Genomic DNA, 72,089 nt, shown 5'->3' with positions numbered 1-72,089 from the left:
GCTTTCATTGGACAGGCTCTGCAAGAGGCAACCATAGGTTAACTATGAAGCTCCAGATGACAGATGACCTCCAGGCTACAGGAAATAACTGGTTTCCTCTCCAAGATACTCATTCTGTTTAATTTAGTCCAAACTAATTACACAGTGGACTTCTATCAGTAGCTGATAACGCAGATCTAAGGTGTTTATGTTTATATATTTCTCTAAGGTCTAACAAAGCCCCCTTTCCTCCAAACAAAAAGGGATTATGGTTCATTTTACTTGTCAGATTAACCGGAGGTCATTTATCTGTTCTACTTAGCTGATAGAATGAAGAACACATTTCTTTGGATGAAAACAATAGCTGGATGGAGAGTGAAGAAAGAGATTATGCCGGCCGAAGGTTACATTTATTTATTTTAAACAAACACACTTTTTATCTTGTGAAAGAAATCATCTGGAGCGATAGTCTGTAAACGTAGCTTGTATAAAAACGAGAAAACTTTACAGTTTCTTTATTTCGTGATTTTTAAATATACTCCAAAAATAATACAAGAAAGAATTTATCTAAAAACAAACCAAACCAAAGATTATTCGAGTGTTTTTGGTTTTACATGGATTGTATTTAGTAAAACCCGATCAGGCTGCTCAAATGATAAAGAAACGCACCAACTAATTAAATGTAGGGAATATGAATTGAAATATTCATTTTCTTTTATAATTTTTAACCATTTGCATGAAAAAAAAAATCAGATACGCCCTCCCTCTCTCACCTGCTTGATTTGTGCCTTTCTGTGTTATTTTAGTGTTGCTTGTAGGCCGTGCCTTGACCTGTCGATTTGCTGGTTGTCTCTCGGAGACACACACACAGGCGGACTCACACTGCGTTTACCTTCAGCACCTTGGTATTTTTGTTTAAGGCTGTGCAGAGAGCCGGCTGATGAAATGGGTGATCACAGAAAGACGGAGAGGCAATTTCATGCTCTGTAACGCTTTGAACGGCGTGATAGCGATGCGTCTTGCAGTGTAAATTCACCTCCTTTCCAAAGACCTATGAATATGGATTCAGTTGTCCCCACTCACTTGAACCAATGAGCTGCGACGTCCCCTTACCCCCAGCTTCTCCGCAGACAGCCTCACCTCCATTTTATTTTATTAATTGAATATTCAGTTACACACACACACACACACACACACACACACACACACACACACACACACACACACACACACACTCACAACTGGGTCAGTTCCAATATAAAAGTGTTTATTTGAAATTGTACATAATGTATTTCAAGATGTATTTCAAATAGTGCGATGCTGTTTGCCGAGTGTCTCAGGCCGCTTTGCACCAGAGGAAATGACGCACAGAAGCGCTGTAGTAATCCTTGGGTCCGTTTAAGAGACATTAAGCTCAGAAAACACAATTACACAATTTCGACTAAGAAACCGCTGCAGGTGCACACACACACGGAAATGCAGTACAGCTCACACGTTCATTTGATTTGATTTTAAATTTCTTTGTTCGTTTGTTTATTTCTTTTTATTGATCGGCCGATTAGATAAAAGAAGTGGCACAAAAACAGAGAGTGTGGCAAAGCTGCAGATGTTGTGTTTGTGTGAAGGCGTTGTTGTTTCAGTTTTAGCGTGTATGTCTGAAAGTGAAAAGGACCACAACACGTTTTATGTGCTGCTGTACCAATAAAATATTAACAAAATATTAACGATGGGCTTTTATCGAGGCTTTCTCTCAGCAATTACAATTTTAAGTTATTATTTATAATACTGTTTTTATATTTTCCGTGTGGTTTCTCAAAGGGCATCATACAGAATCCTCTATTTAGATCAGATCCCACATGTGTTTTCACTGTAACAGATTGCATGAGACGTTCCTAACAAATTCAAAGGGATTTCTTGTGTCTTTTGAAATGACAGAACCACGTTGTTCACATTTGGTACTCAAACTGTGTGTTGAACCTTATTCAAACTGACCGCAGGATTAGTAAAGTACTCGTATGGCTGTTGGAAGTGGTCAGCAGCGCGTTCCAGAACGAAAGCAACTACCATTAGTAAAGTAAAAATGCCCCAGAACATCAGCTGGTGTGCGCCTGTTATGGCTGTGAGGAGGAATGGATGGGTGAGGGTACACTTCAGTCTAACATCAAGGGTGCTGCTGCTTATTAACGTTTCTGAAAGTGTCTATTTCTCAATAAAATCTTTGGTTTGGCGGTGGCAGGTCAGTCTGCTCGAATCTTCTGCTCTAGAGTCACTTCTGAAGAGGAGGAGACGAGGAAGAGGACACTAGCTCGGTCCCCCATCCTCCACGTTAAATTAGATATTATTATTTACAATGTACAGCGTGAGTGTAAGCAGGAAGTCGTGTTCATCAGTCGCTGTCCTCCTTGTCCTCCTGGATGGTGGTGGTGGAATGGTTGTAAAGTCCCTGCGCCATCAGCTGAAGGGCCAGCCCGTTCTTGAAGCCACTGGCCTTTTTGATCTTGGCCCTTTTGTTCTGAAACCATATTTTGATCTGGGACTCGTTGAGGTTGAGCTCCTGGGCCAGAGACTGGCGCCGCTGCTCCGTGATGTAGCGATTCACTTGGAACTCTGTCTTCAGTCTCTGCAGCTGCTCGGCCGTGAAGGCCGTGCGTGGCCGTTTGTCCTCTTTGCCGCTTTTTGACTTTTTCAGTTTCCGTGTCCTTGGGCCTGCAGTAGGGGCGAAAGAAGAGAGCGGAAACATAAATATGCAGCGTGCGCAAAACAACAGCGCGCTAACAAAGCGCGTAATCCAGCCTGCAAGCTATGGATACATGACAGATACTACTACTACTAATAATAGTTATTATTATTATTATTATTATTTCTTTATTTAATTTACAGAATAACGTTATGCGGCACGTGTCTGTGTGGTGGTGTCTTCAGAGTATCAGCGCGTTTACACACTCCTGATTACTGCCTACACGGATGACTACAGCAGCCTGAGCCCCTGTCTGACATCATTGCGAACACACGTACGTTTAGGTGTTTTCACACAATAATCTGTCATCTAAATATTCGACAATAAGATTTCCTTTTTTTTTAAATGTTTTAGAATATTCAGCCGCCCAGATCATGGTGTGCATAGAACAGCACGCGTTTACTGCTTTTTCTCTTTTTCTTTTTAAACGACAAAAACAAATAATGCCAGTTGGAACAGAAAGCTTCAGTTCACACTGAACAAAGTTAAATTCATTAACAAGATGCCGCACAAAGACTATGGTTTGAACAATCCTCTGGTGTAGTGACTGGTGTACGATTGACTTTTTAAAATATTAATAAATGTCTTTACTTGTTTGGCTTTGAAATACTGAAGTCCACGTCACAAATAATATGGCTCACACACACACACACACACACACACACACACACACACACACACACACACACACACACACACACACACACACACACACACACACACACAAATATATATTAATGAACGTGCACGTGTCTTCTAGCTATTTACATCTGCATAGTTTCTTTAGCAAAAATTTAAGCACGCGCTTAATAAATTCAAAATGTCCTCTGTAAAGACGAACAGGCTCGCGAGGCTGTAAGACTTTATTTACCTTCAGTTCCTTTGTGTTTTATTCCACCTTACTGATGGCAGCTCACACACCGGGTCACAGGAGCTATTACACGCCATCACCGGTTTTTGTGGAAAGACAATATCTCCTGGAATCAGCCAAAGTGTCAAATATGTTCCGTTGTCAGCTACACAATTCTAATCCTCCAGGATCAACGCTGAGCGACTGCTTATGGAAATCTAACAAGACTAAATACCGTTTATGACTAAAACGGGGAGAAGTTTTTACAGGCCGCACGAGCACTGGTTGTGCTTTTTGATGCGCGTGAATTTAAATTAAAATAGCTTTTAGGATTATTTATTTAATCATTTTTTTATTTGCAAGTGAAACTTTAAACAAACAGAAATTCACAGAAAACCTCCACGTCAAACACACCAAAGTGTTACAGATGTGTAGTGAACAATTTTATATTTTCATCCCAAAATATATAAATTTAAAATATATATTATTTTTGAACCGAAATAAATAAATACATGAACCAGCATTTTAAACTGTTTTCTGTCTTTATCGAGTTTTTTTTATTATTGTGGTGCTGCGTCGAGCGACATGAAATCCTGAGACGATTTAAAAATAAATCAAAGCGGCAATACAAAGATTATCATAACATATATCCAGTATTGTATTGCTAACCAATAAACGATTTGGTTTGATATTAGACTTGAGTCGAGTCAGTGCAGCTTCATTTTTTGAGAACATTTAAACGAAGGTCTGAAAATGTTCTAAAACTTTATTTCGTGCTTTACTTTATTAGAAAAAATGTTCTTCGTTTGTTGCATGGAAACTGTTGAATATTAACGTTTAAAAAAAGTCTTGATGAATAAAATGTTAAGTGAGTTTAGGGTGGAAATAATCCTCAGTTATGCACGGTCACAGTTGCATTTCTTCACGAATCTACTGCCTTACCAGATGAGGGCCTGTCCGAGTATCGGGTGCAGTAAACCCAGGCAGGCCAGAGCAGTGGCTGCGTCTCCGGTGTGGGCGCCGCGGTGCCGTTCAGCACCACCAGCGAAGACGAGGTATTTTCCCCGGTCCCAGTGCCAGTTCTCCCCTCTGCTTTTACGCCATGGCCGTTACCGGTAGAGGGAGCGGCTGCGGCTCCTCCGCCGCTAACGTTGCTTTTTTTGGGACTTGCCAAAGAAGCGGAGGAGGCAGAGGACGAACTACTGTCAGTACTGCAGTTGGAGTCCTGGCACGGCGTCCCTGGAAGACTCGGCCTGCTGATCGCCGGGTGGACGCGCTCCCGACCGGATGTCTGCGCCCTCTCCCGCAGGCCAAGGCCGTGCTCCTTCTTGCAGCCAAAGTCCGGTCTCAAAATGTTGTCAATGAAAAAGTTGGTGGTTCTGTGGGCCTGTTGGGCGACCTGTAGAGGCAATATAGGCGGGGAGGGCAGGCTGGGAGACGGGGAAACGCTCTCCCCCTCGCTGTTATCCGAGCTGTTAAGATCCCGCTGCTCCTCCATCGGTGCTTCTCTGAAGAACCTGGTTTCTGTTCTCTTAATCCACTTCCACTGCGTGAGTTTATTTTGTATCCAAATTATGACTACTAACTAAAACATAGTTATTTTCTCACCGGAATGGTGCTGGTTGTTGTCATTATTCGGAAACTGTGGGCATCCTCCCTGCGCAAAGGCGCTCCAGAGGGTCATGGTCGTTGATTTACTATAAGACTGACTGTGGTCGCTGTTGCACACTACTCCCACACACCCAGAGCTTTTCACCGCTGTGTGACACTCTTCACAAAGTCCACACACACACACACACACACACACACACACACACACACACACACACACACACACACACACACACACACACACACACACACACAACTAGAGGCGCATGAAACGTATCGGGCCAATCACCGACCGGGACACTTTGGAACAGAGTGTGACGACGTCCAATAATGTCATGAGTCTCTGAGCCAAGTGGAGAGCTGTGGCGCAGGGAGCAGGCTTCACAGAGAAACCAAACAAGAGATTATCGCTGCTCCTCGCCTTCAGTCTCGTTACGGTGTACTGTTACATCTATACAGCTGATGAACGGAAAAATACTGGCTGTTTACTGCTGGTTTTTGTATGAAATTCAACTGCGCACGTCTACTTTACTTTGAACTGTACAGACACAGGCGGGCCTCAGACCCAGTTAAACCGTGAGCCATGACTGCACACAAAAATGCTTTTAATTGGGCCGTAGCGTAAATAGATAGGATGACATTTGGGGGTTTGCTTCCCCACTTACAAGCATGTTTTATCCAAACCAAAGCGCACGCCTTCTACATCTTCATATGCGCCCGTTCGCTCTGAATGGTGGTATCTAACTGCGCACAGCTGCAGGTTAGATACCACCACCTATCAAAACACACGCACATACCTGCTGTTTCCCCTTCTTTCTGGCCATTGTTAGCGCGTGTTGTTTTCGCTGAAATAGCGCGCTCTTATCTCTTTCTGAGAGAGAGGAGCTGCCGAGGGATAATTTATAGGTTTTAATTATTTTTTATTCCGCCTGATGGGCCGGACGTTCATCACCTGGCTGCAAGAGAAAAGCCTTTCAAAGTCTCCGTCAACGTCGCCTTGCCAAACACTTCATCAAAGTGTGAGCAAAGTGGGCCGATAGAATACCAGAAATGCGCATAATAGACAGGCACGCCGCCTGCCAAGATGTTAATAGAAAAGCTGCTGTGCAGCGGAATACTGAGAGGTTGTGTGAAGGGACAACTTAATTGGTATAATTCATATTAAATGAAGCCTGATTATATGTCTTATACGAAGTAATAATAATACTAATAATAACAATAATGATATGTAATGTTTTACATTCTAAGATGCCCTAATTGGCTTTAGTCTTCCTGCAGCAATTCTCCAATAGGCTGTGGTTTTATCAACAGAAAAACACTGATAGTGTGATTACAAACCAGACCCTGTGTCTCCTTTAACTTGACTACTTATTGCCTTTTCTTCGTTCCTTTAGTAGGATAAGGCGTAAACTTCATAGCAGTCGTGTCATTAAATATACCGATAATAACTAATACAGCGCTTCACTCGGCTCTATGTCGTCGACTACAAAATGTTTATGAATCATTTTGCAATTCATAATCGTTATAATAATTTGGTTGTTATAACAAGCCTTATTATAACAAGCTATGATGAGTCGTATTTTTATATATTGATTATTGAAAATGTTTTGCATTGAACATTCACAGTTACATTACTGCTGCGATCATTTGCTTTATCTCTGGCTTTCATCTCCGTCAGTCAGTAAGCGTTATGATTTAGAGCTGCTTGTTTTCCTCACAGACCTGTGATTCCTAATAATTCCCTTATCCTCTAGTTTAAGGTTTAGTAATATGATTGTGACACTGCAGAAAGAGACAGGCTCAGAAAACGCAATAACGCAAGAACCCTCGGAGTTGAACGGACATGAAAACGAATGAATCTATATGAACACAAAAAGAACAGACGCATGTTTAGATTTTATTCGTTGACGTATCTATGACATAATCTTCTAACTGTAACAAAAATACAGTTTGGCTAAAAAGAAAGAAAAAAATCCGAACTTCTGTGTTTTCATTTTTGAGTTCTATTTTTTTTTAAATCGACTAAAAAAGAAATGCGTTTAATTTGATAAACTGGTAATAATGATATCTGTGCTGCACCTGATTAAACATATACTTGTACATGATTTTAGCTTCACAATAATCTGCTTAGAGCTGCTATTTAAACTCAAAATCAAAAGAAACATTAAAACTACAAAAAGCGAAAACCCGTTTTTATATAATCCGCTAAGGAAGTATCACGGATCACCCACCGGTGTCTCTGAACCTGTACAGCGGGACAGTGGAGCAGGCGGTCAGACCTCAGGACATTAAAAAAGTACGATGTTCGGCTGTTATTATTGTTCTTATTATTATTGTTATTAACAACCACAACACCAATATTAATAATAATAAAATCACGTGTATAGGAAACCTCAGGGAGCTGTCTTTTTAAAATTATAATTTACCTTTAATTTCATGGCAAACGATCTAAAAACATTGTAGCAGTTAGAAACAAAGGAGAATGACATTTTTATTGAAATTTGTTGGGGGAAACATTTAGCAGTAATGCCAAGAGGAATTCTTAATTTACAGCGTCACACACACACACACACACACACACACACACACACACACACACACACACACACACACACACACACACACACTTTCACTGTTTTTTTTTTTTTTAATTATTGTGATTTTAATGTTACTACTGAAATAAGTCTCTATCTTTAAAGCAGAAACATTTCAGCAGTCCACGGAAAAAAATTATGTCAGGGCGACACCTAGTGGTCGGTGATGGGTACAGCAGGTCTCTCGAACCACTGCCGTTTCTTTTTAATAGCTATTTTGTCCCGTTTCTCGGTGTTTACATCTCCTGACATCTTATACTAAATTCTAGTTCAGGGGTGTTAGCTGGTAGGAAAACTGTGGGCAGTTATAGACAGTTGGTCTACCTGCTAATAGTCTGCTGTCAGATAGGGTCGTTTCAACAATATGTGGTGTCTGTGGGCTGTGGATGCTCATGCTGTTACTGGTCCATCAGCCAGCTCCAGGTAAACGTGAAAACAAAAAAGTGTTTAAGTGAAACCCAGTGTTAAAAACAAGGAAAATATCCACTGCAGCCACTGTCTGTACTTGATGTTTTAAAATCTTTATGTCTCTTTATTGTAGTGCGTACACTGGGATGGCTGTAGCTCAGGCAGTATGCCATCTAACAACTGGAAGGTTAATGGTTTGATCTCCTCCTGTTTACATGACAAATAATCACAGGGCAAGAGGAGACTGTGTGTGTGTGTGTGTGTGTGTGTGTGTGTGTGTGTGTGTGTGTGTGTGTGTGTGTGTGTACACACTACCAGTGAAAAGTTTGGATGCACATTTTCATTTAATGGGGTTTTTATTTTATTTTTATGACTATTTACATTGTAGATTCTCACTGAATGATTACGTATGACATTACGTGGTAAAGTAAAAAGTGTAAAATAACTCAAAACACGTTTTAGATTTTTTAAAATAGCCACCATTTGCTTACCTATTTGCACATACTTAGCATTCTCTCGATGAGCTTCATGAGGTAGAAATCGCAAAGGAGTTCTCAGAGATGCTGAGCACTTGTCTGACCTTTTGCCTTCACTCTGTGGTCCATCTCATCCCAAACTGTGGAGGCCAGGCCATTTGGCGCAGCACTCCATCACTCTCCTTCTTGGTTAAATAGCCCTGACACAGCCTGGAGGTGAACCTCAGGTGACCCCAAGCACATGTGTTTGGGGTCAATGTCCTGTTGAAAAATAAATAATGGTTCAACTAAAAACCATATGGGATGACATGTTGCTGGAGGACGCTGTGGTAGCAATGCTGGTTCAGTGTGCCTTCAATTTTGGACAAATATTCAAATGTGTCTGCGTCACACAGAACAGGTGGGACCAAAGATCTCAAATGTGGACTCATCAGACCAAAGCACCGATTTCCACTGGTCTAATGTCCATCCCTTATCTGGACTCTGATCTGAGCTGCTGTTAAAATGTGACTTCTGAGGCTGGTGACTCAGATGTATTTATCCTCAGCAGCAGAGGGACTCCTGGTCTTCCTTTCCTGGGGCATCCTCATGTCAGACAGTTTCATTGTGGTCTTGATGGGTTTTGCGACTGCACTTGGGGACACATTCAAAGTTTTAGCAGTTTTCCGACTGACTGACCTTCAGTTCTTAAAGCAATGATGGGCTGTTGTTTCTCTTTACTCAGCTGATTGGTTCTCGCCATAATATGAATTCTAACAGTTGTCAAACAGGCCTGTCAGCTGTGCACCAACCTGACTGCTGCACAACACAACTGATGGTCCCAACGTCATTAAGAAGGCAACAAACCCCACCAATGAACCCTGACAGGCTCACCTGTGAGGTGAAACCATTTCAACCATTTCATCATGAAGCTCACTGAGAGAAGGCCGAGGGTTTGCAGCGCTATCAACATAGCAAAGGGCGGTTAAAGAGGTTAAAAATATTTAACCAACTCAAAAAACTACAGGCAGATGTTGTCCTTTTACAAGAGACCCACAGACCTCTTAGAGGTTCGAATGAACTTAAAACACCTGAGTTTCCCAATGTGTTCTCAGCTTGTTATAATTCTAGACAAAGGGGAGTAGCAATTTTAATACATAAAAATATTAATTTCACAGTACTCGATACAGTTATAGATCCAGAGGGCAGATTCTTAATCATTAAACTATCTATACTTGATAAAAAACTATGTATTGCAAGTGTATATGGTCCAAATGTTGATGATCCCTCATTCTTTCACGGTTTTTTCAGTGCACTCTCTGAACACTTAGATGGCACACTTGTTCTTGGAGGCGACCTCAACCTTGGACTAAATGAAGACATGGATAGGCTCAATACAGCGGGAACTCAGCGTAATTGGCAGTCCACAAATATAATCAAACAGTATATGAGCGACTTTGGTCTTTGCGATGCATGGCGCTCCCTTCACCCCACCAGTAAGGAATATACTTTTTTCTCACATGTCCATCACTCCTACTCTCGTCTGGATTATTTTTTGGTCAGCAGCTCACTGCTGAGCGACATTTCAGACACTGAGATTCACCCTATAGCTGTCAGCGATCATGCTCCTGTATCTTTAACACTAATGCACAAGAATACTACTACGCCAAGAAAAAACTGGAGATTTAATACATCACTACTTAAAGATGAAGACTTTATTAAATATTTTAAAAAAGAGTGGACTTCATATTTGGACTATAATGACACTCCCGAAACATCAGCTTCTGTTCTATGGGAAGCAGGGAAAGCTGTGATGAGAGGTAAAATAATTTCTTTCTCATCACATAAAAAGAAAAAAGAAAACAAAAATATTCAGGAATTAGAAAAAACCATCAAATCACTAGAAGCGTCCCACCAAGATCAGGAAACATTGAACAAAATACGCAAAACAAAACTAGGATTAAATGAGATAATTGATAAAAAAACAAAATTCTTAGTACAAAGACTACGCCTACAAAATTATGAACATGGTAATAAATCCGGTCAATTTCTAGCAAACCAGCTAAAAATAAATAAAGAAAAAACAACTATATGTGCTGTTCAAGATTCATCTGGGAACACAATATATGAACCGATACAAATAAACAACATTTTCAGGGATTTCTATAAAACGTTGTATTCACCACAAATAAACCCATCTAAAAAAGAAATTGATCAGTTTTTGGACAACATAACTCTTCCAAAATTATTGGACACTCAAGCAATGGCACTGGATTCACCACTGACACCAGGTGAACTCCAGGAAGCCCTGATAAGTATGCCCAATAATAAGGCTCCAGGTCCAGACGGCTTTCCTGCAGAATTCTACAAAGAATTCTGGTCGATTCTAGCACCAGTTTTCTACAGAACGTTGTTGGAAATTAAAGAAAAGGGCAGACTTCCATCAAATATGAATTCTGCAAACATTAATCTCCTGCTAAAACCAGGCAAAGACCCTATATATCCCTCAAGCTATCGTCCAATATCCCTTATAAATGTAGACCTTAAAATAATCTGCAAAGCTCTCTCAAAGAGACTGGAGAAAATAACCCCCCTCTTAATTCATCCTGACCAAACTGGTTTCATGAAAGGTAGTGTAAAATAAGGAGGGGATGTTTTTCTCATTTTCATTCATTATTTTAATATGGCATTATTAGTTCATTAGAAGTATATAACCAGCTTTGCATTAAACATAAATTGAAGTTTTTGACCTTACATTATCTTTTGCATTTACAGTGATGGCTATAATTTCAGTTTGATCTTTTTCCTTGCAGGTACCAGAATAATAACATGATTTTCCATTGCAGATGTAACCATGATCATTCCATACACATTGCAGTTTGTCGCTTATTCTAGAGTTGTGCTCAAGTTAATTAACGGTTAAAAGCTACAGCCAGCGCGAGTCTGGCTGATCTATGGAGGGCAAAGGCGTTGAGCTTGGAAGGCCGCACGCGCTTACACAGCACTTATAAGATGTTATTCTTGGTGATTTTGTGCTTAGTCATGTTTTAATATGTTTTAAGTAGAAGTAGCTGATCCAGCAATATTCATTTAATATTATATACTTGATTTAGAGCAATACACACTGATGGTCTGAGTAAATGAAAGAGTCCTTGTAGCTGCCATGTTGTGTCTTAGCAGGGTACAGACGGTTCCAGGAGACGGGGGCAGTCAGCGTCTGCCCTCGGGAAGGAGACAATGTTATTCTTTGTGTTAAATAAAATTGTCAACATTGATTGTATTGCACCTGTCACTACGCATGAAGGGGCGTTCTAATACCCTGATTTCATAAAACTATGGTGATGTGTTTTTTGAGACGAGATCTGAGACTGTCTGCATACAGTGTCCATCTCCCACGTGTGTGATCATTAAATCATCGTTTGACTCAACCCGACCGGACCAGTGTTGTTATTGTGGGTTTTTCCTCTGGTGTCCATCCCCAATATTTTGAACCTTAACAGTAGGCACTCATCAACAAATACACGTAGATTACTTAATTTGATAGACTACTCATACAGTAAAAACCTAGAAACTACAATATTCTCTTTAGACGCAGAAAAAGCATTCGACAGAGTTAACTGGAAATTTCTATTTGCAACTTTACACAAATGTGGTTTTGGATCCTCTTTCATAAACTGGTTAAAAATATTATATAATTCCCCAACAGCTTGTGTTAGAACAAATGACCAGACATCCTCCAGCTTCTGTCTCTTGAGGGGCACCAGGCAGGGATGCCCACTCTCCCCTTCACTGTTTGCAATTTTTATTGAACCACTAGCAGCAGCAATTAGACAGAATTCAGTAATTAAGGGCATAAAATGCAAGAACGTGGAACATAAAATCAGCCTTTATGCGGATGATGTGTTACTCTTTCTCCAAAATTCACAAACCAATATCTCTGGGGTGATTGAATTGATAAACTCTTTTGCAAGAATATCAGATTACTCAATTAACTGGTCAAAATCTACAGTCCTACCGATTAATTGCTCCCTCCATAATTCCTCTTCTACACCACTGCAATCGGGAAATATAAAATATTTAGGTATTAATGTTTCTCCCAAGCTTGCAGATCTAACTAAATTAAACCATATCCCACTTTTAAAGAAGGTAGAAGATGATCTGGCTAGATGGAAATGTCTACCCATATCACTCATGGGAAGGGTTGCCGCTATAAAAATGATGGTCTTACCAAAAATAAATTATTTATTCTCAATGATCCCAACTAAACCGCCACAAGATTGGTTCAGATCTCTAGATTCATGTATGTCCAAATTCCTTTGGAAAAATAAACCCCCACGTATAAGCTTAAAAACACTACAAAAGACCAAGGATAAAGGAGGACTAGAACTGCCTAACTTTCAGCACTACTTCTTAGCCAACAGGCTTCAGTTTATCTCAGGATGGCTAAAACACACCCTCTTAGATGAACCTTGGCTAGATGTAGAACAAGCACTCTGCAATAATCTAGAGATCTCAGACCTACCATTTATCAGCTCAAACATCCAACGACATGAATGCTTTAAAAGCATCAACATCAGCTCTTCTCTGACAGCATGGTGGGAGTTTCTAAAATTGACGGCGTCTTCATTAATCCCATGCAAACGTACACCTATCTGGAACAACCCTGACATATTACAAAACAATAATATGATAAACTTTTCAGATTGGAGTGATAAAGGAATCAAATATTTAGAACATATACTAGAAGGAACAGAATTTATTTCATTCGACGGACTAGTTACACAATATGGGATCAACAAGAAAAGATTTTTAGAATATCAACAAATTAAATCCATAGTAAAAAAGAAATTTAAACCGGGTCAAGTTGAACTACAAACACCACCAAGTGTGGTTCAATTTCTTACTCTTAAAACCCCCAAATTACTATCCAAAATATACAGAATGCTTTCTAAAACAGATGAATCAATATCACTTCCTATTGCAAAATGGGAAGCGGATTTATCAGTTAACTTAGACCAAAACTTCTGGTCTCAGATTTGCTTAAAAACCTTTCATTTAATTAGAAATCCCAGTCTTCAATTAATTCAATACAAAATATTACATAGAGTGCACTATACAGGTCATCGGATGTTCAAGATGGGCTTTACGTCTACCAACAACTGCTCACACTGCCAAACCAATTCACCGGACAATTATATCCACGCTCTTTGGTTCTGTCCACCAGTTCAGAAGTTTTGGCGCGAGATATGTGAAGACTTATCGAAGTGTCTGAAATGTAACATTCCAACTTCCCCCTTAGTGTGTTTGTTGGGCAGCTTAGATAATGTCACTTCAGAAAAGAATATCGCCCATATGGTTTTCACTGCCCTATGCATAGCCAAGAAAACAGTCCTCATGAACTGGAAAAATAAAAATAATCTTAATTCTAACCAATATAGAAATTATCTATTAGATTACATTAGTCTTGATACAGCCTCTGCCACCACATCAGATCAATTGCTCTGGGCTCCTTTGATCAGCTCCATCACCTAGTGGGGGTGGGGGGTCATAGTTTGGTCCCGCCTTCACTGTTGTGATTGGTGTGGGGGTAGGGACAGGCTTAGAGCATCGGGGGGTTCCCCGGAGGCATCTTCCTTGGGGGGCTCAACCCGGGGTAGCGGTCATGTTCGGTTAGGGGCTCTGTTGGCTCTCAGGTGACTGTTTCCTCGTGGCTGCGTGCAGCGGGGCTAGGGGAGGGTCTGTGCTGACGGACATGGGTTACTGACCTGGTAGCCTGTCTGCCCCTGGGTGGGCGTGAGGTTCTGGGGGGGCACCGTCTCTGGGCTGGGGCCCGGGCCGGGCCTCGGGGGCTTGGGTCCTGGTTGGTGTGTTGCCGGGGTTGTGGGTGGGTGGGTGGGTGCATGGGGGCCCAGCCCTGGAGCAGGGTGCCGCCGGTGCATCGAGCCACCTGGGGGTCTCTTCAACTGGTGGCGGAGATTGTCACATCTTGCAGGAGCTTTCCTCTCTTCGGGAGCTCTCTCTGCAGGAGGGGGAGATACAGGAGAGGTGGAGGAAGATCTCAGCCTGGGTGTTTATTGTCTTATGTAGTCTGGAAGAAGAGTGGATGGTGGGGTGGGTGCAGTTTTCTCTGTGGTGGGGTTGGGTGGACTGTGCAGCAGGGTGGACTGTGCACTGTGGACTGTGCAGGACTGTACAGGGCCCGGGAGGCGCTGCTCCACTGGGCCCGGTCTGGATGGGCCTGGGCCCCCTTTCCCTGGCGGGTCCCGGAGTATGGGGGTGCCTACTGGGGTCAGCGGGGGAGCTGGCCCCAGGGTGGGGTCACTTGCCCCTCCCTTCCTTCCCTCCCCATCTCCAGCTGCCTCCCTCTTCCCGCTCCACCACAACCACCCACACATGCAGGACCTTGGAGTAGGGGTATGTCACCAGGGTGCAGAGGAGGCTACCCCCAGAGGGCTAGCAGGAGGGACCATGCGCTTACCTGCTGCTCTCTGGCAGGTAGCTCCATGCCCTCCTGGGTTTTAAATGCACCTTAGAACACACATGCATCAACACTACAATGAGCGGGTGGAGGGAGGTTTGGAGTCTTCTCTCACCCCCGTTCTCTGCGGCCTGCTGGAGCGGGGGGGCTAGGAGGAGGAGTTGGCTGTCCGACTGCGGTCTGGAGTGTGGGGCCTCCCTGCTGCTGCGGAGTCGGGGCGGTCTGCCTCCCCCCACCGCAGGGAAAAGGGTAACACCACCTGGGTCTGGGTGCAGTTCCCCCCTCCAGGGGCAAGGGTACCTAGACCCGGTTTGTAAAGTACGCTTGGGGAGTGTGATCGTGTGTACAGCGTCTCTTTATGTCTGTCTCCAAGTTGGTTGAGTGTGGAGTAAGTGCATATGAGAGCATGAGGGTGGGAATGGATGTTTGTATCTGTGTGTGCCTGTATGTCTGTGTCTATATGTCAGGTTGGGTATCAGACGCCACCTCTCTGGGGACATCTCAGGCCCTCCAAGGTTTGGAGGCCTATCTCCCCCTACCACCACTTCCCCTGCCAGTGGCGGACTCCCTCAGACATCGGTGCGTTGGTGGTTCTTTGTGTCTGGGGATGGGCGTCCAGGTACACACCGGCTCACTCCTTGGCGGCCGCTTATCGGGGCCTGGAGCCTGGGGCTCGCTCGGGCCACTTCTGAGGTGGGGTGCCCCCGGCCTCTCGGCCTGGGGCTCGGTCACTCAGGCACGGCTGGCTGCCGGCGGAGCTCACGGGCGCGTCACTGCAACTCCCCCTGGCTTCTGCTCCGCGGCTGCTGAGTGAGCCCTCATCTGGGACTCTCCTCAGCTCTTTCTGGGACAGTGGCGCGGCTGCCCCTCTGTTGGTCTTCCTTGGTCTTGTGTTCTGGGGGCCTCTGGATGTCTGGAGTTTTGATCTCCTCCATACCTGCTTCATGCCCTGGAGGACGGGGCTGTGGCCCCCCCACACCCTCTAGCAGATCATTACATGAAGGAACCTTTTAAAAAAACAAAAAACAAGCGCGTCCATGCTCACAGGTGTACACACGGGTGATCACACCCACAAACTACACCCTTTTTGGCTCCTACCTCAAAGCACACTGTGTTCTGTTGATCTTATGTGCTGCACAATAATGTTTAATATTTAGTATTTACTGTCATATTCCCATATATCATTGTGATGTTGTTTATTCTATTACTCTTGTTCTCTTCTGCTTGTTTTCTTTCTCAGCAGGTGATCCCAGGTGATCGATATATGCATTTTTTTTCTTTTTCTTTTTTTCTCTGCCCGTTCTGTTGGTTTTTGTCTTTTGCCCTTCTCCCCCGTCCCTCTTCTCAGCTGTTTCTCTTTCCCTCTTTCTTTCTCCCCTTCTTTCCTCCAGTCAAGTCTGTCCCGTATTCAGTAAATGAAAATAAAATAAACAATAAAAGGTGAATCAAATGGACCATTACGGCAAGGCTGGGATGGTCAATTTGGTAAAGTAAATCCGTTGGGCATCTTTCTTTGCCTTTAGACAACAATTCTGATGCAAAAGAGCCAAACGGGACAGGCAAAAAAAAAAAAAAAACATAGCAAAGGGCGGCTAATCTCAGGAATCTGAAGTATAAAACATATTTAGAGTTATTTATCTTTTTTTTCTTTGCTACATAATTAAATATATCTTGCTTCATATATTTGATATCGTCAGTTTGCATTTACGATGTAGAAAGTAGTAAAAATAAAGAAAAACTATTAACCCTTGTATGGTGTTCGGGTCCGTGAGACCCGTTTTCAGTTTTTCTCAAAAGAAAAATTAAACAATTAATTATTTTTTCAACCTGAAATTCATTGGCTTTGGCTTATTTTCTCTGAAGAACATAAATCTGAACTAATTTTCAATGACCTCATACTGTACCTCCCCCCACGCATTTACATTACATACAAGGTGTTCGGGTCCACTGGACCCAGGTCTAATAAAAGTGTTGAAAGTGTAGGTCCTGTGTTCCCACACTCTGTCTTCCTCCTTTCTGGTGCTGCTGATAGTGTTTTCTTCCCCTCCTGCTCCGCACAAAGTTGCAACATTGTTGAAAATTCAACTATCAACACCGTCTGCTCTGACATTCCCGCACATTTTACCCTCTTTCTTGAGGGATCCAAATTTTATTTTCTCATACCCTGTCCCACCTGCAAATTAGGGGCATAATACTATAAATAAGACTTTGCCAGTGTGGTTCTTTATCACAACTGATCAAGATGGCAAAAGATTATCTGCTGCGAGGGCCATCCAATTGATTTTGGAAGAGAGAGGGGCTTCGGATGATGATGTTGACAAAGAGGTTTCAGAACATTTCACATTTCTGAAAATTCAGAGTCTGACAGTGACTTTGAAGAAGAGGATGAGGTTGAGCACCATTTAGTAACAAAACGAAGACGAGTACCCCATCTGCTGCCAGCTCCAGGACCAGAACAAGCCCACCAGACAGCAAGTGAAGAAATATGGATGTCAATAACTGGTGAAATTGAATGGTCTTCTTGCCCAAGAAATGAGCCACCCTGCAGAGCTGTTACTGTGATAAGCCAGGGCCAACACAGCTGGCAGTTACTCATGTGCAGGACATCAAGTCTTCATTTGAGCTTTTCATCCCAGATTCCATCCAGAAAATTATTCTGGATTGCAGTAATCTAGAAGGAAGGTGTGTTTTTGGAGAGAGGTGGAAGTAGATGGACCAAATTCATCTAAGAACCCCAAAGGCCTACTTTGGGGTTCTTATCCTTGCAGGAGTTTTCAGGTCCAAAGGGGAATCCAAAGAATCCCTGTGGGATGCAGAAACCGGCACGAACCTTTCCGTGCATCAGTGTCTCTGGAAAACTTCCACAAAATTTCCAGGATTATCCGTTTTGATAACCGAGACGACAGACCAGCTCGACGGCAGAGAGACAAGCTAGCTGCCATCAGGACAGTGTGGGATAAGTGTGTGCACCACCTCCCCCTGTTTTACATCCCTGGGCCTAATGTCACCATTGATGAGCAGCTGATCCCATTTAGTTGTGAAACATATTGCTTCACGTGTAAATGTGTTGTGTCTTTCCACTCACTCCACTTGATTATAACTTATTCATTTTTTATAACATTTTATAAAAAAAAAACAAAAAAAACGAAAAGCACATTAATTCATAAATGTGATCTAACAAAGGTAAAGGGAAAAAATTAACCATTTTTGCTGTTCATATGGTTTGTAATTGGGATGAAGTAAATATCTGTTGAGTAATTTAACATAAAATTGTTTGATAGTGTTAATTTGGAAGGCCAAAACTCTAGCGGGTCCACCAGACCCATGAACACTGGCTGAGTAACAAAAATATGAACACCACACAAGGGTTAAATGAGAAGGTGTGTCCAAACATTTTATTTTGCCCTCCATCACTGTAGCAATCAGAATTATTGTCTGAAAGCCAAGAAAAATGCCCAACAGGTTTATTTTCCCATGTAAACCATTATGCCTTTTTGTATGCTGGTCCACTTGACTGTCATAGTTTATCTTTGTTATTATTATATATATTATATATTTTAAGTTATTGCAATCACAACAGACAGGACCAGGGGACAGGAAAGAGAAAGAAGAAGAAAAGAGAAGTTGGACAGAGAGTTAACAGAAGGAGAGTTAAAGAAATAAAATAGAGGAGAAGAGGGATAGAAAGAGAAAAGACAGTGAAAATCTGCTTGATCACCTGCCGAAAAAAAACAAGCAAAAACCAAATAAGACACTAGAGAAACCACAGCAACAACCGACAAGGTCCTCTTTTCCCACCTTTTCCACCATAGATCATTTATTTAACCCTGATTGTAACAGCTCCCAAAGAAGCCCACAGACTCGCTCTGTGAGCAGTTTGCAGACCACTTCAGGGGAAAAGTCAGCGCCATCAGAGCTGATATTTTATCTTCTCGTGATATGATTAAACACATCTGAGGGCTCGATTGTACCTGAGGAGACACTGGACAGCTTTGTCCTGGTTAATGCTGAGAACCACCACATGTCTTTTAGATCCAATCCCCTCTTCACTCTTTAAAACACTTTATGGATTTTTTGAAGCTGAGCTTTTATGCATGATGAATTGCTCTCTTCAGTTGGGTGTCTTCCCTGCTGCCTTTAAAACGGCGGTGGTGAGGCCCCTTCTGAAGAAGAGCAATTTGGATTGTAATGATTTTAATAACTACAGACTCCAACTCACCATTTTTAAGTAAAATCTTAGAAAAACTTGTTTTTACTCAGATTAATGATTTTCTCAATGATAGACAGATCCTGGAGATATTCCAGTCTGGATTTAGGGTGAACCACAGCACAGAGACGGCTCTCCTAAAGGTTTTAAATGATCTTAGATGTAACTGGGACTCCCAAAAGCTCTCAGTCCTGGTGCTACTGGATCTAAGCGCAGCCTTTGATACAGTAGACCACGCTATTCTTTTAAACAGACTAAAACACATGGTGGGCCTCTCTGGTGCTGTACACAACTGGTTCACTTCCTATCTCTCTGACAGAACTTTTATGGTGAGTATGGATACATGCTCCTCTAAGATCCATAAAATGACATGTGGTGTGCCTCAAGGGCCGGTTCTAGGCCCTGTACTTTTTAATTTGTATATGCTCCCTCTCGGCGGTGTCATCAGGAGGCATGGAGTGAACTTCCACAGTTACGCTGATGACACTCAGCTGTCCGTGTCTCCTGATGACACCAGACCAATGGATGCCCTTTTTAACTGTATCTTGGATATAAGATCTTGGATGGCAGAAAACTTTTTACAGCTTAACCAGGACAAAACTGAAGTTTTAATTGTCGGTCCTGAGGCTCAGAGAGAGAAACTCTTGTCTAAATTAGAGGCATTTTCACTATGTCCTTCGCTACAAGTGAAAAACCTGGGTGTTATTTTTGACTCTGAGCTTGGTTTTATCCCACATATTAAACATGTAACCAAAATTGGATTTTATCATCTAAAAAATATAGCCAGAGTCCGCCCTATTCTCTCTCGGGCCAACACGGAGATGCTGATGCATGCTTTTATTACCAGTCGCATTGATTACTGTAATGCCCTGCTCTCTGGTCTTCCTAAGAAGAATATTTCAACTTTACAACATTTACAAAACTCGGCAGCTCGTGTGCTGACGAAGACCAGAGGGCGGGCCCACATTACACCGGTTTTAGAATCGCTGCACTGGCTCCCCGTGTGTTTCAGGATCGATTTTAAAGTTCTTTTATTGGTTTTTAAATGTCTTAATGGTCTTGGGCCTTCTTATCTCTCAGATCTGCTTTTACCATATGAACCCTCGCGGACCCTGAGGTCCTCTGGTGCTGGCCTTTTGATTGTCCCTAAAGTCAGGACACATACTCACGGAGAGGCAGCGTTTCAGTGGTATGGTCCTCGTCTGTGGAACAGCCTGCCGGAGGAGCTCAGGGCCGCAGAGAACGTACATGTTTTTAAGAACAGGCTCAAGACCACCTTTTTAATTTAGCTTTTACTTAGCGTTTATTTATTTTATGCTTATTTATTCTATCCTGTTATTCTATTTATATTATCAATTTAGGTTTTACCTAATATTTATTTATTTTATTCTTATTCATTTTTTGTCTTCTTACTCTATTTAGATTTATACTGTATCCCATTCTTATTTACTTTATCTTTTTATCCTGTATATATTCTTATTAGGTCATATCTCCAGTGTTTCCTCGGAGGGGGCTCTCTGCACCGGGGCTGTGACCGACCGTGGCTGCTGGGGCTCTGGGGGTCCTCTCAGCCTGGCTGGGGGGCTTCTTTGCCTCCCTCCTGCTGTGTGCCCAGCCTGGTGGCTGCGGTCTGTGACCGGCTCCCGGTGCAGACGGCTCCCTGTGATAGTGTTTCCTCACCTGGCTCATGTGTGCCCAGCCCAATTTTACTCTTTAAGTGTGTGTGTGTGTGGGGGGTGTATCCATGATCATTATGTTAATGAGAGTGTGGGGAGTGAGTTGGAGGGCGATGTGGGGTGGGCTGCTTTTAACCATGTGCTACATTTCTGTATGAAAAGTGCTTTATAAATAAAGATTGATTGATTGATTGATTGATTGATTGATTGATTGATTGATTGATTGATTGATTGATTGATAAGCTTAAGAAACAGTAAATAATAGATATTGAAGGTTACTGAGCAGCATACAGGACTAAGGATATGTATAGAGGCAGCAGCCAACCAAGAAAGTGTGTCTGTGAGTACCTGTTTTTACACCTGTGTGAACGCTCGTGTGTACACCTGTGTGTGTGGGCGGACTTGTATTCATAAAGTTTCTCCTTGTAAGCGTCTAATAGTAGTGGGGAGCTATAGCCCTGCCCTCCCAGGACATGAAGGAGATCCTGGCCTCAGACATCCAGAGGCCCCCCAGAGCATGAGAGCTCAAGGAGGACCACTGCTGGGGCACTCCCGCCACCCACCTAGAAAAGGGCTGAGGAGCGCCCCAGGCGGCCATGTTTTCCCGTGTCCACCCCTGGTAGAGTCATCATTGTCTGAACTATTCTCGACTCACCTGAGACTAATCCCTGGCAATCTGTGGGAGGGTATTTATGAGCTGTCTCTTCTGGGACAATTCACCAAATTACCCATGTTGGTAACAGTTTTTCTCTTTTCCATGTTCCATGACCAAGATGGAGTACTTACCTCCTCTTTGTGCTAGAGTTTCCTCATCGTGCCACTGATCTGCTCGTCCTTCTCTTGGATGCTGGTCATCACTAACTGGATTCACTCCACAGTCTGTCTCTCTGGAAAGATCTCTTCACCACACACCTGCCTGCCCTCCTGCAACTCAGGTCAGCCCGTCATCACTGCACTCTCCTGTCCACACCACCCGGACCTTCACCTTGTCCTCCAAGCTTTAACAGCTCAACCTGCCAAGTAAGCCAACCCCTTAACCTCCATTCCTTCCTGGCTGCTTTTCATGTACCCGCTAATTATTATTTATTGTATTTCTTATAAATGTATTTTTTTAATATTTCTGCTGTACAGCACTTTGGTCGGCCATGTGTTGTTTTTAAAGTGCTATATAAATACTCTATGGTATGGTAATTACCTTCTCCTCTGTTCACAGTTCACAGCACGCTAAGGTCATCACGGCACGAGTCCGTCTCCATGTTTAAAGCTGTTGCTCTCACTACACATTAGATCGCCACATCACAAATCCCTTCTTGTGTTTAAACCTTTGTTTATAGTTTTAAATAAAGCTTGTGAGAAATTCATTCAGCTGTCTCTGTGTTTGGGTCTGTAGACTGCAGTAACGTACTGGCCCTCCTAACCCTAACCCTTGAATGCTCCAATTACCACGAGAACTGCTGTTGTCTTTACCCGCCACATCTTCTCGAGTTCTTCTTTCAGCCCTTGGTATATTTCTTCCTGATGTTGCTATCACTCAGTATCGCTAGGGAATCAAAAACTGTTCCTTGTAGAAAACCAGTTCCCAGCAGTCTTGGAATTCTTAGTCTGCCTGCCTATCAATCCTGCTTATCCATTTATACACTCGCCCTACAATCAGCTGATTTCAGTTTGTTTTCAGTTTACAGGGAATAGCTATGCAGTCCAGACATCACCATTTATCTCGTCGTTTTGTGTAACAAAAACACAAGCGGAAAACTGCAGCTGGGACAGAGGCAACCGCATTATGCCACTAACATAACTTCTTTGCAAGCATCTGCCAAGACAGCATGCTAACGCTAAGCTAGCCAAGAACCCAGTGTGAAAGCTGAGTGAGCAGCCAAACCCTTAATTTCAACAGGTAACAAGCAGATGAGCAGTCAAGCTGCAGCCTCCCTTCTTACCTGTTCATGTTTCTAAAGCAGGATCACTGTGGTGATCGCTTTTTTGTGCTGGTTTTCATCTTTGCTTTGTGCGGTTAGCTTTGTATTCTACTAAGAGAAAGATCTTAGAAATGTGTGTCCTCATCAGGGTTTTGTGTTGGTGTGCCAGTTGTAGCCCCAAATTTATTTTGTTAAATAGCGATTATGAGACAGAGTGTTTCAGCTATTTTACAGAGTAACATGAAAGCAATGTAATGAGTAGTAATTAAGTAACGTACTGCAATACTTTTAAGAAAAGTGTTCTGTGTAATAAGAGTAATAATGACCTTTTTGAGTAACAACTCCAGCAATGGTCATAACAAAGATATCCCCAAAACTTCTACAGACGGACCCAACACACTGTTGTTGTGTTCACGTTTGGAAGTGTTTATTGTGGTTTCACACATGCAGTGTCTCTCTGTTCAACACCCAATTCACCAACTTTGCAGACGGGCCTCAGCACACACCCTCCTCTCGCTCCGGTCTCTGGCTTCACTTCACAGATCATCACGACCTGTGGCCTCAGCTGGCACCGCCCCCTCAAACTCACTGCACCATCTCTCCCCTGCAGCTGAGCCAGGGACCACACCTCTGCCACAAGTGCCTACTGTGGGATGATTGGCTGCTCCAGGAGAAGTCTAAGTTTCATGGGATCTTGTTCAAGAGTAAGATGAGAAGGCAGAAAGAGACTGACAGACAGATCTTTGTAAACACACAAACACACACACGCGTGCGCACACACACAAACACACACACATTAATATATTTGCAAATATTATTTTGTTCTATTTATCACAACTTTTCAATTTTTGTATTTCATGTATGAACTGTACATCGTGTAGAGTCTGAGTGGGTAAATTACTCAGGGTAATGTAAACATTGTACACAGGAACTCAAAGCCAGAGGACAAAATAAAACTTTATGTGATTGGCTGGGTATTAAGACCTTGTTGCTGTAGGGTATGTACGTTATTGCAAACCAACATTTTCATAAAGAGTAAAAGTGGTAAAAGAACTTGGACAAGAAAATTGCAACTTCCGTTATGGTTTTGTAAGACCTAACCAGCTTCCTCATTTTGGTTTAGCAGTAACACTAAATAAATGTCAGCTGCAATATTTTAGTCAACTCAGCAACAAATCAGATACTTTTACTTCCTCTCTTTTAGTCGGTTCTCATGTGAGCTCTTTGGTACAGAGCTTCTGTTGCAATCTGGGGAAGAAGTGTCATCTTTTACCTACTGCATATGTTAAAAGAGGCTCCCAAGTAGGACGTGAAGGTGATTTGGGGCTTTAGGAAGAATGGAGACGGCAATGAACAGGACAAGGAATGAGGTCACATACACTCAGAGTAACCCACTGTTTGACATGTCACTCAGCAGGAGTGATCTCTACAGCCTTCAGCCTGATGGTAAGTGCTAAGACAGTGAGTGTTACTTCTTTCATAGAAACTGTGTTGAGATTTGGAAAATAGTTATCTGTAACATTTATCATGTTAGAATGAACGTGAAGGCCTAAATCCCTGATTGTTTTACTTTTTAATTCCAAACCTTTGGTGCTGTTGTTTCTGAAAATGTGCCTAAACTTATCCATAATCCTTAACTGGCCATCAACAGTCTCTAAAGCTGGAAATGCCAATTAAGAGATATTATTTTCTTCCTGGTAGGTTGTAACTTTTGAATAATCCATATACAAGCTGCTCCTGAAAAAAACCTCACTGGAAACATTATAGTATCATTTAACAAAAAATAATTTTTCAATTTGCTATAGTAACCAAAAATTTCTCGTAAAGTAAGAAACACTGAACCATCGTGAAAACCAATTTCAGCCTCGATGCGACCAAAGAAAAGTTTGGACTGAATAAAAACATGAACAGTGGAGTTAAGTGGCACAGGCTTTATTAGACTTGATGACAAAAACAAAAAAATCAGCTTCCTTAAGTTTTTTACGCCAGCTGCCTGAGCGGGTAAAAAAACAAACAAACAAAAGCTGCTGTTGACAACAGACAAAACAATATTGAGTTTTTTGTCTTGGAAGAGAGTTTATTAAGACTCCTGAAACAAAAAGGAACGACATAATGGCTTAACTGAATATAGAGCAGTTCAAAGAATAACTTACAGGAAAGTACAAGAGCAAACAAATCATCTAAAAAACAACTGTGGGACTCTGAAAAACACAGAAGTAACCTGAATACTGGCAAGAGGAAAATGATTTGATTCAATTTGAATGAATTCTGGGGACTGCAGTGACAAATGTACGATTCTGTTGCTTCTAGTGCTAGTAAGTAAACTTTATTGTCATCTCTACTATATACAGTACAGGATATAGAGAAACGAGGCGAGGCTCCGGTTCCACTCAGTGCAAAAGACAAACAATAAATATAAGAAGAGAAATAAATATACACTTTAAGACAAAGATAAAAGGATCAATAACAGTTAAAATTTACAATTTACAGTTTGAAAACTGCAACAAAACCCATTTTACACCCACTCTAAATCAAAAATCAGTCTAATGTCATTATCTAATGTTATGATAGGACCGAGACAAAAACTGTGGTATTTTGTAAATATAATAATAAACGCAAATTGTGTAATTGTGTAATTTTATTAGCAGCGTCCTCCTGAAAACAACATTGAGAGTAACATCCTCCTCTCTGCCCCTTAATGCCCTCTGGTCGCTATGGTAACGTGGAAATATTTCTTTCAAAATAAGACACACAACTACAACACGGGAAAAGACCCAGGGAAACCGAGTTAATGATTAAAACCCCAAAAACCATAAATTTCACTCAACTCTCGCAGCCTGGTGACAAATGACTCACAGCCCAGTACCCGCTGATTTAAAGTACTGTCAGTACTACAGTGGCTGTCATTCTTAAACCTGGGACAGAGTGAAATGGCAACCTTTACCAGCAGGTGGTGGCAGTGTTTCATATTTTCTTTCAGTGACAGCAGGTTTGCTCATTAAGAGGTTTTCCTCGATTCAAATTTAAAAAACGAAATAAAGAAAATGACATGAATGAAAATTCACTCAAAACAGCTCCTCATATGCCAACTATGGAAAAGCATCTTATGGTACAATCAACAGAGCTTTTAAAATACTGATGTTTTAAACATGCATAAAAAAAGCAAGCAGCAGGAAACTCGCATCAGGACTACCAAGATGGTGGCGCGCACAGACGCAGCGGCCCGGGGCTCCTACATTTTTGCACTTTTGGTGGTATTGGGTACACTTGGGTTTTAAGGGGTATTTATTATTTTCTTCATTATTTTATTTACGGGTTGTACGGAAGCCCCAAATGCAATTTCATTGTTCTCTGACAATGACAATAAATAAATAAATACTAAATACTAAATTATCTCTTTCTTTCTCTCTTTCTCCTGCTTTTCTCAAACTCAACATTTGTACTCAGTAGTAGTAATTTGAGTACTAAATGCCTGAATACAACCTCCTGCTTTGATGACAGCCTAGAAATAGAAACTGTGTATTATCCTTGGAAGCACTGAAAGCAAAGTGATAAGTTCCTGTATTTGGTTTGTGCAATGTATATACTGGCATTATTTTGTTTATTTATTTATTGCTTGACTGATTTATTTGCAGAACAACTTGAAAACATTTGGTTAAATGTTAGTGATTCACTTGTATATATATGTATATATATGCATATATATATATATGGTTTCTTGCTTTTTGCTTGGTAAATGTAGACAAATATTTGTAATAGCTGAATAAATAGCTGAATTTGTGTGTCCGGAAGTGACAATTTGAAGAAGTAATCTTGGTCCAAGAGATTGATCACATAACCCTGTTTGTGTTTCAGATCTGAAGTCATCCAGGCCCAGGAAACTACGGTGTTTTCATGTCATAGTTATTTACCTCATCCTGCAGACAGTCCTTAATGCTTTTCTTCTTTATAAAGGTACAGCTGCATACCATCTCATCTGTAGAATGAAATAACTTATGAGCAAAGACAGAAATAAACTACATTATTTAAAAGTTCAGTGATGCTACCATATCAACAAACACCATGGCGACAAGGTTCAATTTAGTTTAATTTATACAGCAACAAATCGCAACAACAGTTGCCTCAAAGCACTCGATACTGTAGACCCTACAAACACTTCCAGCACAGTTACTCCTGACACAAAATCTCCTTTTTCTATCTGCACACTACAAAACAACAGATAGAAACACACAGATACTAATCTGCCATCACTTCAATGCACACAGAATCCAAACATTAGAATAAATTTTATTATTCAAATCATTTTTCATTCTCGATCCCTGCTCCATCTCTCTGGACAGCAGACATCTAAATACTTTGTTAATCAGTTATTTAGACTTTATAAATGACACAATGACCATGTTATAAATAAATAATTATAAATAAGCATCTTAATCAAGAATTTTTATATTTGTATTTAATGAGGAGTAATGGTTTATAAGTGATGAAGCACTTACTAATACCTTAGTAAAGCAGGTTAGTAAGTTTAGGGTGACATTATTATGATGTGTTACCCATTAACATACATGGGAAGAAAGTATAGTGAAACATATTTGTTCATTTTCTCTTGGTTCCAGTTTTCACACTGGAGGCTTCACTGGCTCGGCCCAGATCAGAGGGGCAAACGTCCAATGATGTTTCTCATGGTTATGAAAGCTTCCAAACTCTCATACAAAACAACAGTCAAGAAACCAAGAACCTGAGACACCACCTATGGACGCTGGAGAGCCAGGTACTCTTCTCGTGTACATATAATGTGACACGGGGCCAATGACACAATGGATATTGAAGATTGTAGGATTGACCCATGGCTGACTTGATCTTTCCTGTGTTGCTCTGGTAGAGCGGATCAATCACTGCCCCATGTTCTTGGGCAATATGTTGATCCCTAAATTGCCGTTGATGTACTCACTGGCATGTGAGCGTGTGAATGTGACACAAAGAGTTTGGGCATACATAAAGGTGCAATGGGAATGTGTGTTATTTGGTGAATGAGACTTACAGTGGGAAGCGTTTTAAGTGCTGAGCTTATGTAGAAAGGTACTATTTAAGAAGCAGTCCATCACTGAATATACAGCGCATCCGGAAAGTATTCCAAAATGGCCTGTATGGCAGTTTGTCCAGACAGAAGCCAAAATCATGCATGATGATGGGCAGCCGTGCCCCTCTCCACACGCCTGTCTCACACACACAGCGAGCCAACGACAAGTATCATAGTCATAACAACTCTATAACAGAGCTTATCTATGTGCTTTGCTTATAGTGAATCATCTTTATTCTTAATCAAAGATATAAATCAAAGTATAAGTCTGATTAATATGTTAGCTGAGACATGAGCTGGGTAATGAAAATTATTCAGATGTCTGGATTTTTGTGTGCATAGACATGATCCAGCTGCAGCCTCAGTAGATGAGTATCTGTGTGTGGCTGCAGAGATGTGAAAGATAAGAAATGTGCTGCCAGCCCAAAATTATGTTCTGAAAGATTCTGGAAAAGAGAAATGGTACTAAGGGTTGAACAGAGAACCATAAGTCAGATGTGATTTTAATGACAGTTTAATTATGCTTAATACTGATGAGAATATAACCAATACAATGAATGAGAAAATATAATGATGTCATGATTCAAGAAACAACATTTCTTTTGAATCACGTATGTGGAAAAGCCACATAGATAGATGGTAAGATATGGCTGGACATCAGGTAATAAGTTGTTTGTTCCTTTCTCTTCTCTGAGATGAGCGCTTCCAAAGCTTAGATTATATTATGTATTATAATACAGCTCGGTAATAAAGGGGTAACAGTAGGGTAACAAGGGGGAAACAAGAGGGTAATAATGTAGTATTTCTAAGTTTTAATATCCAAAGTAATAACCATGTAATGTCCAAGTAATATCGAGGTAGCAACAATGGTTACAGTTGAGTATTATTACCCTGAAATTTATGTAATAGGATAATAAGAAACCCAAAAATTGGGTGTAATAATGTGGAAATAGAGCTAGGTAATAAAGCAGTAATAGAAGGGTAACAAGGACAAAATAAGAGTGTAATAATGTGGTAATTTCTAAGTTATTACCACTCAATTACCAGTGGTAGTTTCTATATAAAAAGCAGGAAACAAAATGCCAAACCGCCTGTTTCCATTTAATAACACATTAATAACCCGTTAAAGCTAACTTAAAGAAGTGTGGTTATTACCTGGAAATATCTCAGGTAGTTTCCATGTAATAAGAAGGAAACAGATGCAAAACCACTTGTTTCTATCTAATAACACATTTATAACTATGTAATAACCTTTTAAAGCACACTTAAAGAATCGTAATGACGACCTGGAAACACCTGTGGCGGTTTCTGTGTAATAAGCAGGAATTTAACACTATGGTCATGATACCTGATTAAAAGAAGCACCAGGAAGTCTGTAATGAACTGGAAACACTTAAACACAAAATGTTAATAATTAAGTTTAAAACAATAACACATATGAATACATATGTGTTATTCTCTGCACAGGAGTGTAGAGGACCCTCCATCATGGCAAAATTTATACATGGATGACAACACATAATATGGTCAATATAGTTAAGGTGGGAAAGAAAGTGGAGCACATTTTTAAAACTGTGATCAGTCGTGGCAAATCATCAAACATCTGCTGACATCTTGGTGAATTGAGTTGTGTAAATCCACAAAGAGCAGTAAACCTAAAAGCAGTAGCCCAGATCAGCTTATCACAGCTTGTACATCAAGAAAATCTACTGGACCCGCAGATGTATTCTAGAAATTCTTGTGAGTTGTGATTCGTTTCTCCACACTGAGCCATTCCAGCTGTCTTTAGGGTTCCCCCATCTGTTGAATCCCACAACGTAGGCAACAGAAAACAGGAATACAGGAAAATAAAAAATATCTCTATCTACTAATATTTTAATATTGCCTTAACATTGCACAAGGCTTAGTCAGCTTTACACAAAAACATCCTCCAAAAAGCAGTTTTTTACTTTCTTGCATTTACACACTACAGGTGTACTTTCTGTGTAGCTGGCCTGTACCACTACACTTGGTGTCTTACACTTCTGTCTTTGGAACGTTTGCCCCCCATTCCTTCTTTCACAGTCTGTCTTTGCAGGTGATTGATGGATGGTGTGCTCATCAAAATAAAGCTAACATTAATCTCAGTGTTATTCCACATTACCTGGACTATATCAATATTCAGATCATACAGAGATTAGTTAAAATATAATATGTGGATGTGCAACCATAGTTTTCCCCAATCGGGAGCTGAGTACTGATTTGTATTTCTATAGATTTGGATGAATGCATTTGTAAATAAGTGTACTCCAATCGCTTTGTGTTTGTGCATGAATTGAACACAAATTCAACAACAATACATGTCAGCCTTCTAAAATCCCTGAGCACTAATCTGAGCAGGAGTACCTTATACACAAAGCTTATTCATCTATAATAATTCCTTTAAAAAAGTGTTTCCATGTTTTTACAGTTTAACATCACAGTCACATATTTTACCAGATTAAAGGCCTGTGTGGCGAGGAAGGTCAGCTGGACAAACTGAAGACCGACCTGAGCCTGCTCAATACCACCACCCATAACCTGGAAGGCAAACTAACAGTCATCAGCTTGAAGCCAGGTCTGTGCATGTGTTTATGTACACAACAACAGGGTAAAACAACAACTATCACAAAGGGCATTGTCTGATTTCAAGCTTTAGATCCACATCATTGTTGTTTAGACAACACTGAGGTTATTGTACTCTGTCCTACAAATTTTAGAAATGTGGTGTTTAACCAAGAATTTACTTTAGATTGCACTACGTAGCTAAGACTGTGAGGAATTTAATGAGGAATTTCTAACCAAGATTTATCCTTTAGCATGCACATTAAACAAATATATAGGGTTGCCTTCATTTGTTTGGTAAAATTAGAAACATCCGGACTCAGAGTGATGCCACACAGGTAGTGCTTCTATTGTGATAAATAATTATCGGGTCACTCTAAAAGCTCCTGAAAAGCCTTCAGTTGATCCTGAATGCTACAGCAAGAATATTAACTGGAACTAGAAAGAGAGACAATATTTCTCTCTTTAATTTGGACTTGAATCTAAAGTCTTCATCTTCACATGCAAAATGAATAACGAGGCCACGCCATAAGAATTTATAGTAAGTTTCTAAAAGTAGAATAGAAGGCAGAGCCTTCAGCTATCAGACCCCTGTATTATGGACCAGCTGCCAGTTTGGATGAGTGAGACAGACACTCTCTGGGCTGTGAGGTCTCTCTCTCGCCTCATCCTCCACCGAGACCCAAGGGCCCCCCACACTCCAGCAGGGGCCCGACAGAGTCAGGGGGGCCAGGTCCTGCCAAGCAGCCGCTGAATAGGGAACCAGTACACAACTGAATACTCAGCCTCTGACATCCAGAACCATCATTGCTCTGCCAGGTGGGGACACCAGCCACTGGCAGGGACTGTGGCGTGGAGAAATAGGCCCCCACACCTGGGGGAGCCTGAGATGTTCTAAAAGAGTTGGATTAGTAAGGAAAACAGGCACACACAAGCATACATGCCCATCCTCATGCACACATATAAACACTCTCACACTTGCCCAACATGGAGACACTCAGAGATGAATGCAGTACACACACACTCACACTCCCCATACACACACTATACTCCCAAGTCCAGACACCAATGCCTCCAGAGGGGCAATCCACTCACAGACCCATGAGATGGGGTAGAGACCACCACACAGCCCTGGTCCATGCAGCAGCAGAGCAGCCCACCAGCCCTGGCTGGAACGCCAGTCCCAGACCCCATGCCTCCCTCCACCAGCTCATATGTGGTGTTGATGCTGGCCTATAGAGCATTTATAGTACACTTTGCAAAGGAGGAATGAAAAAATAGGATGAATGTTTCCTAAGTTGCAAAGCTTTGACAACAGAACAAGCTTGAAACTAATCAATGTGACTGATTGTCCCGGAACAACAATACCTCAGGTGTAATCAGATGCATCATAACACATAGTGTAATAAAATACTTTCTAAAGTTTATCAAGCATAGCAATGTATTTACGTATGTGTTCTCAGGACCCCCAGGTCCTCCAGGCACCAATGGACATCCAGGTAACCGAGGAGAAAAAGGCAGCAAAGGTGAGGTCAAAGTTACAGAAGCTGTAATTGATGTATTTATATTAACAATGTGACATAAATCTGCCAATGTGAAATGTCATATTCAGTAAGTTTAAAGCAGCAGCCAAGGCCAAATGGAACGAGCTGATGACAGAATCATTCAGAAAAGCAGCGTCACATCTGTATTTATTTTTACAGTGTTTAGTCTAAAACCTGCTTTGGTAAAGAACAAGAAAAGTTTCAACTGTAAAAACTTCATTCATTAGAAGATGCTGTGGGGTCGTGTGCAGCAGAATACATTAGCTTTCAGCTGCTGCTCTGGCAATGATCCCAGCATTGATGACGCATCATCTCCTGTCAGATGGATGATGAGACCTGGTTGATGGATGAGCTGCAGCCGTTATTTCACATAGCTTCACAATGTAGTGCACTGACATTTGCTGCATGAAATCTCTATCAGGGCTGGACTTTTACTCACACTGACAAATTAACCAGCTCTAATGCATATATTTCCCAATAGATAAAACTCTGCGTGCCCTCAAGCTCTCTGCTAAAAAAAGTCTTTGATCAAACTTATATTTTATGATAATTACATTTAGTTGGTTTTTTGTGGTTATTTGTCGGCTCTAGACAAGGACACTAAGGACAGATTGTTGATTCACTAACATCTTCATTTTCCCGAGTCCTCACATAATAATTCTCAGTTAATCATCAATTTAATTCATTTTTTTCTTAATTCATTGCCGTTATCTCAGTGCATTTCATTATGTAAAGACTGTAGAATATTAGAGAAAGATAAAAGATGAAGAAACAGTTTGCATCGGTGTACAGAGAGAAGATGAAGCCTTCTCAGGCAGCTGCTGTGACCAGTTGTGGGGTTAAAGCGTCAATATGTTTCTTTTTTACTGCACTGAAAATTTTAATTAGTGAATCTTATTAAGGATGATTAAAAAGGATGTAAAGCGAGTGCTGTAAAAAGAAGTGTTTTAAGTGTAGTGCACTTATACCCAAGATTTACCTGTTATTGAAGTGCTTCAGACGTCCACAGAGATGAATGAAAAACAAGTTCCGTCACCTAAACACTTAAACCCCCACGGACTGCCATTTGGCTTTTCTCTACCTTTAAAACCCAGAGAGCAGCCAAATGGCTTTTAGCTAAGCTTTAGCTTCAGCCAAGTGGAAGCTAAATTGGCTAGTCATTCATATGTATATTAGGTTGTTACCTGGGAATTCTGGAGGGAGGGGAGTGGGGGTGTGTGATTGAGGGCGTGGGGGAGCTGCTAAAAGCTGTGCACTTCCTTTTGTGTTTCATCTTGATGCATTCTCAATCATCCAGGGAAATAAATCTCCAAAAGTCACCAACTTGGAGTGTTTCAGTTTGCCATCTTAGGGAGAAATCAACACACATGGGTGTATGTCCTTTGTTGCTGAGATTTATTGATGAAAACAGTACAAAAAACCAACCATTTGTACACATATTTACAAATAATAATAAAAAGTGAGTGAGTACAATTCAACATTTTCAGCAATCACTCACAATCCTGGCACTGCCATGGTATCTGTAGTCTGCATTTACCACATGTGTATCTGTTGCAGTGAACACATCGCACAGTGGCATGATTGTTCTTGCATTTGTGTTTGACCTGACACATGGCTCTTTTTCCAGGGCTCGGTGTGGAGGGTTGTGTCCGAAGCAACTGTTCTTTTCTTGCCTTCTTCGCAGCTACATGAGAGTGAGCCAACTCTGTTGCAAGCGCCACCAGGAAGTCCACCCGTCTTTCCTTCGTCCCGGTGCATGCTTGATACAGCCAATTTAGCTTCCACTTGGCTGAAGCTAAAGCTTAGCTAAAAGCCTACCAGCCATTTGGCTGCTCTCGGGTTTTATAGGTAGAAAGGTAGAAGCCTGGGGATGCTAGTGTAAAATAGTCACGTTCTGTGCGGTGACAAAGTATTTGACAGCTCCCTGATTTCTTACCTTTTTGTATTTCTGTTGCACTCACTTGTTTCCGATGTTTCAAATCATCACATCATTTTAGACAAAGATAACCTGAGTGAACAGGAAATGCAGGTTTTAAATTGCAATTTCATTTATTGGGAAAAAAGATATCTAAACCTACCGGGACCTATATCAAAATGTAATTGTCTCCAGCCCTGTGCTCATATATTGGTTTCTATTACTTTTACATCTTGATGAAATCTTCCTCCATGTTCATTTCTGAGATTGGTCAAATCTGGAGAAAGAAAGTTGTGATAATAACATACAAAGTACATCGTTACTGACATTTTGGCCCCATTAGCTGATGTGCTTTTGTGGATCTCAATCAGGCACCCCTGTGTCAGGAAGGTCTGGAACCTGCTCTCGGTTTAAAAGGTCGGAGTCTCTGATCCTATACTCAAGAAAAGAAAAAAAACAACCTTTGAATGAACATAAAAAAATGATCATGCAATGAATTTCCACGTGATTCAATTGCTTTATTATAGCAAGGAGACCACAGACAACCATTCACACCTATGGACCATTTAGCATCCTTACCCTAACCCTACTAACTGCATGTACCTAAAGGGCCACAAACGCAGGGACAACATGCAAACATGCACAGAAAGCCCAATTGGTGGATTCGAACTCTTGCTCTGAGGCAACAGTGCTACTCACCAACCTGTCACTCCATACTGTAGAAAAAGTAGGAAAGCTATGATTTCAAGGCTTGAATTTTTTTTACATTTTTGTCCTTGACAGGTTAAGCCACAGTAAACAGCAATAGCATGTACGTGCTGTGTGTTTACTTGCCTCTAATAACCCCAGTGACTTTCCTGTGGTTTGAAATCTCTTGTGATCAAGCGCTAACAGCTTCGCAGTCCTCCAGATGTCGATCATGCATCCTCTGAAGATTTGGTTGCCAGGTTGGCCTCTGATTAAGCCTGAAAAACTACAGAGTTCATTTTTAATGCTATTATGACATCTGAGTGATTTGATGTCAATAATAAACAGGCTTTTACCTTTACAGTTTCACAAGGTGAAAAATAGAATGTCCACAACTCAGCTAATGCTGATTTTGAGAGGAGAGAGGTTGAGGAGAGAATGGGCAGAATTCAGGCTGAAGAAAAGTATTTCTGTTCTGTGTTGATGTAATCCAGCCAAGTCCTTGGAAGTTGTCTTCCTGCAGAAATCAGTGGAAATCCAAATCCTCTTGATTTTGTAATCTAACATAGCAAAAATGAGAAAAACACAAAACCAAACTGTAAGACAACACAGAAGTACATACAAGCATGCGCATCAAATTACAGGAAAAGACCAGAATATCAGGAATCATTATTGCTCAAACTGCAGTTCTTCATGATAATTAGACTTATACTTTGATTACATCTTTCATTAAGAATAAAAATGATTTACTATTAGCAAAAGCACATACAGATAAACTATCATAGCACTTTGCATCACTGTAAACATAAAAGGCTGGATGGTATCACCTCTCTCCAATTTAATATGAGCTAAGCCGGCAAATTCAGACTCTGTCGATCCCACCTTTCTCGACATGCTGTTTCTGAGGTAGAAAGTTGCACAGACAGAGCATTCGTTTTTCAATTTCTAATACCCAACCAATAAGTTACGGTGAAGTTGAATCTCCTGAATAGAGAGACAAGACGAGAGTTCAGCTGTTTGACCAAGTGGAAGTCGCTAACTCCCACTCGATTTTGTGATCAATGTAAACTTAAAAAAATATATCAGCTCTTTTACTTCTGTGGTGACACTACAGGGTTAATATAACTGATCTAAACACTAATGTCTAGGTACAGTGTATATTTTGCTGAATAAACCATGTTACTAATATCAAGCACAAACTTACTATTTTAAATCGGTTCAACAGAAAACCATGGTGAGGTGACTTTGTTTTCCTGATGTGTAGCATCTGCATAGCTTCTACAGCACAAGTTTCTTCCGTAATACAGTCAACAAAAATAAAAATAGACGTTAAATTTATTAAGTATTTGAAAGATTATTCAGTCATTAACTTTGGCAGTTCATGGATTTTGCAAACTATCATCATATGTTGTGGAAACAACTTGATTATCTAGGAAATAGATTTTTCTACTTTTACGTTGATATAAAATGTGCCAAAATTAGAAAATCGCCTTTAAATGAAATTACTTTTTTAGGGAACAAGTTTGTATTTTTATTTTTCAAAAAACGGAATTTTATAGTTTTTTTTTTATAGAATAGCTTATAGCATATTGGTATGTAAATATAATAAATAATATAGAAAAACAACACTAAAAATAGTTCACAATAGAAAGAATTAACAAGATATTCCAACTGATCACAACTTCTACAACAACAATACAAGTCCTGTGTAGAACTGCAATGTTCTTTACATTTTCACTTTCTTTTTTATAATCAAAATTTTATGCATTTTATAAAAATATGATGTGGAGTAAAAGTCGGTAATAAAATTGGTTTGTCTTGTGGTCATCTTCTAACTGCACTGGCCGTGTGTGCTTTTTTTCTGCATGCTTGCGTCATCAGATATTATAATCCATCACATACCGGTATGTTTCTTTCCAGGAGACCATGGAGATAACGGCCTTCCAGGACCAAAGGGTGAAAGGGGAGACAAAGGAGAACAAGGAGAGCCAGGTACTGGAAAATGGTAGAGTTTAATATGCCTATACAGTCCACCCTGTGGCAGCTATAGTAAGAGCTGCTCACATTCTCTGAAATCTTATCAAAGTTGCTTCAGTGCATCCTTTACAACCAGCTTCTGTACTGGGGAGACTGGAGATATCATCTCACAGATCAAAGCACGACCCCAGTGCAACATTCAGTACTGTTGGCGACAATATTTTAGCACCTTGGGAACGAGAATGGGTGCCGGGGCAGACCAGACACCAGACACTCCCACCCAAGGAGTAGGAACGGATGCAGGAGCAGGCTGGGTCATGGCTGCCCTTACCTTGGAGTGGCATCAGCAATGATCTGGCACCCGCTGTCTCTACCTGAGAACCAGGTACTGGAGCGGAAACCAGCAGGGCCCTAACTGATTTGAGACCAGGAAACGCGATTGGCTGAGCCCCAGCCTCCCAAACCTGAGGCACTGGTATGGGTGCAGGGGTAGGCAGGAGCCCAGCTGCCCTCGAAGCAGGAGCTGGTGCCAGCTGGGTCCTAGCCAGTGTCCCCCGAGAAACTAGTACAGCTGCAGGGAATGGGGGGACCTTGGCCACCCTAGGAGCAGGTGTGGGTGCACAACCCATCTCTGCCTTAACTGACTGACTTACACCAATGATCGTTTCAGGCTGTGCTGCTTCATAAACCCTTTCTGAATGAGAAGCATGAGAATTCATCTTTGAGCACAAAAACAGTCTCAGAGAATGCAGGTCATGAATAAATGAATAGTCTGAGGGAGTCTTTCAAAAAGTAGTTTCATATACATAATCCTCATGCACAGTCTTGTATTTAGCCAGTTCAGAAGCACAAATGTATGTTTGAGCTTCTGGAAAAAAACGAGCCGTTTATTGTGGCTGATAATGAACAAGAACAAAACAGAGAAACAAAATTAAACGAAGAGCCAACCATAAAAAAACTAAATACAAAATACCTGAAACACATGGAAAGAATGAGAGGACATGGAGACACGAGGGAGGACAGAAGATTTACAGACTGAGGGAGAGACAATAAATACGCTGAGGGATGACGAGGGAAGTGGAAACAGCTGGAGTGAACAAGATGTGATGAGACAGGGGAAGCAAAACTTAGCACACTGAACACAGGACGAGAGAATGAACAGGAAACACTGAGACTTAAGACATACAGCCGGATACAGCAATGGAGATAAACAAGCAGGGTGTCATGCGGCGGCTGTGTGAAGGCAAGAGAGGACCCAAAATGCACGGCTCTAGACACACGGGGATGAACTCAAAGGCAGGTCTTTATTAACAGGAACATAAGAAGTCAACTATACTGGGAGCAACTAAAGCTGAGGCGCTGGGAAGACACGGTAAATGCACACAACCTAGAGGGATGACGCAACACGGAACAAAGGGACACTCTGACATAAATACACAGAAGGTAATGAGGGAAGTGGGAACACACGGGGAACGCAGCTGAGGACAATTACTCGTGACAGAGCGGGGAGGACACGAACCTGAAAATACTGACACCAAGATGTGGACCTTGAACACAACACAGTACACAGAGATGGGCACAGAGAGAGAGGCAGAGAAGAAGGATGAATACACGAGGGGATGAGGAGAACACAGAACACAAAGGACGGGAACACGGTACCAGAACAAACACCACAATAACAGCATGGACACAGGGGGGATCCAAATACCAAACCAAACAATCCAATGAACATAAGGAACAAAATAAAAAACCACAGGAAAACTAAGAACACTGGGTCAAAATGACCCAGGACCATGACACAGGGAGGCAAACGATGAGACACAAGGAGAGCAACAGCATGTCTACACACACACAAAGTCTAGACATTAGAATTATTTTTATTACTCAAACTGCATATCTCATTCAGCATGTTAATTAGACATATTCAATTCAATACTTTATTGTCCCACAAGGGGAAGCAATAAGAATAAATAAAACAATGATAAAAAGCCACAAGACAGTTATTTGCCATTAAGGAGACGGGTTGCAGTTGGGATAAAAGAAACCTGGAGTCTCTTGTTCTTCCTCACAGGTTCTCTAAAACGACGGCCAGAGTCAAACTCACTTCAAACAATTTATAATAAAAAGAGCCTTCCTTCCTCTTCCTTATATCTTTGACTATAGCTTCAATTTGCACACATGAACTTTGTTTAGCACTCTGTATCACTTTAAACTTAAAAGGCCAGATGTCTTTTTACCCTCTCAGACTTAATAAGAGGCGAGCAGGGAGGGCTTCATTCTCTCAGTCCAACCTTTCTCGACTGGAAGGCAGCCTTCACCTTCCACTTCTTCTCTGGCTCTTCTGTGAGCTCTCGGTATTCCTCGAGCTTCTCACATTCCTTCTTCCTGGTGTTGCTACCACTTGGTATCACTACATCGATCCCTACAGCCTTCTTCCTCTACTTGTTCTTCCCATTCAGCTGACTCCTCAGGATGTTTCTTACGCTCTGCAGGTATTTTGTGGTTGAGACTTTCCGAGCAGTTTGGTTTCCCTCTGTGACACCAAGGTACTTGAAACTGACATCCATTGTTAGTCAGTGGTACCAGCTTCAGTCATTATGCAAATGTACCGGAAAACACAACAAGTTTTAACCGTCTAGCTTTGATTGGAGGTTATGTTGAAGAATTTGGAAATCATTGTCGTTCTTCATTATTCTAACAACTTTGTGCAATGTACCGGTACCACTGGCAGCCAAACAGCTCCAGAGCCAGATGTTATCACCATCATCAAGGTATAAATAATATGCTTCATTTTAAAAGCCCTAACTGTCATGAACAGTCAGGGCGGGATTGGACCCTGAATGCAGACAAGATCATTATATCAATAAGAGAACAGAAAGAGAAAAGTCACAACACAAACTAACCTGTCTAAAGGAAAAAACAACACAACCAACAACCAGACGCACTTCTGTGGCCGGCCAGCCTTCACTAGTAGCAGCAAAAAAACATCTACACTGTTCCCGAAACTGTCAAAACGACTGTGTCTTTCCATTCTGCTCAGCAGAATCTCAGACTCTAGAGAGCAGAGAAAATTGCAAGTGGACCTCAAACAGACTTTATAATGTTTTATGGCTAACTGCTCAGTGAGTCCAGGTGCAGGCTGGGAAAAATGAGCAGCAGAGGAAGAGAAACAGCACCTCACCTGCACATCCCCATTGCATGTAACAGAGGCCAGATGGTTCAGTTTTTGTCTCATCTGGCCATAAACCTGTCCTGCAGAAAGGCTATTCATTGTGAGCAGCTGCTAAGATCGTCAGCTGAAACAATGTATGTAAGTTTATGTTATTTGGATGTTTCACGGCTTTGGTGTTCTTCTGAAAGGTGACTACAAATGTCACCCTTAGATAAGAGGAAACTGGTTGGGATGTCTGTCTTTTGTTAATTTACATTTACGAGTTAAAATTTGCTCCCATAAAAGTTAAACAGACATTTTAAAATCACCATTGTTGTCTTTACAAATGCAGGTCCTAGGGGTCCACCTGGGGATCAAGGACCAGGTGCAAAGGGAGAGAAAGGTGACCCTGGCAGTCCAGGTAAGGTTTTTGGTTAAATTCATTGCAGCCGTGTTGAGGATTCACTCAAACTCAAACTGAAGCAGATTATACACTAGGGCGACCAATCATCCTCTTTCTCTGGACTTGTTGACTTGTAAAAGACTATATGACATTTTTTATTTCACCATTCATTAACTGCACAGAGAAGGCATCGTTTAAATATGTCAAAGTTTTCTTTAAGGCAAAAAGAATTTTCTGGCACAACTTCACCTGCTTCCAAGGTGCATGGAGAGGATAAAAGAATTCACAAAGCAGAAACTCCAGCAACACTTGAGGGAAGATGAACAACTTTAATAATAGATGTTTCGGCTTGTGGCCTTCATCAGGGTTCTGATGAAGGCCACAAGCCGAGGATATGCTTCCTAGATATTCCAGCATTGTCCCTAGATATATTCCGGTCCTGGGTGACCGACTGCACCAGCGTAGGGGCTGACAATGGATCCCTGGTTTTCATCCCAATCACTAATGGCAGTTATGGTGCCACCGCCTAGGCCAGGGCTGTCGAACTCATTTTACATTGCAGGCCACGTACGACCCATCTAAGCGGTCGGACCGGTGAATCTCCCCTTTCTGTCAGTGTAAAGAAGTTTCATATTTAACAGTTTTTCTACATGATAAAGAAAAAGAAACAAAATAAATATTTATATTAGAAAGTGAAAATCAGAAACCTTGTTTTTCACAAAGTTACAGAGGTTTTATTAGAAACATAGCTATGCGTTTAGCAATTTGGCATAATTCACTACCAATAAAAGGTTAATTTTTTTTGTAGTGAATAGCAGGAATGAGGCTTTCTTGTCAGAAGTCATTTTAGGAAAACAGAAAAACAGCAGCCAGCAGCACTGTACACAACTGGTGCGTAATAAACAAGTAAATAAGGCAGATAATAGAGATTTTTGATGGGAAACTGGTCCTGAAGCACACAGAGATGGAGCTGATTTGGTGAATTTGGCTCGCAGAGTGATCAATCCTGCAGTTTTGCAAGATGTCTGTTATGACTTTACATGCCTTTATGCACCTCCCTTTGTTAATCCGTTCAATACTTTCTCCCTGTGTCAATTCTCATTATTACACATAATTTATGGACACATATGGTTTGATTTCTGTGCATGTATGGATAGGATGGGTTGTTACTGTTGTTACTGATTCTCTGGTGAGAATTTTATGTCAATACCACCTTCAGAAATATATTGTCTTGAACGTATACACAAAACTGAATGTGTACACAAAACTGAATGTGTACACAAAACTGAATGTGTACACAAATCCAGAAATAAACGGACTGAAAATTATTTAAGGCTTTTCTAGCCTAACTGAGCACTCAGAACACTGGTGGATACACTGAGGGCAATTTGGACTTCATCCCTCTTCTTTTCTTTGTAGGTCACAGCAAACCTTATTTGAAAATGGAAATACTTTGCATTTACTGTATACGTCATTGTTTTAGTCTTACTGACTATTCAATTCAATTCAATTCAATTTTATTTATATAGCGCCAAATCACAACAAAAGTTGCCTCAAGGCGCTTCATAGATACAGAGAAAAACCCAACAATCATATGACCCCCTATGAGCAAGCACTTTGGCGACAGTGGGAAGGAAAAACTCCCTTTTAACAGGAAGAAACCTCCGGCAGAACCAGGCTCAGGGAGGGGCGGGGCCATCTGCTGCGACCGGTTGGGGTGAGAGAAGGAAGACAGGATAAAGACATGCTGTGGAAGAGAGACAGAGGTTAATAACAGATATGATTCAATGCAGAGAGGTCTATTAATACATAGTGAGTGAGAAAGGTGGCTGGAAAGGAAAAACTCAATGCATCATGGGAATCCCCCGGCAGCCTACGTCTATTGCAGCATAACTAAGGGAGGATTCAGGGTCACCTGGTCCAGCCCTAACTATATGCTTTAGCAAAAAGGAAAGTTTTAAGCCTAATCTTGAAAGTAGAGATAGTGTCTGTCTCCTGAATCCAAACTGGAAGCTGGTTCCACAGAAGAGGGGCCTGAAAACTGAAGGCTCTGCCTCCCATTCTACTTTTAAATACTCTAGGAACAACAAGTAGGCCTGCAGAGCGAGAGCGAAGTGCTCTAATAGGGTGATATGGTACTACAAGGTCATTAAGATAAGATGGGGCCTGATTATTTAAGACCTTGTATGTGAGGAGCAGGATTTTGAATTCTGGATTTAGAGAAATCTGCTCTCTCTTTCTAGTCCCTGTCAGGACTCTTGCTGCAGCATTTTGGATCAGCTGAAGGCTTTTCAGGGAGTTTCTAGGACTTCCTGATAATAATGAATTACAGTCGTCCAGCCTGGAAGTAATAAATGCATGAACTAGTTTTTCAGCGTCACTCTGAGACAGGATATTTCTAACTTTAGAGATGTTGCACAAATGGAAGAACGCAGTCTTACATATTTGTTTAATATGTGCGTTGAAGGACATGTCCTGGTCAAAAATGACTCCAAGGTTCCTCACAGTGTTACTGGAGGCCAAGGTAATGCCATCCAGAGTAAGAATCTGCTTAGATACCATATTTCTAAGATTTTCAGGGCCGAGTACAATAACCTCAGTTTGATCTGAATTAAGAAGCAGAAAGTTAGCGGCCATCCAGGTCTTTATGTCTTTAAGACATTCCTGCAGTTTAACTCATTGGTGTGTGTTATCTGGCTTCATGGACAGATAGAGCTGGGTGTCATCGGCATAGCAGTGTAAATGTATGCTATGTCTTCTAATGATGCTGCCTAAGGGAAGCATGTATAATGTAAACAGAATTGGTCCTAGCACTGAACCCTGTGGAACTCCATAATTAACCTCAGTGTGTGAAGAGGACTCTCCATTTACATGCACACCTGGAGACCGCTGGAAGCACTGTGAGAATCATGTTCTTTGATTTCTCCAGTGCCTTCAACACCATTCTTCCCTCGGTTCTAAAGGACAAGCTGGTGAACTCTGGAGTGGACCATCACCTCACTACCTGGATCCTGGACTACCTCACCGACCGACCACAGTATGTGAGGACTCAGGGCTGTGTGTCGGACAGGGTCGTCTGCAGTACGGGGGCCCCACAGGGAACGGTTCTGGCTCCGTTCCTCTTCACCATCTACACTGCAGACTTCTCCCACAATTCCACCCAGTGCTTCCTGCAGAAGTTCTCTGATGACTCTGCAATAGTCGGCCTCATCACTGATGGGGACGACAAGGAGTACAGAGGTCTGACCCAAGACTTTGTGGACTGGTGCCAGCTGAACTACCTCCAGATCAACGCCAGTAAAACCAAGGAACTGGTGGTAGACTTCCGCAGGCACAAGCATTCTCCACTGCAACCACTGAACATCCAAGGTATGGACATTGAGGCTGTGGACAGCTACAGGTACCTTGGTGTTCATCTGAACAATAGACTGGACTGGACTCATAACTCAGACGCCCTCTACAGGAAAGGGCAGAGCAGGCTGTACCTGCTGCGGAGACTCAGGTCGTTTGGAGTGGAGGGCCCACTCCTGAAGAAATTCTATGACTCTGTGGTGGCTTCTGCTATCTTTTATGGCGTGGTCTGCTGGGGCGGCAGCATCTCTGCTGGGGACAGGAAGAGACTGAACAGGGTGATCCGAAGGGCCAGCTCTGTTCTAGGATGCCCTCTGGACCCAGTGGAGGTGGTGAGTGACAGGAGAACGGCGGCTAAGCTGTCATCCCTGTTGGACAACGTCTCCCACCCCATGCAGCAGACTGTGACAGCACTGAGCAGCTCCTTCAGTGGGAGACTGCGGCACCCACGGTGTGGGACGGAGAGATTTCGCAGGTCTTTCCTCCCCACTGCTGTCAGACTCCATAATAAAGACTTTAACTGATCAAGCACACACATCCATACATATGCAATAATACTAAGTGCAATAATCCTTTCTGTCATCGTTGTATTTTTACTCAGTTGTATATAGTATTTGTATTTGTATTCTATTTTTATCTTATTGTATATTTATTTTATTTTATTCTACTGTATATAGTATATTATTTTATTCTATTCTGTACAGTTGTGTACTGTATTTATTCTTATTGTATTCTAATTTTTGCCTCATAACTTTTGCACTGTCCACTTCCTGCTGTGACAAAACAAATTTCCCACGTGTGGGACTAATAAAGGTTATCTTATCTTATCTTATCTTATCTTACAAACTGGAGTCTATTAGATAGATATGATACAAACCACTGCAGTGCAGTACCTGTAATACCTACAGCATGTTCTAATCGCTCTAATAGGATATTATGGTCGACAGTATCGAACGCTGCACTGAGGTCTAGCAGGACAAGCACAGAGATGAGTCCACTGTCAGAGGCCATAAGAAGATCATTTGTAACCTTCACTAAAGCTGTTTCTGTGCTGTGATGAGCTCTGAAACCTGACTGAAACTCTTCAAATAAACCATTCTAATCAACTAATCAAAGTATCAAAAAAATAATCACAGCGTGTCACTTGTGCTGTATTTTGACAAGTTATTGCCTTATTCCATAATGAATTAAATTCATTTTCACCTCAAAGTTCTACACTCAATACCCAATAAGACAAAGTGACAAAAGTTTTCTTGCAATTCTTGCAAATTTATTAAAAATAAAAAACAAAAATATAACACGTGCATAAACATTCACAGCCTTTGCTGAATACATTTTCTGGTGTAACTTTGGCAGAACTGTCGCAAGTCTTTTAAGTATAATGCTTCATGCTTGGCACACTTTTTTGGGCAGTTTCTCCCAGTCTTCTTAGTAGATCCTCTCGGGCTCTACTGGGCATGATGGGAAGTGTTAGTGCACAGCTATTATCAGATCTCTCCAGAGATATTCAGTGGGTTCAAGTCTGGGCTCTGGCTGAGTCACTCAAGGACGTTCACAGGTGGTCCTGAAGCCACTCCTTTGTTATCTTGGCCGTGTGGAGGCCGTTGTTTTGTTGGGAGACCTTTGACTAAGTCAAGGTCCAGAGTGCACTGAAGCTGGTTTTCATCATGAATGTGTCCATCACTGCATTCATCTTTCCCTTGACCATGACTAGTGTCTCAGTTCCTGCTGCAGAAATACCATCACATGATGTTTGGTAAAGTGATCATTGGCTTCTTGGCCATTGTGTTGTCTCTGACTAAGGCCCACCAATCCCAATTACTCAGACTGATCAGGATTCCAGCTCTGAGAAGAGTCATGGTGGTTGCAAAAGTCTTTATGGATGATCGAGACCACTGTTCTCACTGGGACCTTCCGTGGTGCAGAAATTCTTCCGTACTCGTTCCCAGATCTGTGCCTCGACACAATCCTGTCTCAGAGGTCTACAGACAAGTGCTTGGACTTCATGGCTTGGTTTGCACTCTAACCTGCACTGTCAACTGTGGGACCTTAGACAGACATGTACTTTTCCCAATCATGTCCAACCAACTAAATTTAAAACTTTCAAGTTGTAACAGCTGACAAATGATCAGGGGAAACAGGATGCACCTGAGGTCAGTTTTCAGCGTTAATACATATGTTTTGTTATGTCTTTATTTTTAATAAATTTGTGAGAATTTGAAACTTTCAGACTTTTTTTAAACTTTGTCATTGTGGGAAACTGTGAAGAATGATCAGGCGAAAAATGAATTCACGCTATTTTGGAAAAAGTCTCTGACATGACACAATGTGGAACAAGTGAAGTGCTGTGAATACCGTGTGTGTACAGTGTGACTAATGTGAAACAGTGTTTTAAAACAGTATTTGTTAAACCCATACCAATCCATATTCTTATATGTTTGTGCTGTTTGTGTTTTTCTCTTTCATGAGATTTCATTTTGTCATTTTCACGACAGGTCCTAGAGGGCCAAGTGGTTACAATGGAACACAAGGTAAGCACATTTAATCAACAAGCCCGTTTCCACGACTAAAAAAAGGATCCATAACTCAAAACTTCGACTTATTTTCTCAAAATTTCGACTTGTTAACTCAAAATTTCGAGTTAGCGCTGCCAATCAGTAATCTACGTGAATGACGTCATTTCCTTGTTACCCGGAAGCTGAAGCCCTCAGGTAAGCTACCGGTATTACATCCAGTCATGAATGCACAGATTGCTGAGTATTTTCAGCTTGGCTTCAAAAATGATAAAATCCTTGTGTTATTGGCTGAATCACATGGTGTTACTATCAGCAAACGCACTCGCTAAAGCGCCAATTTGTTGCGATCCGGTTTTGCGCGTTAGTCTGCGCCATATGCTTCCGGGTAACAAGAAAGTGACCTCATTCACGTTGATTACTGATTGGCAGAGCTAACTCAAAGTTTTGAGAAAAGTAACTTGAAATTTCGAGTTAATAAGTCAAAATTTAAAGAAAGTAGCTCAAAATTTCGAGTTATGGATACGTGTTATTATTTTTTTTTGTAGTGGAAACGGGCTTCCATAAAAGATGGAGAAAATATGACTTGGAGTCTTGTTTCTCTCACACACTGGAAGCTTAGTTTTTCCTTACTTTTTCTGGGGGTTACATATTCCACAAAAAGAGCTGGTTTTGTTAGAAAAGTTCCACTAGGCAACATCTATAAGAGATATCTCATACAGGGAAGTTTAATTTGAGAGCCAGTTCAGTAAACAAAGATCTTTATAATGAATTGAACATAATGACAGATGACCAGTAAGCAGATTGGAGACTGATTGGCTTGAAGAAGGCAGGCAGAAATATGACTGAACTAGAGCTGTGATGTCAGCAATGAGCTTGAAAGTGTGGGAAAGTGGAAGTGATGAAAGCACAAATTAGGCGCCAAGCGCCCAGGAAGCAGACAGATGTTTGATTGTAGATCTTCCTTAATAAAATGATGTATAAGCTTCAGTCTGTTTGTGATAGCTACATTTGGGTCCATGACTGACACCTTGTTGACTTAGATGTTGTAGATGTTTGTTTTCTGTCATCATGCACTTCAGCTGTTTTCTGTAGGGGACAGTGTATAATGCAAAGATTTGTAAAACCTTTTGAATTTAAGTTGCAAGTCTGCACTGCAGTCAAATATTCATCGTGATATAAAATCTATTGTAGTGGTGTACAAAAGCAAAACTGGGAGAAATATGTCTTTGTCTAATAAATTATGGGCCTACTGTAATTTCATATGTCAGCTTTAATCTTTTCTCCACAGGTCTTCCTGGGCCACCAGGTACCAAAGGAGAGAAGGGAGAGATGGGAACAGAGTGTAAGTGCACTTCATGCTGACCTGAGAGCAGCGATAGCTTCAGAAACCTCAGATGTTAAACATTAAAAAATGTATTAAAGGTATTCTAATGTCTAAAGGGACATTAACCATTTTTGACAGAGAGAAAATAAAAGCCTTAGAGTGTTTTGTTATTAGATTTGTACTGATGAAAATAGCATGCAGCACATAGTGATTCAACAAGTATGGCTGCTATATCACAGCAGAAATATCTTGATGCATGCTCAGTCATCCAGGTAAGTAAATCTCACAGCAGAAATATTTCATCGCCAGAACACAAGTTGGCTTTTTGTGAAGTAGTCACAGAAAATGCAGCGTGTTTGTCAGTTAGCATTTCCAGATTTGTCATTTATGAAATGCAAACCAACTAAATGTCTCACAGGGACATTTTTACCATTGTTAACCATCCTGATCTCTTTCATAACAACAATGATTCCAGTAACAACAAAAACCCACTGTTAATCTTGTCACCTCAACTTTGTCCACCACAGTGACTGTGCGTCTTGTGCCAGGAAAAAACCAAGGACGAGTGGAAGTGAAGCACAACAATATCTGGGGCACTGTGTGTGATGACAGATTTGACCGTGTGGATGGCTTGGTGATCTGTAAGATGCTGGGCTTCCAGACTGTCCATTCCACCTTTATTGCCGCCCCAGGTACCAAGCCCACTCTGTCATCTGTTTTCAATGAATCTCAATCTTACTGCTAGAACCTTATTTTATTTATTTATTTATTTATGTAATTTATTTAAAATGCTATTCCCAAATTTCAAAGAAATTAAATAATAAGATGTTGACTTTTTATGGTCAAATAGTAGGAAATCTCATAAAATGTAACATAAATTCATAAAGCCACATCTAATTCCAGGTGAATGTAAAATGTGTGCACAGGTTGTAAGTGTAGCACAGAATTTATAGGAACTAAAAGTATATTAAAAAAGTAAACATAGGGACTGTCAAAGCAAGCAGGTGGTTTATGTCATAGTATCACAAGATAAAGAACCTTTATGAAGATGCACAGAGACAAAGTGAAGAAAACGAAAGTAAGCCTTTATTTTGGCTGATAAAAATCTGTCAAATAAAAAAGAGCCCACTCACAAAAACTCATAGTTCATAAGCCTAAAACACTGGGTCAGAGAAAAACAGCACAACACCAGTCTGCTCTAACACTTCTTTCCTTCTGTAGGGTCTGGCAAGATCTGGCTGGACGAGCTGCGGTGCACAGGAGCCGAGGACAATATCTTTGATTGCCCTCAAGGTAAAATCGGTGTTAATGACTGCAACCACAATGAAGACGCTGGGTTACACTGTCTGTAGACTGAAGACGGAATCGCTGCTCTCGTGGAATCAAGAGCAACAAAATGTTTTCAGAAACTCAGTGTTCAGTATATATCACAGGAAATATTACACATTTTACTTCACTGTTTTGCTCAAAACTGACTTTAATGATTGAGCTTTAAAAACCTGTTATGAGCTTGTGATTCAGTACTATACAAAAGCCTGCACATTAATGACGTAACAGTTATTTTCCTTGTAGATCACTATAAAATATTCCTGATAAATTAACTCAAACTGGTGTTTGTAATTGCTTGCAATCTGTGACCTTGCAGCTACACCCCACTAAATACTGCACTTTGTACCATGAGGTGGCTCTGGATACTCACACCACTGTCAAACACATCGATACACAGCTCACTGACCAGGGAGCAGTACTGAGACTAATGGTGTTCACATCTCAGTCTAATTATATATTCACACAATATATTTTGGTCAGAGGGCCCGGTGGCGCCTGTGTCCGGCAGCCTCGCCTCTGTCAGTGCGCCCCAGGGTGGCTGTGGCTACAATGTAGCTGCCATCACCAGTGTGTGAATGTGTGTGTGAATGGGTGGATGATTGTGTATAGTGTAAAGCGCTTTCGGGTACTTAGGACCAAGTAAAGCGCTATACAAATACAGACCATTTACCGTTTATTTTATTCATTTAATTTTAATCTCAATATTTAACATATTAGCTAAAACCAATGCTTCTCACTGACTTCTCTTATGCCCCCCCCCCGGGAAGAAAAAAACATTTTGCGCCCCCCACAACTATAAATAGTATCATTTGTCTATAAAATTGTTATATGTACACCTCGCTTTAACACTTTATCCTTATTTACATTAAAGAAGACAAAAAAGAAAGAAATATACTGTAGATCAACTTACCACAAAAAATAACTTTTTTAACTAAAAAACAATATTAACATTGTTTTTTAGTGTGTAAGAGAAAAAATTGCAACAATTTGCCTGAAATAAAAAAGAAATTAAATCCTTACTTAAACTTTGAACATTTTTTGACCGACTTGAACAATAAAATTGATCAAACTCAATAAATAATAATAATAATAATGAATTCAAACTGATCAGCAACATTAAATCAGGAGCACAATATATTAAACACTTTAACCTACAAAAAACAAAAATGAATAAAACAATTTCTGCTGATTTTCTTCTTTGATCAAAATAACAAAGTCAGGATTAATGGCTACAATGAGCAGGTTTTGCAGTGCACATCTTTTCTAAGCGGGTTTGAAGCAGGATCCTGCAGCTCTCACCTCCTGCTCAGTGTTTAGCTGGGACCTGTCTTCAGTGCAGCAACAGCAGAGAAGCCAGTCTCACAAAGACGTTGCAAAAGGAAGAAGAACGCCCACAGCCTTCTGCCCTCAGAGTGGATACTGCTTCTCTACCAGAATTCACTCAGTGTCTGTGATGTGAACTGCAGTCTCAGTGTGGAGTCAGATGTCATGTCAATGAACTGGTTCTCCTCTGCAAAGCTGAAACCAGTTGATGCCAGTGCTTCTCTTTGTATAATACAGTGTGTCCACTCAGTTTTAGGTGAGTCCTTTTCTCATCCCTGCCATGTTTTGTGCACCATCACTGCAAATACCAATGCAGTTCTCCCACTTTAGCCCATTCTCAGCCAGGAAGCAGTCCAGCATTTTGAATCATCCTTCAGCTGCGGCTCTGTCTCTGACCTTTTTACAAAAAAGCAGGTCCTGACACAGGGTTAGTCATGTCAAATCGTACATAAGTAATAAACAAACAGTCTTTGTTGCTGTCAATTGCGTCATCAAATTGTAAGGCAAAACGTTTGTCTTTGAGTTTATCTAATGTTAGCAATGTCCTTTATACGTCTGGCGACAGTGTCATTGGACAGAGGGACTGTTTTTAACTTTGCAGCACTTGCATCAGTACGCGAGTCCGTACTCGCGTTCTCGGCGAGTCTGGACTTGCCGGGAGTCCCGTGTTCTTGCCAGGTGTTCTGGGAATCCATCCTACCTGACAAACCATCCTACCCGATGTTTCTGCACATGCGCACAACATGAAATTAAATGGCGAACTGTCCTACCTTTGTGAATATTAGCTAGAAAAATACTCTGACGGGTAAAATTAAGTACCAAACCATCCTACCTTTGTGAATGTGACCTACAAGCAGACTTTATCCAACCCGTTCTCACTCCCAAAGCGTAACATTTTACGCTAGGTGACAAATCGTCACCATATTACGTTTTCGGCTACCCACCACGTTCCTAAATGACGACCTCGGAAAAAGAGGAAATATGAGAACCGTCTGGACTGAACCTACACATGTTCGCTCTTATTCTTCAAATCGCTTAGAAACACGCTATTTAACATCATTAAAGTCCTGGTTAAGGTCAGGAATAAGGTTATGGTCATGGCTAGGGATAAGGTTAGGTTTAGGGCTGGAATACAGGGCTGGAACGTCTACTCCCGCGGGAGCGCCATTGCACTGGATTCCAGCCATAACCCGCCGCGTACCATAAGAACGCCGAAGGTCTCCTTTCGCGTTCCTCAGGAACGCCGCGGGACGTGACAAAACGTCGACATGTTACGCCTCGGGAGTGAGAACGCTCTGCTTTATCAGCTAAATTTCAAATTTCAAATTCAAATTTTATTTGTCACGTACACAGTCATACACAGTACGATATGTAGTGAAATGCTTGGACAACTGCTCGTGACCTAAAGAGAACAAAAAAGGAAAAGGCTATGAATAAGATAGGAAATAAATATGAAAAATTAAAAAGGGTAAATTTAACTAGGAAGGAATAGAATATAAATTAAGGTTAAAAATGAAATAACTGTACAACACAAATTAGAATGAAGGGTAAATTTAACTGGGAAGAATAAGATAAAGATAAATATATAAATTAAAGTTGAAAATAAAATAACTGTACAACAAAATACACAATACACAATATAGAACTATATAAGAATGTATGAAGAAATCTAAATATAAATAAATATATACACAATAACAGCAGCTGTACAAGTATTAACCGGAAATGAAGAATATAGTGACCAGTGTTGTGCAAAACCAAAGTCCAGAAAGTCCAGTGTGTGTGTAAGAACCATATGTGTGGGTCAGTACTGTGTGGTGGTGTGATTGAGAGACCGTATCGCCTGCGGGAAGAAGCTCCTCCTCAGTCTCTCTGTGTTGGTCTTCAGGGAGCGGAATCGCTTTCCTGACCTCAACAGAGAGAACAGTCTGTTGTTGGGATGGCTGAGGCAAATTTAAGTGGCAAATCATCCTGCCTTTGTTAATAAGAGCTAGAAACATACTCTGACAGGTAAAATTAAGTGCCAAACCATGCTACCTTTTTGAATGGAGGATGTGCGGAGGTGCTTCAGGAAGGTGAACGCACGCAAAGCTACTGGTCCGGACGGGATTCCCGGCCGCGTCCTCAGGTCATGCGCGGCTCAGCTGGCTGGAGTGTTCACACACATCTTCAACCTTTCCCTCTCTCTGTCTGTAGTCCCAGCCTGCTTCAAAATGGCCACCATCGTCCCTGTACCCAAATCCTCCACCATCTCCTCATTGAACGACTGGCGACCTGTAGCCCTGACCCCCATCGTAAGCAAATGCTTCGAGAAGCTGGTCAGGGACTTCATCTGCTCTGCACTTCATCTGCTCTGCACTACCCGACTCACTGGACCCTCTACAGTTTGCATACCGCCACAACAGGTCCACTGATGATGCCATAGCCCTGACACTACACACTGCCCTGTCACACCTGGAGAAGAGAGACACGTATGTGAGGATGCTGTTTGTAGATTACAGCTCAGCATTCAATACCATCGTTCCCTCGAAGCTGGACAGGAAACTGCAGGATCTAGGACTGAGCAGCTCCCTCTGCAGCTGGATCCTTAGCTTCCTGTCTGACAGACGCCAGGTGGTCAGACTGGGCAGCATCACCTCATCCCCCATCACACTGAACACTGGTGCTCCACAGGGGTGTGTACTGAGCCCTCTCCTGTACTCACTCTACACCTACGACTGCACAGCCACTAACAGCTCCAACATCATTGTGAAGTTTGCGGACGACACTACAGTGGTGGGTCTTATCACCAACGGTGATGAGACGGCTTACAGGGAGGAGGTCAGCGCCCTGACCCACTGGTGTCAAGACAACCATCTCACCCTCAACGTCGCAAAGACAAAGGAGTTGATAGTGGACTTCCGGAGGTGCAGAGAAGTACACACCCCCATCACCATCAGCGGCGCTGCTGTGGAGAGAGTGAGCAGCTTCCGGTTCCTTGGTGTACATCTGGCTGAGGATCTTACGTGGTCAGTACACACAAACAAAACAGTGAAGAAGGCGCAGCAGCGCCTCTTCTTTCTCAGGAGACTGAAAAGATTCGGCATGAGCCCCCGCATCCTCAGGACCTTCTATCACTGTGCCATTGAGAGCATCCTCACTGGATGCATCACCACCTGGTATGGCAACAGCACCGCCTACAACTGCAAAGCTCTCCAGCGAGTAGTGCGGTGCTCTGAACGGATAATTGGAGGTGAGCTTCCCTCCCTCCAAGACATCTACAGGAAGCGCTGCCTGAGGAAAGCGGGGAGGATCATCAAGGACTCCAGTCACCCCAGCATAAACTGTTCAGACTGCTTCCATCAGGAAGGAGGTTCTGCAGCATCCGGTCCCGTACCAGCAGACTGAGAGACAGCTTTTTCCATCAGGCCATCAGACTGCTGAACACGTCATAGACACCTCAGCTTCACTACTGGAACTTTAACATTATGCACTCCATACTGTACAGTAATGCCACTGTTTTGCACATGTCTCAACTCTGTATATTTTTATATATTTTATTTTATTGTTTACTCTATTTAATTTGTAAAATATGTGTACACACACACACACACACACACACACACACACACACACACACGTAGAAAAATATTTAGTATACACATCCAGAAATGCATATACTATTATATGTTGTACATATATTTATTAGTTTCAGATGTAGCCATTCTTGTATTTTGCTTGTTTACATTATTGTATTTTGCACAACTCTGTTGCTTGTGAAGCTCGCACACAAGAATTTCACTCACATGTGCTGTACCAATGTACCTGCACATGTGATGTGACAATAAAAGTGATTTGATTTGATTTTGAATGTTACCTACACGCATACTTTAACGGGTAAAATGAAGTGGCAAACCGTCCTGGCTTTATGAATATGAGCTACAAGCATACTGTGATGGGCAAAGTTAAGTGGCACACCGTCATACCTACTTAAATATGTGCTGGAATTACTCTGTGACAGCAGAAATGGTCAAAATGTTTTTACCAGTATTGAGCCGGAGGATCCAGTTGGCTGTCCGTCAAGATACTGGGCAATCCTCGACCCAAATTAAGGCTGTTACCTGTACCGACTGCAGTCCCATAACCATCAGACGGCATCTGAGACTGAAGAGTTTAAAAAAAAAACATCTTCAAAGGCCGCGTCTCCTTGAACGCCACAAGACTGGCCATTTGGACTTTGCAAGAGAGCACCAAACATGGGACACTGAAAGGTGGAAGAAAGTTTTATTCTCTGATGAGATGAAATGTAACTTGATGGTCCTGATGGTTTCCAACGTTACCAGCATGACAAACAGATCCCACCTGAGGTGTTTTCTATGTGGGGGCCGTAAAACAGCCACTGGCTATGTCCAGATGTTGCAGAGAGCATCCCTCATGATTGAGGACCCTTGTCTGTGTGGTAATTGATTGATTGATTGATATCTCGAGGGAAATTGTTTTAAAGGCTGCCAGAGAATACGATGCCATCATGAGCACCCCTTCCTACCATACGTAGAATACACAAACATATCATTGGGAAGACAGAGAGGTACGAAAAAACTATGCAAATACACATTACATGAGAAAAGAGGAGGAGAAAAAAACTCCTCCCAGACTGAGCTCCTAGGGGAGAGCAGTCGAGAACAGAAAAAAACACCTCAGCACAGAAAGCACAGAAATCTTCACATCTTACATCCGCCTGCATACGTCGGGTGGGTGTAAGCGTTGGAAGGCGTTGGGAGGAGGGAGGGGGGTGAGTGCGTGTCTGTGTCAGTGTACACACGAGATTTGCGTGGGTGTGTTTTCCTGTGTTCATCTTGAGAGAGAATGTCCTTTCACCCGGTTGAGCAAAAGTCAGCATTCCTCCAGCTGATGTAGGTGACCTTGAAGGAGCAGATGGTCCAAACACAGTCCTGTTATCAAGGAGAATTGTTCTTCTAGCCAGTGTCAGCCTTGGGCAGCCGCATGAAGGAGATGGTTGTTTGGGTTTAAACAATGACTCCAATACATAAGTATTGTTGTGAGAGTAAAGGACCCTCTTAGTTAAAAATTCACTGTAGTATAGTATTATATGTAATAACTGCAAGTTATTCACATCCAGTTATTTATAAGCCATTACTACTCCTCCATAATATTTGTGTAATCAAAGTAAATATCTCTCATGCTTCCCTTATCTGATTTTGACTTCACAATCATTAAGGGTTTTGCCAACGGGCAAGAGGGTTTTTTCCCCTGTTCCTTTGGGTGGGCAAATGGGTCCTGAATGTCTTTTGCACTTATGCACTAGTTACAGTACTTGGCCTTCTTGGAGTCACATGGTGCTCCAACTGGTGACTCAGTCATCCTACTGGGAGACTTCAAAGCTCACGTGGGCACAGCAAGACCTGGAGGGCAGTAACTGGAAAAAATGGCCTTCCTGATCTGGATCCAAGCCGTGTTTTCTTATTGGAATTCTGTGCAAATATCAATTTGTCCACACCAACTGATTGTACAAACATAAGGAGTTGGCACTATGCCCTCAGACTCAGATCGATTAATTGCAATTAATTTTGTAATCTTATTGGGTGGTAGCCAGAGCAAAACACATACATACATATACTGATACTGATAAGCACTCACTGACCCATCACCCTCCCTACCCCGGATCCAACGCCACCTCCAACGCTTACCTCCCCCATGATGTGGACATCGGGTCAGCTGGAGGCGCAGTCGAAAGATTGCAGCGGTCCCAGATCAGATGTACACACTAGAACTCTTTCCCATGTTGCTGTCTGTGTTTATTGTGCTGTGGTGTGTTGATATCTGTGCATTCCTGTATTATCCTTTTGTGTTGCACATTTCAGTGTTTTTCCTCGCTACCTAGCCTGACCTGTCTCCCCAATGTGATGTTTGTATTGTATGTACGGTCGGCAAGGTCTGTCATCTCGGTTGTGGGCAAAAGACCTGCAACTGACAAATAAAGGCCATCTCATCTCAAAAACTCCTCTATGAGATGAGTTTGGTGAGGCTGTGGAAAAAGACTTTTAGTCTGCCTCAATGATATTCTCGCCAGCAGTCAATGAACTGAGTGTATACGAGGGTGGAGTGCTGCTGATGTCAACGGAGGTGTCACGGCGAGTGAGATGAGCCGTGTGGAGATGATGAAGGAGGATCCAATCGCAGCCACTTGTAAAGGCGTGAAGGTGGTTTATTGAACACAAAGTACAAAATAGAAAAACGGCAAACGGGACTGCAGACGGTCTAAACTGAGAACAACTAAACTACAAAACACGAACCAGAACTCAAACATGAAGGAGGAAGGGCAGAGGTAAATGACGACGGACAGCAGGGAGAACACACAGACGACGCACGGTGGACACACAAATGGACCAGCGACTACAACAACAGAAGACTTAAATACACTCAGAGAAACACAGGGAGATTACACACAGGTGGGGACACAGCTGGAAGTAATTAACGTGCGGAGACAAGGGAGGCAAACTGAAAACACTCACATAAGACACGGACTTTCACAATAAAACAGGAAACAAGAAACCATCACACAAAGACACAGAGCAAACGCTTAGGCAACAGTGGGCTCTCCCATTTACCTGGAAGAAACCTCCAGCAGAACCAGGCTAGGGAGGGGCGGCAATCTGGATAAAAGACAAAGACATACTGTGGAAGAGAGCCAGTTAGTTAATAATGACTAATACGTGAATGCAGATGGTTTATAAACACATAGGACTCGATGCATCGTGGGACTCATGGGAACCACAAGCCCAGACTTAATGCAGGGTAAGTGAGTATTCAGCGTCACCTGATCCTAAGCCTGCAGTCTGATGATCTAACGGGTGATACGGTCCTGTGAGGTCATTACAATAAGATGGCGCCTGATTATTCAAGACCAGATTCAGATGTGAGGAGCAGGATTTTAAATTCCCTTCTGGATTTAAGCAGGAGCCAATGAAGCGAAGTCAGTATAGGAGAAATCTGCTCTCTGTTTCTAATCCTTGTCAGTACAGCATTTTGGACTCTCCTACTATAAAGTAGGAGAGTGGCCTTATGGCCATGCTGTTTTATAGATGCAGCATTTTGGATCAACTATAAGACCTAAAATAAAATCTAATAATAACAAATTACTATAGTCCAGTTTATTTAGTACTACTAACTTTTCCAGCCTTTTGGTGCCCCTTCCCAAATTTTTGAGACATGCTGAAGCTAAACTCAAAATGAACATATTTTATTCATGAAATAGTAAAATCGTATTTGTTTTGTCTTCCCTGTTCTGTTGTGAGTAAAATACGGGGTTATGAGATTTGCAAATAACTGTGTTGTGTTCGTATTTACATTTTATACAACATATCTTCTTATGAGTTGGGGTTGTATATATCCACACTGAACATTTGGGAATTTTCAGGGACACTAAACTGTCTGTGGATAAAATACCAACATAGACAGATAAAGATGTCTAATGTCTAATAGCTGCTCATTACTGTACATGTGGGACAAGGCCTCATATCTTCTCCTGCCAGACCTCTCAATACCATTCAGATCAGTTCAAACTGGGAGAAAACTTATAATCCAACTGTAAATAGGAGAGCTAACATCTACCAGCATTTAAAAGTTCAGAAACTCAGGACCTCGGACCGTGACCCCATAGTTTAGTTTTTTGAAACTTAATTCTTCTGTTTGATGTCTGTAAGCTGTAAGCCTCTCTTCTGCTCAAACAGTTACATTACTGTTGAACGCAAATCAATGATGCAAAACCTTCGAGTAGTAAATAGGCTGAGACACGTTAAAGGATATTATGGTCTTTTAAAATAGACTGTAGTGTTGTTTAAATGTTGAGTGGCTTGGCTGGGAGGCTGTGTGATGATACTGTAGTTTGTCAGTGTCAGTGAATGACAGCAGCTCACAGCAGCCATTTAGCATAGTGATTAGCTGGCATCACCTAGTGGCAGCGGCGTGCCGTAAGCAACCCGCTCTTGAAGAATAATGGTGAACTCCTGATATGAGCAGTAGACTGTCTGCAGTCCACTTTAATTTCCAGCCCTCAGGGCAGCCATACTATGTGATAGATTCTCAGGTCTCCCCTGCTGTCTCATTACAAATTGCTCCCATGAATATAGATGTGACACATCTGAGAAACAGTTGTCATGCATTATGTCTGATTCAGAAGACCTGGTCTTTAAATCAACCTAAAGGAAGCGGGGGAACGTGGACATAACTCAGCCACAATGTCTGCCCGGGCCTACAATGGTGACATGCATTGGGAGGTCGGCAGGGAAGGGAAGGGGATAAAAGAGAAGTTATTGTATATGGTCACTGAATGAAATAGCCTCTTTTATATGCCGGCTGAATCAGATCCCTTATTCACTCTAGTGTGAGCGGCAGTGAACCACAGGATATGTGAGATGATCATTAAAGTAGAGGCTACAGCTGATCTATGGATCCAGGAAATTTGTGCTTTGCTCCTTGAAGGATCCTGTATCCAGGTAAGCATTGGATGACCAGCAAACAACCAAGTGAAGACAGTGCCAACCACTGACTAAAAATGAGTCACAACATTGATATTTATCCAGTTTTAAAAGGCAGTGTACAACTGGCTTTTACACATACAGCAGGGTTTTTTATTCAGATCTAATAAGTCATATCTGGCACATGCAACTTTACATATCCTGTTGTAGGATAAAAGTCAGCCATCTACTGAATCCTTAACCATGAGAAAACATGAGAATTGACACTAGAAAGTAGTCAATCATTTAATAATCTTGGTCCTGCAGCTGTAACTGTTATTGCAGTAAAAAGCACCAACAGTCGACATTATTTTTTATATTTGCATATAAATCTATATTGGACTTATGGTGCATCAGGGTAAAACATAGTGGTGGCACCATCACCTTTTGCGGTTTCTTCATAGCTTGGGATGGGAGTGATGTCGATTCCATTATTAATATTATTTATCGATTCAATTCCTTATCAGTTCTCTTACTGATGCTCATTGTGTTCACACCGGCTTCACACGAGAGTTACCACCATCACTAATCAGCGTATCAAAGACATTACAGTTCTACAAATGAACTGCTTGTTGTGTGGTCAAATGTTTGTGCATCTTGGATGTGTTTCCTCTCTTTGTTGTGATCAGTGTTGGGCCATTACTCAAAGAAAAGTAATGTATTACTCACATAAACATTACACATTCATTAAATGTAATGCAGTGCATTACTTAATTAGTCAGTGGAGAAAATTATTCATTACACTTCTCATAACATTACTTTCCTCTTACTCTATAAAATGACCTGAAACACGCTGGTTTATAATGACCATGTACCAGTATAAACCTGGGGCTACAGTCCCACACACCAACACAGTCAAAGGTAGACAAGAGACTCAGATGTCCGAAACACACTCACACGTTCTCAGCCTGTTCCAACTAAAAACAAAGAGGCGTAACCATGTTAACTAAGAGAAAAATTAATTTCACCGCTAACAACACTACTACAGATCCAGCAGGTTGATTTATAATACTTTATTTAAGTATTTAAAATATGGGTCAGAGTCTTTCTCGTATATAAGGATCAGGTGATTTTGACCCCTCCTTTTCCTGCATTCTTCACTCTGATGCCACGTTTATAATAGGAGGAGATTGTTCTCATGAGAAAAATAAATAAAATAAATATTTAATAATAATAATTATTATTATTATTATTATTATTATTATTATTAAAAATAGAAAACAACATTTCTGGTGCAGAGAATGCACTTGGAGAACTTTAACCATGGCAACAAATCTGAAAGAAAGAAAATTTTAAAAAAAAATCAACTGTTTATTCTATTAAGGATTCGACTGAAAACGTTACTCATGCTCCACAACAAATAAATAAATATTTTAAAAAGTTTTATAAACCTTTATACATGCCACAGATTTCCATCTGATGCTGTCATTGAATATTTTTTAACTATATAAATTTACCCAAACTAAATGATGAACAGATTGTGGTTCTGGATTCATCTCTTCCAATGTCTGAATTTCACAAAGCCCTACAGCGTCTCCCAACCAAAGGCTCAGGTCCAAAAGGTGACCAAGCAGTTTTACAAAGAAGTTTGTCCTACATTAGCACCTCCTTTTTTCAGAACGGTCACACACTTATCATGTACTCTGCTTTCATTTGTAAGTGAAACTGGGCAGTAGCCGAGTGGAAGAGTTGGAGCTTTGCCTGGCTTAAGAAGTGGGCTAATGATGATCGATAGCTTGCCAGACGATAAAAAAAACCCACTCAATTCATAATACATCCTGACCGACAGGTTTTATCATAGGCCGACATCCAGCAGTAATACATGCAGACTAATAACAGATTATTGCTCCATCAACACATTAGAAACCAGGTAAACTGGAGATTTTTACTTGCAGTTCTACACAAACTTGGATTTGGTTCTTCAAAGACTGGAGTAACTGAGGATCAAACAGAAAAACATAAAGGCGATTTTTTCTGGCCTGGCTTTTTATAAAAGATAACCTTAAAAATATTCAGCAGTAGAACAAAAACTGAAGAAAACCATGAATCATCATATGAACATTACTGATGCTGCTGAAGTGAAGCAGAGCAAAGTTACAGAGGTTTGATTACAGACACAGCTGAGTGTTTTGCATTTTGGCATCTTTTGTAAAAGTTTACATTTCTTCAGTACTGAACAGCAGAAATGAGGCTTTCTTGTCGGAGGACGAAAGCACTGAACACAACAGTCGACTGGTGAGTAATAAGCATGAAAGTACAATAAGTAAGTAAATAATGCAGGAAATAGACAAAGGAGCTTGCAAAGAAAAGCGTCTGGACTTCTTTAAGTTGTTTGAAGACATTTCACCTCTGATCCAAGAAGCTTCTTCAGTTCTAAGGTCAAATGGTGGAGAGTCCCAGATTTAAGCATTGGCCACCACGTTCTGGGTAGCATACTGATCTAGGTAGTGTTTCACCCAGCCGTTCTAGCTCTTTGCTCTGGTCAGTGATGATGCCTGCAGCTGACTTAATCCTGCAGAGGTTCAACCAGCAGCCATTAGCGTAGCGGTAGGCGGTCCACTGGACTATTCCAAGCAACTCGAAGAGCGTATGTTAAGAAGGTTTTGAGAAATATGTGTACTTGTAAACCATTGTTTAAGTGTCTCTGTTTCAGTTATCACACCCTCTCAAGAAAGAGGAACAACGTGTGATAGGACACGAGAGAAGACAAAAGGATCATGACTGCTCTGGAGAAAAATATCACTGAACTCTATGTGACCTTGTATCTAAGCCGTGTGTCTGAAAGTACTAAGAAACCCACAGTAGAGATCAGGATGGCTGATGGGACTGCCCCTGAGCTTCCTTCTTGCAAAAATATAAAAAAAAGTGTCATTGTTTTTTATTAAAGTGGTGTCAGCTTTGGATATATCCGACATTTTGGTCCTTTGGATCCTACATCCCAGCACTTTCCTTTTTTCTCAGAAATGAGGAACATGCACAGGGACTGTAAAAACAAAGCCTTCAACCCCACCACTGTAAGACAGCGTGGTCTGGATATTCGTAAGGCCAGAACCACTGACTGGATGATGCGGAGGGATCTGCTGACTCATTTAAAAGGTAGGAAGAAAATAATTGTCATTGAAAGTGTCTGTGAACTTGAATGAGACTGAGAACAATCTGGAACTATTGTAGGTCGTGTCTGGGTAGACAAAAGTTGAAAAATATCCAATATGTACACTTAAAGTTTAAATAACAGAATATAGATACTGTAGATGAGCTAGTGTGTCAGTAAAATGGGAAGCTGTTGTTCATGCCGTGCTGTGAAACATATGGGAAAGCAACTTAAAGTATGCTCAATGTATTTTTACACAGCATAGTAACACGGATGATTTCTTCTCTGCTTTTATGTTGATTTAGAAAAAACTGCAGGTAGACTCAGTGAGTCTGAAAGATCAATTTCCTCAGAGTAGCTGATTGAGGAGACAAACGGCTGACAACTGAGAGCAGACAAAGTCACTGCTGAAAGTATCCAGATATGCAGACTGGAGAGCAGCTGAGATCAACTTGAACTTCTGACTGTATCGTATTTATATGAGAGTTATTTGGTTTAAGAAATTTGAAATTATTTTGTGTGTGGTAAGAGGGTCATTCAGAGGAAGGTTCTGTAAGCACAATGGGTTTGGGCTGATGGCCACAGGCAGACGCGGGTTAACAGCAGTGTGGGTTACATAAGTGCTGAATTCACTGAATCATTGAGAATCTAGAGATTGGCTCTGTGAGATGACGAGTGGATAGCACCAGGAGCTAATATGGAGAGCTCTAATACCTAAACATAAAGCCAGCTCAAAGTAAGTATTACTTATAAGAGTCAAACAAGTAGTAGCATAACAAAACAATTACCATTTGCACAAATCAACAAAATGCAGTGAATGAAGGCACCCTTTGCCTTCAAAACAGCAGCAATCCTTCTACGTACGCTTGCACACAGTATTTGAAGGAACGCGGCTGGTAGGTCGTTCCAAACATCTTGGAGAACTAATCACAGATCTTCTGTGGTTGTAGGCTTCCTCACATCCTTCTGTCTCTAATCCCAGACACACTCAATGATGTTGATGGTATGGCCTCTGTGGGAGCCATACCATCACTTCTAGTACTTCTTGTTCTTCTTCACGCTGAAGATAGTTCTTAAAGACTTTGGCTGTATGTTTTGACGTCGTTGTCCTGCTGCAGAATACATTTGGGGCCAATAAACCATCATTTATATTTCTGAAAGCATTCTTTGTTTACAGCATTTTTTTCACACCTGCCTTAAACTTTTGCACAGCACTGCATATCCAGGAGCCAAAGACTACCTTCACCAAAAGCTGATTCTGTCTTTCAGTGGGAGAAACGTTTCGTCACTCACCCGGGGGACTTCTTCAGTCTCAGCTGACTGCAGGTTTCCCCAATCAGTCCCCAGAAATACTTATCGGGATGATTGAGATGACATCAAGACACTCCACCTTCACCACCACCCAACTCTGACCATGAAAAACAAGCTTCAACATCAACCGGCCACAGCAACTGCTTTGACATGAATGTCCTCTCATGTCACCGGATTAGGAAACCAAAGTTTTTCTTTTTGTTGTTTGTTTTTTTGAAGAATGAGTGAACAGTCTGGACAACAGCATCACCACCACAGTGCAGTGCTCATGCGCTGATCATGGGCCTGAATGTAAACATGTGTTAACACAAAACAAGAGGACAGTGAGCATTTTGTTGCCTTCTGGTTGAATTTAAACCAACAGCAACTGATTATCTTAAAGTGGGGGCAAGCCATCTCACCAAGAGTCAACGACAAGTGGCAAGACAATGACAATGCCCTTACAGAGGGCCCAGCAGCGTATACATACTAAGAAATTCTAAGAAATAAACGTGTAAAACATTCCCCAAATTATAATACTGTGAAATATCATATTTTACAGTATTGCAGTAATGTTTTACTTTGTTAACATGTTAGTTTGGAACGCTTAAATCTAACACTGGTTGTCAGTCATCCACCACTTTGATCCAGGCTGAAAAAGAAACAGCTGGACTGACGACCAGAAAACTTTACTTCTGTTCACAGTTTCAAATAATCTGGCTCAGCATTGACTATGTGCACGTTAGCATATGCTACTTCCGGTGCGGAAACGCCTGTGGGGAGCTGTGTTTCCGGTGTCCTATTCGCGCCTTGTTTACGGTCCAAAACAAGTTAAGCAAATGAATGAATCAAGCGGCGATTTGCATTTCTATAGATGTCTCGGGCATTTACCCAATATATCTGTAAATGATGTTCATCGACTTGTAGATATTTTTCCCCCGCGCCTCAGAGCAAAAGAGAAAAGGGATTCAAATGTTATATTTCTCAGCGGTCCCTCGTTTATCGCAGGTGTTATGTTCTACAAATAACCAGCGAGAGGTGAAATCAAGCAGCCAATTGTATTTTTGACGGTGCAAAACGTTTGGTGGACATCGTGGACATACAGCACTGCACTTCAGTTACACTGCTAGCATCGATGCAGCGATTCTGTACTGTACAGGAGAGACGGAGGAGATCGTCTGCAGCGATCAGGATGCAGGACACAATGTGACGTAAAAAAAAGCATGCAAACTTGCACTAAAAAAATCCGTGAAACAGCGAGGTGAAAGGTGAACCGCTGTAATTTTGAAGGTAAGTCACAACATACCCTTCGTAAATACTAATGTATAGAAACCGTTACCAGCAATCATTCATTTTTTTGTGTGGCTTTTTTCACGGTTTGTTAACATGCTGTGTAGGTGTGTACTTGACTAGCTGATATCGACATAACGGGGGAAACATCTGGTTTGACTGATCTTCACCTGTAGTTTGAATGCTGAACATTTGCCTGTTTAATTCATGAGACCAGTCACTATACAGAGATGTGCTTCTGAATGTGGACGATGTGTCTTCTGCTGCAGTGATGCAGTTCTGCTTGTGTTGAGTGATGTAAACAACTGATCGATCTAAACTCTTTAAACGTCAAAATTGATCATTAGATTTTTTATGACACAACAGTGGTGAGTGTTCCCACCTTCTGCTCTTTGTAACTTAACGCCATCTTTCCGTTTTCGAGTTTTGGACATGATTTTGGAGGATATCTTCGCAGTAGCGATTGACCGCAAAGTAAAGCTACCGGAAATGTACAACCCCACATCCGGTCTCAAACCAGGAAGTTAGCATTGTCTCATGCACAGGGTCAATTGGCCTGCTGATGAGATCTGGAGCAGGTGGGTGATTGCTGCAGGTGTGTTCAGCCAGAGTCGGGAACCCGTGATGAGTTCCACCCATGAACATAGACACAGACACACAAGAATAGAGAAAGGAGCGGGAGACAGAGAGGAACCAAAGCCTGGAGCAGGCAGCTCAGAAGGCCTGAGGGACCGTGGCACAGTCAGTCCAGTGAGCTGGATATTTGCTCCGGTTGATTTCAATGAAAGTTGTTGGTACGAGGAAAAAAGAGGACTAGCTAAAACGATACAGTTACGTTTGATGATGATGCTTACCATACACATGTAAAATGTTAAACGTATTCTTAGTATTGCTTTGTTTTGTTCTTGACATGTGTTGGATTGTTGAATAATGAGGAAGTAGATGAGCATATGATTTTGATATGTGAAGTTCTTTTGTAAAAACTGGGTGAGGGTGGGTAAGAGTAACACTGAGGATGACAATGGTGTGATATCAGCTGGTGCACACTATCAGCATCTGCAGTGTTTAAATATAAATTTATCCTGAGGTCTACAGATGGCTGTTGTGGGCTCAGCTGCAGTGCCTTGAGAAGAAAATGCCTTTATCTGTGACATGCCAATCTAACAACAGCAGCTATTACTGCAGCTCTTACAGACATCCCACTTTTTATGGCAAACTGTGAGGATAGAAGTCACCACAGATGGGAAGGCAAGTTAAATATCTTGTAATCTAAAGTAGAAAGTGATGACATTTTATTCAAGCTCAAGTATCTCTATACTAGTCTTTGCTTATGAATTTGAATGTTGTTAGAGATGGAGCTGGAGTAACTGTGCAGATGACACAGCACCACAGAACTCTTAGCTCCCCTTATGCAGCATGGCAGTGACTCATGCTATAGATGTGTTGATTTGTGTAGATTCCCCTTGGTAAGTGTATGGAGACAGTTTTTCACCAATTGCAAATGTACTCCAATGCAGCCCATTTGCCCTGCATGTTGCATGATGTGGATGACACTGTCCTTCATGGAACTGATGGCCCACCATATCCCAGAATTCATAGCATGGCCTAGCCAATTCCAGTTTCTAACAATAGTGACTACTACTTAGCTTTAATATCACTCTTATTTCTCTTTCTGGGTCACAAAATGAACTTTTAAGATATTTTCAGGTGAGAATGCAGCTGTGTGAACCTCCAGTTGCAGACACACTGCTGGCCCTGTGCTGGCCCAGAACAGTTTCAGCTCTGGCCCCAGATGTCAGCCTAATGTGTACCTTAATCAAGCCATGTAATAACATCATGTGCCAGAATATGATAGTGCAAAAGTAACATGACAAAACCCTGTTCAGACAGTGAATGGACTGATTCTTATGTAGCGCTTTTCTACTCTCCCAGATTACTCAAAGTGCCACATACACCCATTTTCTCTAAACGGAGTGCTTCCTAACTACATTCATACTCTTGACATGCAAACTGGAGGAGCGAGGGATCGAACCACTAACCTTCCAATCAGTAGGTGACCTGTTCTACCACCTGAACTACAGCCACCCAGTGGTAAGCATGAGTAAACTGTCACTAGGTTTTGGATAAAGTGTACACTCACAAACCTGTCAAACCTGCATTTGAAACGTTGGCTACCATAGCAGTATAGCATTGCAACATGGCATTTGGGTCTTCTAACTAAAATAGGAAAATAGGAACATAAATAGTGCCGTTATTGCCAGACCTGGCCCGCATCTGGTTGACCTACACCCTGCCATGACAACGGTCAGTCAGAAGTGCCAGCTTGATGCCGGATCCAGGGAAGATCTGTTTTCTATGAGCCTGGGCCACATACACCAAACCACAATTGGGCCAGATGTGGCATGCCATCGCATGCCAGTGGCATCTATGAAAGGCCTGGCCCATATCTGGATGACATACGTCTTATCACGCCAGAAGTCAGCCAGCAGTGCCAGCTTGACACCAGATCTGGCCCAGACCTGTGTGCTATGTGGAGAAAAGTCTCAAGATGGTGAGCTACATCACAGAGCCCCTGCTGAACCCCCTGCAGTCTGCAGCTTACAGTTTGCAAACAGGTCGGCCAAGGATGCAGTGAACACGGGACTGCACTACACCCTGCATCACCTTGACCAACGTATGCCAGGATCTTGTCTGTGGACTTCAGCTCGCCCTTCAACACTAATACTAGACTTCCTCCACCAGAAGCTTACCCAGCTCACTGTGCCCACCTCAGTGGATCACTGACTGTGGAGATGACGGTAGACTTTAGGACCCCCCAAACAAATACTTGCACTACTTATTATGAACATTATGAACAATGCTGGGCATCCTCTGCACACGGCCATAAACAATCAGAAGAGTCTGTTCAGTGACAGGTTGCTTCTCCCCAAGACAAGAACTAACAGACTTAAAAACTCCTTTGTCCCACACACCATCAGACTGTTTAACTCCTCTCTGGAGGGGAGAGGGAGGGGAAACAGGAGGACAAAGGAGGGGGGAACAACTAAGCTGTAGTGCCTCTTCACCTCACTGTACAATACCTTGTGCAATACTTTTTGTAAATAGTCAACGGTGCAATAGACTCAATACTTGAAATGTGCAATTCACTTGTATTTTTATTTTTTATTCCTATTTATTCTATTTATATTTTATTTATATTTGTCTCTGTATTTATGTGTGTGTGTGTGTGTGTGTGTGTGTGTGTGTGTGTGTGTGTGTGTGTGTGTGTGTATATATATAACAATTCTGTAACTGTAACTTCGGTCGTTGCTGTGCTTTTTTTTTGGAAGTCGAATTTCCCAGAGGAACCCACCCGAGGGATTAATAAAGTTCTATCTTATCTTATCTTATCTTATCTTATCTTACTTTCAAGCACTTTGCAACCTTTCCTCTGTGTGTCTTTCTATTATATGCCTTCCTCCTGTTTTGTATGTATTTCTCCTGTTGTATACACTCCTCTTTTCTATTACTTATTCTTGCTGTCGTACTATTTATATTATTACACCATGCACAGTTACTGTGGAGCACCTACAATTTCAGTGTATATGCACAGTGACAATAAAAGGTGTTTTTATTCGATTCAAAGTGGACTTCACCGTTGGGTCCATTTTCCGCGTCTGCATCCTTCGAAGGCCATATTTTAAGGTCAGTTAGGTTACAGCAAAGTGCCGAAGGGTGTTCTAATTTGAAGCGTCTTCCAAATGTGGCCTCCTTTTCCCCGGATTTGATAGATGGGTCAGATGTATCCTTCGAGGTCTGCCCTCCCATTCATTACGCTAATGTTAATGTTAGCAAGGTTATTTTCCTGCCTTTGTTTGAGATGGGAAAGTGATACGAACTCAGAGCTCCTTGAATTTTTTACTGAAACTGAGTTAAATTTCACTGCTGTAATTTTTGAATGAAATTTCTTTCATAATAATCCAATAAATTTAATGTTGGTCATATTGTATTTACATTATTTGACCAAAGTGAGATGACTTCAATCTCATGAAGTAACTGTTGTTTGCCAGCTAATGTTAAAGTTACTTTTGTGTAAGGAGACACAGCCTAACGATCTTATTTTTACAATCCCATCACTCAGCCTCAAATACATCACCCGCCACCACCCACCCCAAATTGTAGACTCAGGCTGAGGATCCTGTGGAGAGGTTAGCAGCCTACCCAGAACATCGTCTTCTCAGCTCCAACCTCAACCCTGTGTCTGTGGTAGACAAGGTTGGAGGTGTAACCCTCTCCTGGGTAAGTACACCTCACTCTCGGTTCGGCAGGAGCTGGATATGAGTGCGAATAATCATAACACACAGGAGTTTCAGTAAACTGTGACTTTAGTTTTCAACAGGTAACCGCTTCATAACTGAGATTACAACCTGGGCCTTTACAAAATAAAATAAAACACCTTGTGCTTAGTTATTTGAATTGTGCCTTTAAAAGGTATTTTATTAGGTTGCAACCTTATCTTTCAGTTTGTTCCTCAGAGTTTTATAGAGTCGATGGTCGGTCAAGTTAATGAACAGATCAGGTGAGGGAATGATCTGTGCTGCCTTCCTCTCAGTTCTGACCACCTCCCCTCTCCTAGATACCAACCAACTATACTTCTCTATTGCAAATTAAGTTCTGATGTCAGTGGTGTAGGTCCCAGTGTCTGATCCACTCCTGTCATACAGCTTGATGTCATCCATTTGCAGGAGGAGGCTGACATTTGCTCTATTCTGTAATCATTAATCGTAGCCAGTCTTGTTGATGATCTAGCTGAGAGGATGCATATGCAGAACAGCAGTGGGGACAGAGCATCTCTTTGGTAAATCTTGCACTTGACGGTTACTTGTGCACTTTGGCTTGAAGTTGGCCTCTAGTGTTGTTCTCCACATCCCCACCTGATTTCTGATGAATGCTCATAGGGTCATTTTGATCTTGTAGAGTTCTGCATTCCAGGTGATGCACGGGTTGGTCAGTCAGGTCTTATCAGCTACTGACATTTTTTCTTTCAGTTTATTTGACATGATATTTAGACAGTTTCTTTTTTTTTTTACTCATTTGTATTCATGGTCAATTATTATAACAAGAAATCTCCTTTTTTTATAGAATTTCAGATTTCACAGAACATATCGAAGAGCAATCATAGCCCACTCTGCTCTTTGTATGTTCCATCCATCCATTCGCTTCTGCTTCTCCTTTTCAGGGTCGCGGGGGGCGTTGGAGCCTATCCCAGCTGTCATAGGGCGAGAGGCGGGGTACACCCTGGACAAATCACCAGTCTGTCGCAGGGCCAACACACAGGGACAGACAACCATTCGCACTCACATTCACACCTAGTGGCAATTTGGATTATCCAATTAACCTATCCCCACAAGCTGCATGTCTTTGGACGGTGGGAGGAAGCCGGAGTACCCGGAGGGAACCCACGCAAACACGGGGAGAACATGCAAACTCCACACAGAAAGACCCCGGCCTGATGGTGGAATTAAACTCAGGACCTTCTTGCTGTGCGGCAACAGTGCTAACCACCGTGCCACCGTCTTTCTATGTTATATTATTAAAAATGATGTGACTGTATAGCTGCAGACTATCTAGAAAAGAAGACTGGTGAAAACAAATAAGGCTTATCTTAATGGGTGAAATGTTTTCCCTTTAAGAGGCACTTCACTCTGTGAGGTAAATGGCTTTTTATGGTAAATGTTTCACAATTCATACAAATCAGAGCTCTGAATCCAAAGTAAACCCTGCGTGAGCCACTGTGGCAGAAGGTCTCTGCCTGTTGACAGCTGTCACATTTCATAAGATATACTGGTTTCCCATCACCCCCATTTCTGTCTCACAAGACCTTCTGCTAAATGAGAGGCAACAGGTTTTTATAGCTATGCACAAAAATTTACAAAAGGTGCACCACAGTAGCTGGTATAAAACACTCGATTTGTTCCTTTTCTGCCTTTCTCATTTAGGCTGCTTCAGAAGAGCTTGGGTGCAGGCAGGTGTGTGCTTTATGTGTCTGATTGACACCTGAGCAGGGGCTCTGACATAGATGCTCCATTCCCTCTGCACCGGCACTAATAAAACAAGAAGACGCTCGCTGTCAGTGTTTGTCACTGAGAAACAAACAGGGGAGGTGGATGGTGCTGCTGGCGAGCATTGGCCATTGCACGCTAACTTTTTCTGACAAGAGGCAACAGTTTAAAATAGGTTTATCTCAGAGAGAAAATAAAGGGACTATAGAGTGAATAGAAAGCTTCGGGGACAGATTTCACTACAAAAAAGTGAGGAAAAAGATGTGGTCGGCGCATGCTACAGGAATATGTTGGAAATTTGTCATTCTAATTTTCATTCAGAAGGAAGAAAAGAAGGTCATGCTAATCAAGAGCTGTGAAACAATCAAGCAATAACCACGAGGCACGAAGAGCTTGTGCAGGAGTTACTCAGGTCTCAGCTGTTTGAAGACTTGGTCATGTACTTTAACCCTCTGGAGTCGTGCCGGTGTGTCCAAATCACACGGCCTTAAGATGTAGCGTAGCATGCAGCTGTGTCAAGTCTCTGTTTCAACTTGTCTTCAAAGTGTGGACTTCAAGCTATACACCAGTTTTTATATTGTATTGATAGGCCAACTAAAACCAGGGTTTTGATAAATAATTTACTCTTTAATGAATGCCATTGTCACAGGAATTCAAAGGTCCGCGCTAAACAAAGCAGAAATATGACACCAGCGTTCCGGTTTCCAGCTCTTTGTATGTTTGGCAGTTGAAATGTTTTGTGACTTTTTTCCTCATTCTGTAAGAACATCATAGCTTGATTTGTCATAGCTTCTGAGATAATACAGAAAGCAGCTTATATGTTGCCCATTTATTTTTCATTGTGTTAATATTAGATTGTTAAAGGAGCTGGACACCACCATGTTAAGTATTCATTAGCCAGTGCAACTATCACATGGTTATTTTTTTGATGTTAACATTAGATTTTATCCATGTAAGACACTTACCTTGTAGTCTGCTGTAGTCGTACTCACAGTTGAGGCCAAAATTTTTAACACTTGTGAAATTGATTTCAGTATGAATATCTGTTTCCAAAATAACAATGTCCACTAAGTTTAATTAGGATATTTTATTGATACACCAAGTTGGAACAAGAAAGGGCAAAAATGAGACATCCAAAATGATTAGCCCCATGGCCATTAATAGTCAATACTTCACCCTTTCTGAGCCACAACTGACAACAGTCTCTTAGAGTAGGTCTTTACCAGGTTGGCACAGGTCTCCTGAGGGATTTGGGACATTCCTCCATTGCAACTTGTTCTAGCTTGTCCAAATTGCACAGTTTCCGAGCAGGAAGATTCACTTTGAGCACTCGCCACAGATTCTCAATAGGATTGAGGTCTGGGTTCTGTGCGGGCCCTCCAGGATCTTGGTTTTGGTATCCTTGAGGAACTGTTGGACTGTTCCAAAAAATACATTGGGTGAAATTCATATGAACACTTAGGTGGCTGGTCAAAGATCCTGAGACCCTGTATGAAGGAAGATGTTGAACAAAAGTCATGGATCATTAATAATGCTCTCCGCCCTCTGCTTCACTTGGTCCCCAGGTCCTCCTGTGCTGACCTGCCTTTTCTAGCTGTCTCTTTTTTTTGCACCCTCTCATTCTTTCTCCATTCAGTGTGAGAGTGTGTGTATTGTTACCCTGCAAGTTTGTTCCTCCTCCTACTGGTCACGCACACCTGGAAACGTTCTGCTGATTAACTCACCTGTTTTGCAAGCAGCCATTATCTGCAGCCTTCATAAGACTAA

At 41.6% G+C, this 72,089-nt stretch overlaps 2 protein-coding genes across 2 annotated transcripts; one reads left to right on the top strand and one right to left on the bottom strand.

Annotated features, from left to right (window-relative positions):
- Positions 1 to 1,459: 1,459 nt before the first annotated feature.
- Positions 1,460 to 5,307, bottom strand: en1a (engrailed homeobox 1a). Its single transcript, XM_004571954.3, has 2 exons — positions 4,509 to 5,307; positions 1,460 to 2,685 (listed from the first exon to the last, which is right to left on the bottom strand). The coding sequence occupies exons 1-2, from the start codon at positions 5,062 to 5,064 to the stop codon at positions 2,366 to 2,368; spliced, it is 876 nt and encodes a 291-aa protein (XP_004572011.1). The 5' UTR covers positions 5,065 to 5,307; the 3' UTR covers positions 1,460 to 2,365.
- An 18,203-nt stretch (positions 5,308 to 23,510) lies between these two features.
- marco (macrophage receptor with collagenous structure) lies at positions 23,511 to 49,049 on the top strand. Its single transcript, XM_004571953.3, has 12 exons — positions 23,511 to 23,615; positions 24,116 to 24,357; positions 26,767 to 26,865; positions 27,528 to 27,682; positions 30,470 to 30,587; positions 32,038 to 32,100; positions 36,641 to 36,712; positions 40,201 to 40,269; positions 46,098 to 46,133; positions 47,407 to 47,460; positions 47,970 to 48,134; positions 48,664 to 49,049. The coding sequence occupies exons 2-12, from the start codon at positions 24,249 to 24,251 to the stop codon at positions 48,792 to 48,794; spliced, it is 1,071 nt and encodes a 356-aa protein (XP_004572010.1). The 5' UTR covers positions 23,511 to 23,615; positions 24,116 to 24,248; the 3' UTR covers positions 48,795 to 49,049.
- Positions 49,050 to 72,089: the final 23,040 nt, after the last annotated feature.

Source organism: Maylandia zebra, linkage group LG16 (assembly GCF_041146795.1).
Source record: "Maylandia zebra isolate NMK-2024a linkage group LG16, Mzebra_GT3a, whole genome shotgun sequence".
Taxonomy (NCBI): domain Eukaryota; kingdom Metazoa; phylum Chordata; class Actinopteri; order Cichliformes; family Cichlidae; genus Maylandia; species Maylandia zebra.
This window is presented reverse-complemented; position numbering and strand designations above follow the sequence as displayed.

Coding starts and splice junctions, on each gene's coding strand:
- en1a (XM_004571954.3), bottom strand. CDS start 5,064: ATGGAGGAGCAGCGGGATCTTAACAGCTCGGATAACAGCGAGGGGGAG. Junction 2,686..4,508: donor CTCGGACAGGCCCTCATCTG/GTAAGGCAGTAG, acceptor CCCCTACTGCAG/GCCCAAGGACACGGAAACTG.
- marco (XM_004571953.3), top strand. CDS start 24,249: ATGGAGACGGCAATGAACAGGACAAGGAATGAGGTCACATACACTCAG. Junction 36,713..40,200: donor AGGAGAACAAGGAGAGCCAG/GTACTGGAAAAT, acceptor TTACAAATGCAG/GTCCTAGGGGTCCACCTGGG. Junction 46,134..47,406: donor TGGTTACAATGGAACACAAG/GTAAGCACATTT, acceptor TTTTCTCCACAG/GTCTTCCTGGGCCACCAGGT.